We start from the raw sequence: 69,560 nt of genomic DNA, 5'->3' as shown, positions 1-69,560 counted from the left end.
CGGATTATTTGAGTTGATGAAATGAAATACATGAACCTAACCCGTCCCATTTTGATAGATTGACCCATTAAGTTCAACCCATTTTGCCTCTTGAGTTGATTGATATAAACAAGAGAATAATGCCTCACCCCATTAGTCCATTTCCTAAGACAATGAATGCTGAACATTGAATTATTAGTGACAATTTGAAAGAATATATATCATGGATAGGTGGTTGCGAAATTTCGGGATTCTTGTGTTCTGTCTTTTGTTATAAATATTGAAAATCTTCAATTTGCACGGTTTTTCTGAGTGTTTATAATAAAATTTTACAGAGATAAATGTGTCCTATATTTAACATTTAAATGTGATAACTACCTAGTTCTAGGAGGCCACTATTTCTTCTAACCAAAATAAAGGTAAATGATCGCTGTGATGGTAATCATCCAAACTGTAAGCAGAACGCAAGCAGAGAAGACTAGAGTCCATGTGGTGTAAACCACAATCCCACCAACTCCGGTCCAAAAAAGTTGAGTCCAACAAAAGAATGAACGGCTACCATACTCATGAGGGAAATAGTTTTCAGCAAGAATAACAATACTACGTTAAATGTAAAGCACATAATCCTGGACATGGTTGATGAAACACACTAGAAAATGAGTTTCCCGGTAAACTATGTGCTAATGTGACCTGAGACGACCCTATGACCACTGCATTACTTCAAGCTAAATCACGTCTAAATATTTGGCAGAATTATGTTTGAAACCTTCAAATGGCAAATAGGCTTAACAATCCCAACACAGACGTGGCAACTAGGAAACATGCTATAATGGCACTAATTACCCACCATCTGAATCTGATTTTTCCTCCTCCATCTCTCTTATACGTTGAACTATATCAGCAACTTTTTCAGAGATGTGTTCTGTGTGCTTTTCCAAATCGTTCAGAATCATATTTAACTGTTCTTCATATGCAGCACAACGACGTTTGCACTTTTGCCTTTCATTGTACAACTCAAGCGATAGCTCTCGGATTCTCTTATCTTTCTCATCCTGTGACAAAAATCATCAATATAAGTTAGAGGTACTAAAAACGAAACAAACAGAAGATAGATATTCGTCCTAAGCAACTAATGATAACTATACATTAATCAAATTCTCCAACAATGTGTAACTGCTTGAGATGTGGCTTCCCATTATATATAACAGTTTATTCAATCATATTTGCAACGACATATTTTTTTTTTTTTTTGGGGATGGTGGTGAAGGGTGTGATTGCATGAAATCTTAGGCAATTGACTAATTACCATATCTTCTTGATGTAATATTGATAGACCTACATGGCTCCATCAGTTTCTTGGGTCCATTCAAGGAAGAGATTTAGGAGCTGCATTGGACAAATCATGACTTCAGATAACTAACTGCCTACATGACAGGGGATGCAGATTGGAGGGAAAGGAATTTGATTGGATCAGTGGGGGTTATCGAGAAGAGAAGAGAGTGAGAAGGTGGGAAAAGTGTGAGAGAAGGTTTGAGACGAAGATAGACTAGGCACTCTCAAGTTGCATAGGGTTATCTGAATTTTCCAATTCAAGTTTATCATGTTCTACATATTTCAACCCCACTGATACTGATATCAATCCGATATCAGCCGCATGAGAGGAGATCTAATTCAGTTTTCAATTCTAATTCAATAATTGGGCCCAATTTGATAAAATATATTCAAATTAATAGTTTTCTGCTCCTCTTTTCTTATTTACCCTTTGTTGACAACAGAATAACAAAGGAATCAATATTTGGGCATGGTCAGTTGAAATTTGATATTTAACCATAGCCCAGACATCAATACATAAGTACCATATAGTCATATTTGCTAATGCCTGGAGAGACATACCTCACTAACCAAGTGCTTCCCAGATCCTCGCCATGGAACTTTACTAGGACTCATCAGTTTATGAGTATGATCTTTCACAAATTTGGTAACAACCCACTTCCCTCCTTCTCGTAAAGCTAACCTTATCATGGCCTGACAACCTTCTCGGGTGTTTGGCGGAGAAGGGAGCACTCTATCTTTTCTGTGCACATACTTTTTTGCACGAAAACCTTCTTTTGAGCAGACAAAATCTTGACCAATAACCTGGTTATTAACTCGTGAACGACGGTTATGGTGTATCCGTACTGTAAAACCTATCCTCCTACCATAGGCAATGTAGAATTCTCTGGCTTCCTCTCTTGAATTGAACTCCATGCCTATGAATGGTTCTAGAGCTTCTGTATCTACTGAAGGTTGTTCAACAAATTTCTCATCTTCATCTGCACATAAATCTAAGCTTTTGCAAAACTCATCTTCTACTTTCTCATGTTTCTCACTAATTTCACCTTGCATATCCAAGTCACTATCATCTGAATCAAATCCCCCGCCAGATTGGTGATCCATCATCCTACAATGACAGAACTACACAAATAATTAGATTACCCTTCACAGTTCATCACAAAACATATGAAAAATTGGATACATTGATGCAACCAGAAATTATAAACAACTGAAGAATAAGGTTATCACTTATCAGTATCACAGTTTCATGATTTTTCCAATTCAAAGGGTTTCTTTCTTTCTTTCTTTCATTTTAATTTCTTATATTATTCTCCTTCTTTCAAATATAAATAGTCATAATCAGTAGAAGGAATGCTCCATGTAAATTCTAAATTATCAAATTAACCACTTGGAATACCAATATTTAATATTCAAAGGAAAAAAAAAAAAAACTAGATTAAGCTTTAGCTAAAAAATTGACAGCACGAGTTCATGAAAACGAAATGAACAAGGTCGTAGCAGAACAAATGGCATGAGAAAGAGAAAGTTGATGAACCCTTACTTACCCACCCGATGAGGTATAGAAACTCCAGAATCCTAGACGGGTGAGGTTGGATCGGATCGGGTCGGGTTTATAAGCTTTCGGATTGTTCAAATACAAAGGCGAAGGAAGGGTTCCGATACACATACACACCCCATTGCAGTACGGACACACGACCAGAGAGCAGTGCGATTCGCACACTTGAATTAAGTGTCATTTATTTATTTGAAAATATAAAAATTAAATAAAACTATGGTTTATTTGGGCTACGATTGGGCCAGCCCAATGGGCTTTCTGATTGGAATCACACCATGAAAACTACAACTGTATTATTCACCACAAAAAACCACGAAGGAGCGTAACAGGGTGGGTCCATGCAATGGCGGGTAGTTACTGTAACCACCACCACCACCTTCTGCAGCTGGTGTTGTCGTGCCGGAAAATCACAGCGCAGGTGAAAAACACCACCACGTCATCCATCATAGCTATGGCTTCCTCTTCTGAGCAGGAATTCGTGGCCTACTATCGTGCCCAGCTCAATCGCTTTCCGAGATCGCAACGCTTCTGGGACGCCAAAGTTGCATCTCGCGTCGGGGAAAAGCTAGGGTTTCGACTCAGAGAAATTGGCGTCACCGGTGTTCAAATCGACCCTCGCGAGGAGCAATCTCGCCCCGTCCATTATCGCATGATGGTCTCTCCCTTGTTCTATTCCATCAAACGCGCCGGCGTCCAGGTTTCCGGTGCTGATAAATTGGACCTTCCATCTACCGGTAAGTTTCAATTTTGAGTATGAAGATAGATTAATTCTCATTTTTGTGCCAATTATTCACACCGAATAAAAATCCGACTCTGAGCTATTATTATTATTATTATTATTATTCGGATGATAAATTGTTGTTTTGTACGACAGAAAGTGCTAACTGTTGTTATTATTTGTTTTTGAGTAAATAATCTTTTTTTTCCAATGTCACGATTCCGTTTTAGTCCATAGCAAATAAAAAATGATGATGAATATGATTTATTTTTTGAATTTGCGAGGGATTATAATTTCAAACTAAATGGATCCATTTTGAAGTTTTTAGTAACCAAGATGAACTTTTTTATTTGCTAAGAACTAAAGTAGACATAGTAAAACCTGTTGAGGACCAAAAAGGTATTTACCCTTTGTTTTTGTATCTAAGAATAATAACCGGGAATTCAAGTGAGTGATGAATAATCTTTGAATATCATTAACATATACCATTAGCATAAAATTTTTAAATATCGAATCAAATGTATTATCCTTTTATATAAAATGTGTTATGTTTATGGGATTAAAATTTTAGATAATTTTATCTTCTACACACATGATTTTGTTTTTATCATTTTTCTCGTTTCCCTTTCTATGGTCTCACATGATTCCACGTACTTATATATATATATATATATATATATATATATATATATATATATATATATATATATATAGAGAGAGAGAGAGAGAGAGAGATAGGAAAATTTGACACCTTATCTGAGAGTCGTTAGATCAAAAAAGATCAATGACTCTGATTTGTAAGCATGTGACACCATTAATCTTTTTTGATCTAACGGCTCTTAGATGAGGTGTCAAAGGATCATACTTTATATATATATATATATATATATATATATATATATATATATATATATATATATATATATATATATATATATATATATATATACATATACACGAAATAATTTTGTTTTTTATATCATGAGAAACATTACACCATATATTTATTACCATAGTTTGATTAGTTGATTAGGTAAGTAGTTGTGGTTAGTTAAATGATTAGTTGCATCTGTACTAGTATATACTAGTCACCTTATGGCTCCGTTGTACTTATTTTTACTCATTCTATCAATTTTAATTATTTTTTTTTTGAAGATTTTAAAACCTTAATTTTGAATCTGCTCGAAGCAAGAGCCTAGTTTATCCAAAAAAAAATTCTTAATATCTATTCTCTCTCAACTCTTTCCGGCTCTTGCCATGTTTTTCAACAACATTAACATTTAACACTCAACAAACAGATGTATCTTACAATAAAGACTGTATTTATTCTGGATGTGGTTTCGCCTTTCAGGTAGTTTATAGTTTCTGCTAATTTAATGAAGGGAAATAGTAGTTTCTTTTTACATGAGGTAGCTTATCTCATTTTCTCTCATTTCGATTTTCGCACTTCATTTTTTTTCTTCTTGTAATGGTGGGACCCACTTAGTTTCTCTCTACAACATAAAATACCTATTTTATGTAAAAGGAAATTAATAAAACCCTTTAATAAAAGTGAAGTCAATAAAACATGTAGGTGAAGTAAGGAATATAACAGTATCATATTCGCAATCGATACTCAATGGACAGCAATGTATCACGTGTAGTTTGGGTTCACTCTTGATACATTAAACTGTATGATAAAAGGGAGCAAGGGTGAAAAAGATGGATTATATAGTGGGTTGCTTTCAATCTATGAAGCATCGACACTTCAAAATTCTTGACGTGTCGTGTGTCCGACACTTTTCGACACTCACCGACATTCCGACACTTCAATACTCTTTGCAAAGACTTAAAATATTCAAACATTACATTGTGTTGTATTTTGAGTTGAGTTTCAACTATTAGATTCGTTGAATTACAATTACTATTTTATTGAGTTTAATATAAATATTTGGGATATCGTATGTTTCTTTGCAAAACTGATGAGTATTATAAGTTTAGTTTTATTTTTTTGTTAAATTATTAAATATAATATACACTACATAAATTAAAAATTATATAATATTAAAATGTGTCCTAACGTGTCAAAATTTAACAATTTTTTAAAATTAACGTGTCAGAGTATCGTGTCGTATCCCGTGTCCCGTCGATGTCGGTGTAACATAGCTCCCAACCTTATGAACGAAAGAGTAGGTGTGAGAGAGCCTCAACTCTGCACTGTGAATCTGATAGTAGGGGTGTTCGCGGTCTGGATTGGATCGGTTTTGGAAGCAAAAATCATCCGATCCAATCTCTTCGGTTTGATCATATAATCATCCATTCGGTTTGGATTTTTTTTCAAATCCGATCCGATCCAATTTTTTTCGGTTTGGATTGGATCGGTTTTCGGTGTTTTAAAAATCTTAAAATTTATTTCATGATTATTATGCAAATAACATCTTTTGTATATATTGTCTTTGTAAATTATTTTTTTGAAATACAAAAACATTAGTAAACTATAATATAGTTTTTTTTTTGGACAATGAGATATGAAGCTCTACAAAGATAAAATTTTGTTGATGAGATGTGATTAGATTTTTTCTTGGGTTTAATTAATAGGTTAATGGGTCTTGGGTTTAGAAATTTTTAGAGTAAAGACCCAAATTGGTCCCTGACAAAAAATGCGGTGGCCAAATTAGTCCCTAAGAAAAATAAACTCAAAAAAAAGTCCCCAACAATGTCAAACAGGTCCCACGTTAGTCCTTCTGTCAAATGAAAATTGATGGAGTGAGTGACGGTGCTGATGTGTCACGTTAAGTGACATGCGGTTGCCCACGTGGAGTGGTTGGACGACGTCGTTTGGGTAAGCTCAGCCACGTTGGACACAAAGTTCTCTTTCATACAAGAAACGTCGTAGTTTAGGGTTTAGGGTTCAACTCAAACCAGAAAGCATGGCATCAAATCGAAGGTTGAACGCATGAATTTGGGGAAAATTGATTGACGGTTTAGGAAAAATGATTGACGGTTTAGGGAAGGTGGGTGTATACTGTTCGATTTAGGGTTGAACTTTGTGTTTATGCCATGATTATGTCTTCTGGAAGGGGGAGCTTAGGTAGTTCGTTTGGGTTCAGTAGTGGAAGAAGGAAAGCTGCTCCATTATGTAAATGTGGGCTTAGTTGATCCATTATCATTGTCTTTGTAATATGTTTATATCTTTGTAGTAGGGTGGAGTGAAATGCACATTTTTAATCTGTAATATGTATGCTTCTCTGTAATGGAAAGACCACTGTTGGGATGTAATGAGATGTTGATTGTTCTTAAAATGGTTAATGTCCTTGAAATTGATTGTTCATAAAGCACAATTTGCTAAGTATTAAGTTATCTTGAAATGCCAAATAAAATGTCAAAAGACTGTATGAGCTTCTGTGGATTGAGGGAATGCCATAACAACAAGGATTGAGGGAATTAAACAGAAGGGGGGAATGAGCTGTTGTGGTAACAGCTTTTGGTGCCCCTTTGGTCTTACTGTCATGTGTCTTACTGTCATGTGTTACAGGCACTAATTTGGGTCTCGATGAATTTGTTAGGGACCTATTTGTCCAATAGGAAAAAATTACAGGGACTAAATTGGTCCTCGACCCAAATTGTGGGGGACTTATAAGGCATAAAAGGGAACCCATAATTCAGGTATGTTTACACATGACCCCAAAATGACACAGCATACAAATATTGTAACAAGACAAGCAATGAATCAAAAAGTAGTACTGTTTGACAGTATAGAAAACAATCATGACAGTGAATACAGATAGTAACCAAACTGACATAATCTTCCAATCATTTCACATCAATGACAGCAATTCCAAACTAGTAATGACATAAGAGATTTAGTAATCCATAAAGCATATTTCATTGATATCATGACTGTGTACTTACAATTGGCACTGACATAATAAACCATTAAGTAGGAACACTATGTATTCCCAAAAAACAAAGTGTTCATACTTAATATGGCCATAACCAGAGGTATACAAAAAAAAGTCATTGGTGAATAATTTAAACAGGGCCAAAACCAAAGTAAACCAAAAAACTTGCCTAATTACAATTCCAAGCTAATGGCCTAATAACAAAAAAAATGCCTCCTAAGACATTCGAACTGGCCTAATGTCAGTGATTACAATTCATGTTCAGTTATGTGGGGCTGGCCTAGGTGGCCTGAGTCCTGGTGTAGTCATGAAGCTCATGAATCTGGCTCTGGTGCCACTGCTAGCTGCAGCTGCTGTCTCACTGGTCACTGCCTCAGCAGGATTGCATGGTGGTGGGCTGCTGGCTCTTGGTTCAGCTGCATTTGGTGCATGCTGGCTGCTTGTCTCTGGTGGAGGGCCCTGACTCATGCTGATGAGGATCTCTTCAACTGACCTTGACTGGCCAACTTCAACATTAACCGGTTTAGTTTTTTTCTTTGATCCACCAGCAGGTCCCTTACATGTCTTGGCATAATGACCAGTCTGACCACACTTGGAGCATTGAACTGTGTAAGTCTTCTTAAGCTTCTTGTTGGTCTTCATAAGCTCTTCAGTTGGATCCTTCTTGCGATGCTTTTTTGGACGTCCAATAGGCCTTTTCAAGCGTGGAGGAAGTGGTTTTGGGGCATCACAAGTTGGCCAATATTGTTGGGAATTGACTGGGTTCAGAGTGTGTTCATAAGTGGCATGCAAAGCATCCACTGTTAGCCATTGGTGAACATGATTTTCCACAGGTTCATTCTTGTGTGCAATGGCATGTTCACAAGGCAATCCAGTCAGCTGCCACACATTACAGCTGCAAGTTTGCTGAGTTAAATTCACCCCAACACGTTGACCCTTTCCAGAAACTTCATACAGATCTTGGACCAAGTTTCCAGTCCATGTTGGTGTCCAAGAATTGCTTGCAACCTTCAACTGGTCCAGCCTCTTCTGTTGTGCCGGTGCTATCTTACCCCTAAAGGTTTGTAGAATCCTCTTGTGTGCTGCCATCCTTCGCATTATGTAGCACCTCAATTCCTCACACAATGTCATTATAGGTTTGTCCCTATAATTGACAATCTTTGCATTCCACACCTCAACCATATTATTCGTGATGTTGTCACATTTAGGCCAGTGACTGTAATAGGCTTTAACCCATGCTGAAGGGTGTATATTGTCAAGATACTTCCAAGCTGGTTCATTTAGAGTCTTCAACCTTTGCATGACCTTCTCAAATTGGGGAACAGTGGTGCATCTAGCACATTCCCATACAATTCCTCTTGTCTCTTTATCCTTCCATTGCTTGATGAAGTTCTTCCATACATGTTGTACACAGAACCTGTGGTGTGAACCTGGTATAATTTCCTTCAAGGCTGGGACAAGTCCCTGTATGTGAATGACAGTGAATAAAAATTAAAATACAATCTAAAATCAGCATGAATAATATTAGCATGTATAAGGGGAATTTACAATGCTGGATTTTTAGGTGACCATATTAAAAGAACTGTTGTAGGGACCAATTTGTACCCCCGATAATATTGTTAGGGACCAAAATGGTCCCTTCTGTTAAATAACAAGGACTACAATGGACCTCGATGATATTTATAGGGGACTAGTTAAGGTTATTAAACATCATTAGATAAGGCAAACACAACACACATACCACATGATTTCAGAAACCAGATACTGCATGACATTGGCAGCAACAGACATGAAAAAATTGTAAACAATCCACATTATTCAATAAGATCAATGACAGCAATGGCAATGGCAGAAGCTTGCTTGCAAATATTCATTAACAGCAAGGCAATGGCAACAACACATAACACACATACCAGAACACACATACGAAGGACAGCAAACAGAATACTACATGGTCATCAATGACAGCAACCAGAACAAACAGGACAAACTTGGCAATCCAAAATATTCATTAACATCATCAAACAGAATTATTAAGGACAACTTCATCAACAACAGGACTATGGCAAAATATTCATTAACAACCAAAATACAATTAAGTATGACAATTCTATATGAAATAAATAATTGGAAGCACAACCAAAAAAACCTTACCTTCTGTTGATCCGAGATGAAGTTCCAACCAAATACTGCATGGTCCCCTAAATCTTCCTGTAATAATGTCAGAAACCACTTCCAATTGTCCTTCGTCTCACTATCAACCACGGCATATGCAATCACATAAAATTGTTTGTTTGCATCTTCACCCACAACACTCAATAATTGACCTCCATAATAGCCCTTCAGAAAGCATCCATCCAACCCAATTAAGGGCCTGCATCCAGCTTTGAATCCCTTCTTACAAGCATCAAGGCAGATGTACATTCTGTCAAATATTGGCAATGCTTGTGGAATAGGTTGGGGGGTGACTTGCAATTTGCAACTGGAGCCAGGGTTGCTCCTCAATAGTTCTGACAAATATTCCCTTAATCTTCCATATTGCTCTTTTTCACAACCTTCAATGGTCCCCTTTGCTTTTTTCAAAGCCTTACTTACTTTCTTCAGATCCAAATGCACATTGTATTCCTCCTTCATGTGCTCAAATGCCTCTGTCCTTGTCATCTTGGGTTGTGTTACTATTCTCTGCTCCAATTTCTTGGCCACCCAATCTCTTGTAGCCCTTTTATTCTTGAAGACTCTACAACATGTATGAGTCTCTTTAAAAGTCTTAACTTGGAATGTGCTTTGCTTACTGTTCCAGGCACAATACACCATCCATTCACAGTCTTCTACACTGCATTTGGCCCTTACTCTCACCTTGTCATTCTTAACCCATACGAAGTTCCTACCAAGACTGATATTGTAATCTTTTACTGCACCCTTAAATTGGTCCAGATTCATAAACTTCATACCAAGTTCTAAATAGACATGCCCAAAAGAAGCTTGCTCATTGAACTTTGGCATAACAGGTCTAACATTCTCATCATCATCACTTGAAGGAGGAGTCCTCAACTCCTCGGACAGATAGGTATATCCTTCTTCCTCAAATGACATCATGGCTTCCTCTTCATCAACTTCTTCAGATTCAGAGTCTTGTATTGAGGCATCCTTCTTGATTGCCTTCCTCCTTGGGGTCTGTTTTGCAGGCCTTTCTTTCTCTACAATTGGCACTGACATATCATCATCTTCTGAATCATCCTCAACACCAGGTGGGGGAGGCTTGTAAACCTCATCCTCTGCACTCTCATATGAATCTGAGTGTGAGGTAGCATGGTCATCATCTGCATTGTCTTCTTCAGACCCATCATCTGCACTGTCTTCATCATGGTCCGAATTGATCCCATCATCACCTTCTGCATTCAGGTCATCAGCAGCCCGTGCATGGTCTTCATCCAAATTCATCCCATCATCACCTTGCGCACCAAGGTCATCAGCAGCCTGTGCATGGTCTTCATTTTCTTTGACCCCAACATCACCTTGTGCACAACCTTCATGTGAACCGACTTCATCATCAACCTCTTCATGGTCGTCATTATGTGCTGAATTAATGATATTATCCTCTTCACTGTCATGTGTAGGTGAAGCAAACTGGGGAATTGAGATGCAGCCCTCAAAGTAGACATGTATCTCATTTCCATTCCCTAAAGCAGCCTCACACATAGCACACACATCTGAATCTGTACTAAGAGGTCTCAGCCCCAGATCCAAATCGGGTACCCCAGGCTGTAGCCACATCATCCTCTTGTATTTTTCATACCCATATTGCTTAAACAGGGTGTCAAGGTCACGAATATTGCAGTAGTCAATGTCCATATCCGGCAATGAGTCCACCCTTCCATATATATAGGTCATCACTCCATCTTCATCTCTGATAAACATACCACCGTGATGATAGACAATAACTATGTATTCGGACATCTGTCAAAACCAAAAAACCAATCCTATCATTAAACCATGAAGCCACAGACTTTGAAAGTGTTAAACAATACAAAGCAATAAAAAAGCAACCTTTTTTATGGATGCAGACATGTATTCCAACGATTAACATGGGGTTTTTAAATATTTTTAAATGGGTCAACCATGGCAGGGACCACACCACCTGGTTGTTACTTTCTTTTAAAACAAAACCCTAAATGGAAACATGGACCACAAAGTTCCACTTCGTGCAGACAAAAACAAGCATTAAACAAAGGGGAACGACATGGGGACCACAAACATTAAACAAAGGATGACAAACAACAATATAAAAAAGTTTCAACTTATAAATACTCATACCTTTTTCAACGGAATGCTCAGCCTCACAAAGTATCCAAATATGGCCCTTCTTTCTTCCACTGGTTCCCTTCGATTCTGGAAAAAGTTGGCAATATTCTAGACGCAAACACCAGGGTTTAATGGACGGTCTTCTTCCTTCCTTCTCAACGATGAAGTGTCGATGTTAGAAGAGGGGGAACAGGTAAAGTGTCCAACGGTTAGGTGAGGGGCAAAATTGGGTTTTTGAAAAAAGGGTTGTCCAAGTGGCTGAGTTTGTACCAAACGACGTCGTCCAACCACTCCACGTGGGCAACCGCATGTCACTTAACGTGACACATCAGCACCGTCACTCACTCCGTCAATTTTCATTTGACAGAAGGACTAACGTGGGACCTGTTTGACATTGTTGGGGACTTTTTTTTGAGTTTATTTTTCTTAGGGACTAATTTGGCCACCGCATTTTTTGTCAGGGACCAATTTGGGTCTTTACTCAAATTTTTAAGTTATGATTAGGGAAAGACCCAAGTAGGTAGAGAGGAATTAATATATTGGATCGGTTTTCATCAACTCATCCAAAAACCGATCCGATCCAATCCAATTAAAATTTGCGACTTTTTCGATTTTTGATTTTTCGGTTTTCGGTCTTTCGGTTCGGTTACCGCAGTTTGGATCGGTTGATGAACACCTCTATCTTATCGGGCCGAATATCTCAGTTTATCACAGCATGGGAGACGAGTTGCCAATGAGCACTATTCATTGGGTTTTAGGCTGATTTATGATCGATTATTTTGTCTTTATTTTAATTTTTGTTATCATTTTATCTTTCTTCTTAAATTATATATCAATCTTTTTTTATTTGATCAAAATTTAATTAAACCTTAATCATTTATTCAAGTAAATGATTCATTTATTCTAATAAATGTGGGTCAAAAAAGGACAAATTGATATATATTTCGAGAAGAGAGACAAATTAATATATAATTTGGGAAAAGGAATAAATGATAAAAATATTTTAAAATAGGAATAAAATGATGAACAATATTAAACATTCAAATAATAATAATAATAAATTAGCAATAAAACTTTGTTTACAATTATTATTATTCCCAACATTAACACTTAAAAATAAATTATGCATATTCGTTATTTGTATTCTACCACCTTTTATAGTTTTTTTTAACATAAAACACTATACAGAAAGATTACTAAAAACCATTGAGTAGAGTATATTTGGTATAATAAAATACCTTCTCATCATGTACCAAAAAAAAATAAAAATAAAATACCTTCTCATCTATTACAACTATCTACGAAATATAAAGTAATACTCAATGCGCGGCTCTAACCTTAAACTTCCGAATAACTATATATTAGAAATAAAATCATTATGGATTGCCATAAGCAAAATACAAAACCATAACATATCTACTTCAATAATGAAATGATTATAAGTAAAATGATGAAAATGAATAATGAAACAGGGATGGAAGGGAAGTAGATTATGAACCAGGATTCTGATTTTTATGAACTTGATCATGTGGATTATAAAAAAATCTATATAAATAATCATAAACATTTTTGTTAAAAAATAAACATTTAAATTTTAAAAACATTTTTTGGGCGGAAACACGTACAATTATGAACTTGATCATGTGGATTATCAAAAAATCTATATCAATAATCATAAACATTTTTGTTAAAAAATAAACATTTAAATTTTAAAAACATTTTTTGGGCGGAAACACGTACAAACTTGTATAATTTACACGTCATCTTAAATGATGAAGTGGCTTTTTCGGAAAAATAAAATAAAAAATAAATAAAAACCAAAGTAGCAGCCTTCGCACTGAAGAAACCAAAAAACACCCATCCAATTCAAAAGTCCAATGTTTTGAAAGAAAATTATGAAGATGTCATTGGGCAGGAAAAGTATTACAGAAAATTAATACATGGCAAAAGACTGGACACATTTATTATTAGTATAAATAACCCTATTTCCACTCACGTGTACATATAATGTGTTAATGTGACACCATAAAAACATATAACCTTTTTACATTCTCAATAATTTTATAATAAAAAAATAATTGCTAACTATATATAATACAACGTTAATATTAATTAAATAATCCAATAAAACACTTACTTAAAAAAATAATCCAATCAAAATATTAAGTATATATAACTTTATTTATATGTATACCGATCAAAATACAAAATACTTAGCATATAAACAAAAATATATCATTCAAATCCTGTCTCAAGGGTATAAAGAATTTGTTTGAGTTGGGGTTCCAACCTGCCTCAAGCAAATCTTTGGAAAAATTTTGGGAGCTAGAGGATGTGCTTTCCTCCTCGAATGAGAGATTAGTCTCATCCTTCCTCTGGTAGCGAAGCTTAATGCATCCGCTGTTCTAATAAGCGGCTAGCCTACGAGGACAAAGTGACTAAACGATTGAACGGAAATACCTCCAAAGGTTATAAAATATATATATATATATATATATATATATATATATATATATATATATAGGGGAGGGATCATTTGACTCCAGAGTAAGATTTAAAAGTCTTACTCTTCATCCCAGCCTTTGATTTCCGTTCATCCAACGGTTATCATTTAGTAATTTAATGCATTAATTAATTATTAATTTCAAATAAATGATAACCGTTGGATGAACAGAAATCAATGGCTGGGATGAGGAGTAAGACTTTTAAATCTTACTCTGGAGTCAAATGATCCCTCCCCATATATATATATATATATATCATTCAGATAACTGGAAAACATTAACATACAAGTTACTACACATTGTGCGGGTTAAACACCTAATTAACAAACATTTGCAAGTAAACAAGAAAAGCGGAAGGAAATGATATGGAACATAAAAGTAAGGGTATAAAGAAAAGAACGGAGGGACTCTCCAACTTTCCTTTCCATAAATCCAATTCCAATAAAAAAAGCAGCAACCCATGATTTCCGGGACCGTTGGGACATTGCAGCCTTGACGGCGATGTTTATGATCATAAACAACTGGACATTCTATTTAAATAATGAATAATTCTTATTTTATTTTTCTCAATAAAAAATAAACAAAGAAAATAAGAAATAATCTACTCTAAACTCACAAGGCGTTGACCGTATTTGCCACGACAGCACAATCGCCCACGTTCGATCATCGCAAAGATTGACGATGACATGTGATCGTGAAGGTCACACTCAATCGACATTTAACGGTGTGTGATGTTCTGTTAGCGTGATATATATATATATATATATATATATATATATATATATATTTTTTTTTTTTTTTTCCTTATTGGATAATGGCAATTGGTATCTCATGGTTTAATATTATAAGCATTTTGTTCTTTTGAATTAAAAGGTTATTTCCAATTATATTCATTTTAATGTCAATGGCCGGGGAAGAGGTGCACCCTCTGACTCTGACCCCATTGCCATTTTTCCCAGGTACTTTTTTTTTTTAATTTTATTTTTTATGGTTTGGTTTTTCATTGAATTTGATCATATGAGTGATTTTCAATTTGTTCATTTTTCTCTTTTTCTAAGCATAATAATTATTATTTCCCTGAATTTATTGCTTTCAGAATAGTCTAGATCGCGATCGGAGACGCTTGATTTTGCGAAGAAGTGGAATTTCTATAATTCGAATAGATAGGTTCCTGATATTCCTTTCTGTGAATTGTTGGTAAGTTAATATAGTTTCTATCTCATGTTTGGTTCTGAAATTTCGACGTTAAACCCTGAACGAGCTCTTAATTGAGCAGAATTTGACTCGGTTTGTGAATATCGCTTGTGAATTCGTGTGAAATTTTAAGTTCTCGTCACTGGAATGTTAATGGTGGAGGCAATTTTTAAAGTGAATTTGTTATTCAATATATTTCAGGGGAGGGTTTGTGAATTCATAGGAAAATGGGGGTTATGTCCAGGCGGGTTGTACCCGTCTGTGGTAACCTCTGTGTGTGTTGTCCTTCTCTGCGTGCAAGATCACGACAACCGGTGAAACGTTACAAGAAGTTGATTGCTGATATCTTCCCACGTAATCAGGTGAAATTTTCAGCTCATGTTGTTATAATCTTTGCTTGGTAGTTGTTAGTCCTAGGGGGCTGAAGAATTTCAAGTTAACTTAGCAATTATTTGCAAATGTATACATCAGATGGTTGATTCATTTACTTTTTTACTAACCCTTATTGGTAATGCCATCTTGTGGTTCAGTGTTATTGCTCTTAATGGCTGGTGTGTTTATGAATAATATGATTTTCAGTTTTTTGAAGAGAAGTACGGGAAGAGTTTTTGTATTTGGAGCCCCTCTCAGCCATTTGCCTCTCTCCTACCCTGGCCAAACCAAATTAAAAGAAAAATAATTTTCTGATTCACATGATTATGACTGTGTTTTGTAGGTTGCTGAACCTAATGATAGGAAAATTTCAAAGCTATGTGAGTATGCTTCTAAGAATCCATTGAGAATTCCCAAGGTAATATCATTCTTAGAAGTTTTCTCTCTCCTTTTTTTTTGGTAACAAGTGTTCTCTCTCCTTTGCTGTCACTTCTAGTCCAGTTGTATCATGTAATCAATAAAATTATGATATGATGGAGGATATTTACATAATAATTGTTAGAAACTATTTGATTTGATTAAGATATCGTAGTATAAAATATAAATTATAAAATATGGTTCAACCTAAAAGCTCAAGCTATTAGGTGAAGGCCACATTAATAGTTTTATATTATATTTCTCTAACACACCATAGTAGTCAATATCTCATAAGTATCATACCAAATCCCATCAATCGAATCGTTTTTTCGAGAAATACGAGACATCTAAGTCATACAAGTCAAGCGATTTATTCCTTGATAAGAAAAAAAAACGTGAATGGTGATTGGATTGATGATAAAATAGAATCCTGGGCCGCAAGCCGCTCCAGTTGCGCTTTGCGGAACTTCGCCGCAACCATTCTCGCCGCGCCGCTCCAGATTGCAATAGCGGTTGTTGCGGCCGCATTTGCTGCCAAATCTCGCCGCAACAGTGCCTTTTTATGGTTTTAACCCTAACCCGCTCTCCCTTTCTGTCTCTCTGTTGTGTGTCTCTCTTCTGCCTCTCATGCTACTCTTTATCGCGCTCGTTTCTTCCCTTCTCTACTTCTCTCTTATAGTATTGAAGTTCAATGCGGAAGCCATGAACAAAGAAGCAAAGCTTTGAGTGAGAGAGAGAGAGAGAGCAGATAACGGAGAAAAGAAGAAAAAGTGAGAAAAATAGTAATAGAGAGAGAGAACAGATGAAGGAGAAAAGGAGAAACTGTGAGAGAGAACGGATGAAAGAGAAAAAGAGAGAAAGTGAGAAAGAAAGAGATTCTGATCTATCTTCATTCAAAGAAAAGAAAAGTACATTAGTCAGAAAAGTGATTCACCAGTCACGGTAACCAAGTAACCTGGTTACAGTAACAGAGGGTAAAACTATTTCTGTATCCAAAAAAAAAAAGAATGAATCATTAAAAGGTAACTAAGGTAAAATAGTAAAGTATTATTTGTATTTTTTTAGGTGTTTTTATTTTTTTAATAATTTATTATGTTATATATATATATATATATATATATATATATATATATATATATATATAATTTGGTTTTTTAATATATATATTTTTTTCGCTATTTCCGCAACTGCAACCCGCAATAATGCTATAGCGGTTTTGAGGGTTGGCCGCAATCCGCATTTGATAACTATGTAACACACTCCCTCACGCAAGAGCCCATTGGACTTGAAGGGTGGACAATGCACAGGCCCACCTACCTGTTTTGAGAGACTCCATAATATTTAATTATTTATAAATAGAATAGGGCGGGATTGAATTCGTGATTAGTGGTCACATAGGCTCTATCATGTAACACAACCAATTCAACCAAAAAGTTCCAAGTTATTAGGTGAAGGCCCATTAATGGTTTTATATTATATTTCTCTAATAGGCTTCCGTCCAATCACGTGTTTGATAAAACTGAAAATCTAAGTACAGAAATTTTTGGTGACGAAATTTGAAGCACTGATTTGTAATGGGGGTTATGTCCATGCACTTTGATCATTTAGTATTTTGAATGATGCTATGCTGAAGGAAGTTATTGTGCTGAATGTGTTTAGTGACCTCCCATGTGTTGAATGTTTTCATCACTGTTTTCGCCTAATTTTAGTTTGGCATGTATTAAATTTAAAGAAATACCGTTAAATCAATTTAAGTGCTGAATCTTTTAATTTTCAGGATTGAATTGATCTCTGATATATCCTAAGTTTTTGTGGTGTTTCATGCTGGCAGATTACTGATAACTTGGAACAACGATGTTACAAGGATTTGCGTAATGAAAGCTTTGGTTCAGTGAAAGTTGTCTTGTGCATATACAAGAAATTGTTATCCTCATGTAAGGAGCAGATGTAAGTTTTATGCCACATAAGTTAAGTGTGTATTCCTTGGATTGCATTGTTATTTGATCCTGTAAAGAACCGTGGGATACACCACCCCAAAAGCTAGCTCAAAGGGTGGGAGTGTCCAAGGTCTTATAAACTCCACATTAGTTGCACATACAACCAATGTTGGACTATATATCTCAACACGCCCACTCACACGAGAGCCCATTGGGCTTGAAGAGTGGACAATGCAACAGGCCCAGCCTACCTGTGCTAAGAAATTTCACAAGAGAAAGTGGGGGGCGGCGAGGATTGAACCCGAGACACGAGGCTCTGATACCATGTAAAGAACCTTAGGATACACAACCCCAAAAACTAGCTCAAAGGGTGGGAGTGCCCAAGGCATTATAAACTCTACATTAGTTGCTCATACAACCAATGTGGGACTATATATCTCAACACGCCCTCTCACACAAGAGCCCATTGGGCTTGAAGAGTGGACAATGCAACAGGAAAAAGTGGGCCTATATATCTCAACAGATCCCAAATAAGTTTGATGGAACAAAAGGGGTGCTTGAGGGAAGAGGGGGGGGGGGGGATTTATCTTCCCAATTCCAAGATTTTGCACTGTAACAGTATTACAATGCAGAAGGCATTTTAAAATTTATGGACATATATGAGTTTTTTTTTGTGTCAAGGTATCATTCATGTAAGATCTTGGGTGTATAGGACTATGGGTAATGATTTATACGATCAATTTACTTCAAATGAGTAGTCTTAATTTATATAATCCAATTAGAAACCCTTTTTGAAATATGATTTCATATAGAACTCTTTCTTTTTCCTATAATTCTCTTTTGTATTTTGAACTTTGAAGCAGGGTCATGCAGTGTCAATAAAGTTCTGGTTCATTTGTTTTTCTATAATTGGATACTGCTTTTTATTTTACTAAGTAATAATATTCAAATGATGCTTCTTATTCTTGCAGGCCACTTTTTGCCAATAGTTTATTAGGGATCATTCGGATTCTTCTAGAGCAAACTCGAGCAGATGAAATGCGGATCTTAGGTTGCAATACTCTTGTAGAATTTATAGATTGCCAGGTATTTGATTATTTTACCTTTCTTACTTGTTAGTGTTAAAAATCACTGTAGGGTTGGCTCATGTGCATGTTATGTGAGTGATTTACCACCCCCTTTGAAGCAGATTAACTGATTTAAATTTAACGTTACAGTCTGCATTATAAGTCTTGCTACTGTATATGTATTGCATTTTGCCTTTTTTGATATTGACCTGGTGAGTTAAAAGTAGACAGATGGTACGTACATGTTCAACTTGGAGGGTTTTATCCCGAAACTTTGTCAATTGGCTCAAGAAGTGGGAGATGATGAACGAGCTCTGCTTCTTCGTTCTGCTGGACTACAAGTTCTATCCTATATGGTAATGCTCTTTCTCTGGTTCATTTGTTACTAGAATTTGCTTATGCATTTCCACAAATTCATAAAATGTAGGGACTTCTCATTTCTATGATATTTCTTTATAAAATGTAGTGATTTCCAACTTTTTTAATTCAGTAGAGTGTTATTAAAAAACGAAGCTGTGGTAATTCAAAGAGTGGATTGAAATTTACCAAAATTAAAGAGTGAAAGTGGTATGTGCCAAAAGAAATAAAGACTGAAAATGATAGTCTGTAGTAATTTAAGCTGTAGAAGGCTAGAAGCTTTATTTTCCAAAACAATTGTAAAAGCAAGATATTTAAATCATTTGAACTGGTTAGCAGTTACTTTGTTCCAACCACAGTACCTTTTATCAATTTCCCTTGAAGTTCTGGTACCTTCCCTTGATGCTTTTTGTTCTTTCACCCTATGTTTTTCTTTTACCAGGTGAAGTTCATGGGGGAGCACTCACATCTTTCGATGGATTTTGACAAAGTGAGTATTATTTCCAGACTTTTGTTCCTTTAACCTGTTGATTGATACCAGCAGTGACATACAGCTAAGGGTTGCATTGGACATTGAAGTTTAGTTTCTACAATTTCTTTCTTTTTTCCAAATTTTGAACCACAACTTGGGTTTTGAATTTTGAGGTTAGTTTACACTTGAAGCTAAACTTTTTTTGTCAATCTATTTATTTTCTTTTTTGTTTCTTGTTGGATGGGTGGATTTTGGAATAAGATTATATCAGCGATTTTGGAGAATTACATGTATCTCCAATCTAAATCCGACCTTGCCAAGGTAGAGAAACTGAATTCACTATCTCGGAATCAATTGGTTCAAGGATTTCCTAAAGAAGAAGACCGTATACATTCTGTACCAGAAATCACTAAGAAGGAACCTTCCTTGCTGAATATTGTGACAGGAACTGAGAGAGATTCCAAGTTGTATGCCGTCTCTTACTGTTCTCTCTCCCTTTATTATGAAGATAACATCCATGATCCCGACAGCCCTTATGCTTTCACCATTTTTACAGGGATACTGCTAAAGATCCTGCTTATTGGTCAAAGGTTTGCTTGTATAATATAGCCAAATTGGCGAAGGAAGCTACGACTGTGCGACGTGTCCTCGAACCACTTTTTCATAATTTTGATGCTGAAAACCACTGGTCTTCCGAAAAGGGAGTTGCTTCTTGTGTTTTGATGTACATGCAGTCCCTTTTAGCAGAATCAGGTAGCCTTGTAACATTCAGTGTTATAATTTTCCTTAAATATGAAGTTTTCTCTAATTTTTTAGGTAATTGATTATCACTTTTTGAACACCAGGAGATAACTCCCATCTTCTGTTGTCCATTTTGGTCAAACACTTGGATCACAAGAACGTCGCCAAGAAGCATATCCTGCAGATTGATATTATTAACACAGCCACACAGCTCACAAAAAATGTGAAGCAGCAGGCTTCAGTTGCAATCATTGGTGCAATATCTGACCTCATTAAACATTTAAGGAAGTGCTTGCAAAATTCAGCTGAAGCATCCAGCATTGGAGGTGATGAATATAAGTTGAATACTGAACTTCAGTCTGCCTTAGAAATGTGTATATTACAACTGTCAAACAAGGTATGTGTGCTAACAGTATGCATCAATTTTTTGTTTGTCTTTCGAACTTTATATCATATGACAACCTGAATTCTTATTTTATAGATGATTAGTAAATTTCTATACGTCTTTTACTCCTCTCTTTTTTGAATAGAAATTATCTTGATGTTTTGAGCAACTAAATTCCAAAAGAAGTATTATGATTGAGTAAGTTGCAACAGTCTTGTCACACTGCTTCTACTATATCAGGTTGGGGATGTAGGACCCATTCTTGATTTGATGGCTGTGGTGCTAGAGAATATATCGACTACTACCATCATAGCAAGATCAACAATCTCTGCTGTCTATCAAACGGCAAAATTGATCACTTCCGTCCCTAATGTGTCATATCACAAGAAGGCTAGTGTTCTTACTTATGCTGGAAATGGGTTGTTTTTTTACATGCTCAGCTTTAGTAAACTGTCTAAATTTTTTATTTATTCTTGGGCCTTTCCAGGCTTTCCCTGATGCCCTGTTTCATCAATTGCTCCTGGTCATGGCTCATCCAGACCATGAAACACAAATTGGAGCGCATAGTGTCTTCTCTATGGTGCTTATGCCGTCCATGTTTTCTTCTTCGTTAGACCAGAAAACAAAGATTGCTCAGAAGGTCCAGAGTGACAGCTTCTCCATTCAGCATGAAAGCTTTTCTGGAGTAGAACACTTGAATGGGAAACTGGTAGAAGGAAAGGCAATAGCAGGTGTCAACGAGAAGAAATATGCAGTTCATCCATATCATGGTTATAGCTTTACTAGTGCACTAACCAATGGAAAAGATGTATGAAATTTTTTACTTGTCATTATTAATTGTGTGAATTTAATAGTGTTTTTTTGGTTGGGGGTGAGCTGTTCCTCTGACTATAGTTTAATTTTATTGATTCATGTTTGAATTATTTTAAACACGTGGTTCAGTTATTTTGGTTGTTTCTTTTTTTTCCCCCCAATAATGGGGACCCTGGATATTTCGTTTGCTGTAGTTCCTAACCAAATGTTTTATGTCTGAAATTTTCAGGATATAAGTTCTCTTAGGTTGAGCAGTCACCAAGTGAGTCTCTTGCTTTCTTCAATCTGGGTTCAGGCAACATCTGTGGAAAATGGCCCTGCAAATTATGAGGCGATGGCGCACACTTATAGCATTGCTTTATTATTTACTCGTTCTAAGGTGAGATTGGTGCATACCAAGTATGATGATTTCTTTTAAAAATTTGTGCTCAGTAAATACTACCAGAAATCACTTCGCTGGTTTGGTTTAGTTGTTACTCATTCATAATTGTCTATATTGTTAATTGCCAGTATAGAAATTGCTGTGTGTGTCTCTTGTACTATTATTCGTACATGGGTTCCCATATAGCTGCCTAGTCATGAAAGTGCAATTAACCATAAGAGCAACTTTAAAAAGAGTATTTCAATTTGGTTGAAATTGTTTCCAGCATTTATTGGCAGTGATAAGCATTTTGACAGGAGTTCACATCTTTTATGAAATGAAGAAAAAATGTAATTCATATTTTTTTTTAACATTAATCTTGATAGCTTTTAAAAATACATAATGTTACATGATTAATTTTTCTAAGTTCATATGTTAATTGCTTTTCACAGACATCCAGTTACACGGCTTTAGTAAGATGCTTCCAACTGGCATTCTCCCTCAGGAGCATCTCTTTGGACCAAGAAGGTAAGTGGGGTGTACGGGTATTTTTTACTCTGTAGGAAAGATTGTCATAGAGAATTCATGTATCTATGGAATCGAGGCTTGTAAATGGAATAATTATTTCATGACCTTTTAAATACCAATCAAATGAATGTGCATTCCCATGGAATGGAAGCAAGAGCGGAATCAAAATTCTAGCGTTCCAAAAATGTTCTGCTATAGCTGAAATTTCAGTTGAGAATCTGGTGAATATTTTCTGTAAAAAACCAATTCAACCCAAAAGCTTAAATTAGTGAGTTAGGCTATATTAATGATTTATATATCTGTAACACGCCCCCTCACACGAGAGTCCACTGGGCTTAAAGGGTGGACAATGCACAGGCTCATCTATCTGTGCGAAGAAATTTCACAAGAGAAAGTGGGGGACGGTCAGGATCTAACCTGTGACAACCAGGCTCTAATACCATGTAAAGAACTATTTTAACCCAAAAGCTTAAGCTGGTGGGTAAGGCTATATTAATGGTTTTATATATCTTTAACTTTGGTTCTTTACATGGTATCAGAGCCTCGGTGTCCCGGGTTTGATTCTCGCTGTCCCCCATTTACTTTGTGGAATTTCTTAGCACAGGTAGGTTGGGCTTGATGTAAAGAACCTTGGGATACACCACCCCAAAAGCTAGCTCAAAGGGTGAGAGTGCCCAAGACCTTATAAACTCCACATTAGTTGCACATACAACCAATGTGGGACTATATATCTCAACACGCCCCCTCACACGAGAGCCCATTGGGCTTGAAGAGTGGACAATGCAACAGCAACAGGCCCAGCCTACCTGTGCTAAGAAACGCCACAAGAGAAAGTGGGGGGCGGCGAGGCTCTGATACCATGTAAAGAACCTTGAGATACACCACCCCAAATGCTAGCTCAAAGGGTGGGAGTGCCCAAGACCTTATAAACTCCACATTAGTTGCACATACAACCAATGTGGGACTATATATCTCAACATGTAGAAAATCAGAATTCAAATTCAAATATTTTTCCGTTTTTATTTATTAGGAATAATTAAGATTAATTAGGATTGATTGTTTTTTATTTCCTATTAGTTAGGATTAATTGTAATTAATTAGAATTAATTGTGATTAGGTTTAGTGAGTCATAGCTGAGTCATTCTTATGATTGTGATTAGGTTTGGTGAGTCATAGCTAAGTCATGCTTAGCTATTTTTTCTTGTATAAATACTCCTCATTCCTCTCATGTAATTATTCAATATCGATATACTGAAAACCTTTCTCAATATGGTATCAGAGCAGGTTGGTTCTGAGAAAACTCAGCCACCACAACCACCGTCAAACCGGCGGCACAACGCCGAAAAACTCAACCTCCAACCATTATTAAGGCAAAATCCCAGCTTTCCACCGCCGTCAGCCACCGTCAGCAGCCGTCGGAAAATTTTTCCGACGACATTTCCGACCAAAATCCGCACCATTCGAAACAGAAGGAGCCGATCTACAAGTTTCATGAAGGACCATCGGATTCTGCTGAGCCACGCGCCCCCACGCGCTAGAGAAAGGACGGAGCGTTCGCCCTACGCGTTACCACACGCAGCCACGTTGATTGAAAGTAAATTTCCATCCAGCAATGTTGCTCAACAAGGTATAGCGTTCCATGTTGATAATAGTAGTCGATGGATTCTTGATTCAGGGGCTTCAGATCATATGAAGGTAATGCAACCTTATTTTGTTCTTATACCCCTTACTATCAACAATCACGAATAAGAACAGCAGATGGCAGCTTCTCTACTATTGCTGGAAAAGGATCCATTAAACTTTCTGAACACATTACTTTGAACTCAGTCCTTCATGTTCCCTCTCTTACTTGTAACCTTATCTCTATCAGCAAACTTACGTCTGAGTTACATTGTGTTGCCAAGTTTTCTGTCAATGCTTGTGTTTTCCAGGAACAGGACTCGGGACTGATGATTGGCAGTGCTAGAGAGGAAGAAGGACTTTATTATTTAGAAAAAGATTCTTGTGAAGGAAAAAATTTTGTGAACCACTCGGTATGTTTGTCTGATGATTGTAATGATGTTTTGTTGTGGCATCGTCGGTTAGGACACCCAAATTTCATTTATCTTCAGAATTTGTTCCCAAGCTTATTTATCAATAAAAATCCCAGTTCTTTTTCTTGTGATATTTGTCAGCTTGCAAAACATTCTCGTGTTTCTTATCCTCCTAGAGTCCATCATGATTCTTCTCCATTTACCTTGATTCATAGTGATATATGGGGTCCAGCCCGTGAAAAAAATATCTCTGGTGCTCGTTGGTTTATAACTTTCATAGATGATCACTCTAGGGTATGTTGGGTATACCTTCTAAAGGATAAGTCTGACGCTGCATCCATTTTTAAAAACTTTCATGCTATGGTTCAAACTCAGTTCCAGACCTCTATCCAAATTCTTCGAACTGACAATGGTACTGAATATTTTAATTCTGTTCTTGGAAACTATCTCAGCCAGCATGGTATTCTTCATCAAAGTTCTTGTCCTAACACCCCTCAACAAAATGGTGTGGCTGAAAGAAAAAATAGACATCTCCTTGAAGTTGCTCGAGCTCTTATGTTTACCTTGCATGTCCCTAAATATTTGTGGGGGGAAACTGTCTTGACTGCAGCATACCTCATCAATCGGATGCCTTCTCGTGTCCTAAATTTTCAATCTCCCTTATCTTGTCTTACCCACACCTTTCCTTATTTCCGGGCTCATTCTTCCCTTCCTCTCAAGTTGTTTGGCTGTGTGGCTTTTGTACATGTTCCTCCCCATCAAAGGTCCAAGCTCGATCCTAAGTCCATTAAATGTGTCTTCATAAGATATCCTCCTAACCAAAAGGGCTACAAGTGTTACTCATCTTCACTTCGTAAGGTCTTTGTTTCTATGGATGTCACATTTGATGAGAGACAATCTTTTTTTCCTTCGACTTCTCTTCAGGGGGAGTCTATTGGGGTTGATGAAGATAAGTCTTGGAAACCAAATGATTCTGTTGTTTTGCCTTTGTCGTTGGAGACAGGGGGAGTCATTATGCAAAAGACAGGGGGAGTTAATGTGTCAGATAATGGAGATCCTCCCGGGAAATGGGGAAAGTTTTACAGCAGGCGAGAATCACCTCAGGAGCCTCTAGACTGTCAGGATTCTGACTCGAGTCTTAGTTCCAGCAACACTGATGCAGCCAACCTAGATGTCCCTATTGCTCTCCGAAAAGGTACTAGATCTTGTACTGCTCATCCTATTTCTCATCATATCTCATATGAAAAGTTGTCCCCAGGTTTTCGTGCTTTCAACACTATGTTAGACAGTACAAAAATACCAAAAAATATCCAAGAAGCACTTGATGATCCAAAATGGAGGAATGCAGTCTTTGAAGAAATGGATGCACTCAACAAAAATGGAACTTGGGAGTCTGTAGCATTACCCAGAGGAAAGAAAACAGTAGGTTGCAAGTGGGTGTTCACAATAAAGTTTAATGCAGATAACAACATCAACAAGTATAAGGCCAGACTGGTTGCTAAGGGATTCACTCAAACTCATGGGATAGACTATCAAGAGACATTTGCCCCTGTTGCCAAGCTTAATACTATCCGAGTTCTTTTATCACTTGCTGCAAATCTTGGTTGGCCCTTGCAACAATTAGATGTAAAGAATGCTTTCTTGAATGGTGATCTACATGAAGAAGTTTATATGGATCCACCACCTGGTTTTGAAAAAGGAGACGATTCAGTATGCAAGTTGAAAAAGTCTCTCTATGGTCTTAAACAATCTCCTAGAGAGTGGTTTGAGAAGTTTACTCAAGCTGTTAAGGGAAGAGGATTCCTCCAAGCTCAGACTGATCACACTTTATTTTTAAAACACTCTAATGGTGGTAAAATTGCTATTCTCATTGTTTATGTTGATGACATAATTGTCACAGGTAATGATTGTGAGGAGATAAGCTCTTTGAAGAAATGTTTAGCTAATCAGTTTGAACTGAAGGATCTTGGATCTCTCAAATATTTCCTAGGCATGGAAGTTGCTCGAAGTAAGGCAGGAATTTCTTTAACTCAGAAGAAATATATTCTAGACCTCTTACAAGAAACAGGAATGCTTGGGTGCAAGCCAGCAGAGACTCCAGTTGAACCCAATATTAAATTGGGAATCGAAGATGGGAAAGAAGTTGACAAAGAGCAGTATCAGAGATTGGTGGGGAAGTTGATCTACTTATCTCACACTTGGCCTGATATTGCATTTGCAGTTAGCATGATTAGTCAATTCATGCATTCTCCTAAGGAAAAACACATGAGTGCAGTTTATAGAATTCTGAAGTACCTCAAAAACACCCCTGGTCGAGGATTGTTCTTTAAAAAGGGACACAAGAGGATGATTGAAATATATACAGATGCAGATTGGGTTGGCTCTGCATTGGACCGAAGATCCACTTCAGGATATTGCACCTATATTTGGGGAAATCTTGTGACCTGGAGAAGTAAGAAACAAACAGTTGTTGCCCGGAGCAGTGCAGAAGCAGAATTTCGGGCTCTAGCCCATGGTATTTGTGAAGGAATTTGGTTAAGAAGACTCCTTGAGGAATTGAAGATCTCTTTTTTCCCACCTGTCAGAGTGTATTGTGATAATAAGGCTGCTGTCAGTATTTCTCAAAATCCAGTTCACCATGACAGAACAAAACATGTGGAGGTTGATCGCCACTTTATCAAAGAAAAAATAGATGATGGAAGTGTATGTATGGTGTATATTCCTACCAAAGAGCAGATTGCAGATATTCTCACTAAGGGCCTACACCGGCCAGCCTTTGAAGACTTGATTGGCAAGTTGGGAATGATCAACATTTACCTCCCAACTTGAGGGGGAGTGTAGAAAATCAGAATTCAAATTCAAATATTTTTCTGTTTTTATTTATTAGGAATAATTAAGATTAATTAGGATTGATTGTTTTTTATTTCCTATTAGTTAGGATTAATTGTAATTAATTAGAATTAATTGTGATTAGGTTTAGTGAGTCATAGCTGAGTCATTCTTATGATTGTGATTAGGTTTGGTGAGTCATAGCTGAGTCATGCTTAGCTATTTTTTCTTGTATAAATACTCCTCATTCCTCATGTAATTATTCAATATCGATATACTGAAAACCTTTCTCAATATGATGCATCATCCACCTTTCAAGCCCAATGGGCTCTCTTGTGAGGGGGCTTGTTAGAGATATATAAAACCACTAAAATAGCCTTACACACTAGCTTAAGCTTTTGGGTTGAATTGGTTCTTTACATAGTTCCAGAGCCTCGTGTCCCGGGTTCGATCCTTACCGCCTCCCACTTTTTATATGGAATTTATTAGCACAGGTAGGTGGCCTGTGCATTATTCACCCTTCATGCCGAGTGGGCTTTCGTGTGAGAGGGCGTGTTAGAGAAGTATATAAACCATTGATGGACCTTCACTTAATAGCTTAAGCTTTTAGGTTTAATTGGTTCTTTACATTTTCTGACATATTTCTTTTCATGCCTGTTAAAGGAGGCTTACTACCATCTCGCAGGAGGTCCCTTTTTACCTTGGCTTCATACATGCTTATATTCTCTGCCAGGGCAGGCAATTTTCCCGATCTAATTCCAAAACTTAAAGCATCCTTGACACAGGCAACAGTGAGTTTCTTCTCCTTACCTCTTGACTCGATCCCCATTCCACGTCCTTGCTCTGCAGTTTCCAGTTAAATTTGAGTGTCACTGTTTTCAATTTTTTTTAATTAAGATTAGGTTGTCTAATTAAAGTCATAAATCCACAGGTAGATCCTTTTCTTGAATTGGTAGATGATGTTCGGCTGCAGGCTGTTTGTATAGAATCACAGAAGATAATTTTTGGATCTCCGGAAGATGAAGTTGCTGCTATGAAGTCACTTTCAGCTATAGAATTGGATGACAAGCAGTTGAAAGAGACTGTAATATCGCACTTTATGACTAAATTTTCAAAGTTGTCCGAGGTAATATGACTAAATTGACTGTAATATGCTTTGAGAATTAATAGTGGTACTTTTAGCCTAAGTTAATATTCAATTAAGTTATTTCCTAAAGAAACGTGGTTTTGTTTCTCTATTATGTACCCACAGACAACCCCTCAGCATGCAATAGGGAAAAAAGTAAAGAAAAATGTAGAGTTTCACATGTTCAAATAGAAGGATAGCTATATGAGAGCAACAAGTACAAAGGAGAAAATAAATGTAGGAGGGTAGTAGTGAGGATTGATTGTATTTTGGTTTGCTTCACTGACAATATTTACTGGAGTGATGAATAATTGCTACTGCATCACCATTGAACTTCTGAGTAGCAATAATGTGGAAGTTTAGGAGAGATAATGATTTGAATGTCTGATCAAGTGGTTAATACTGATTGAATATAAGTAAGTCAAAAGGTTGCTTTTGGTTCAATTTTGTATCTTTGTGCTCAGTTAAATGTGTGGCTCATGCACACACTTTTGTTCTGGAAACTGTCAAAGTAATTTTTTTCTCACGTAAAATAATACTTGCACATATCATGTGAGGTATGTGCAGGATGTGGACCCTTCAGCAGAAGTTGCAGTGGAGTGGCTTGCAGAGGAATATTTGGGTAGTGCATAAATATGTGGAAATAACATGATTTTTTTCCTTAATTACCAGGATGAGTTGTACAGCATAAACAAACAACTTCTACAGGGGTTTTCTCCTGATGATGCATATCCATCAGGACCTCCATTGTTTATGGAGACACCAAGGCCATGGTCTCCACTTGCTCAGATTGAGTTCCCAGATTTCAATGAGGTAAATTACTCTAAAATTGCATCTCCATTTAGAAGCTCTTGAAAACTTTCGTGTGACATACTGTGATTGGTTTTCCAGATATTGGCTGAAGATGATTTGATGGATGAAGAGACTGGGCCTGAACCAAGTGGAAGTCAGTCAGATCGCAAAACATCATCCTCAACCAATAACCCTGAAGTTCTTAGTGTTAATCAACTCTTGGAATCGGTAAAAATTGATATTCTTTTTCTTCAATCTAACTGATAAGGATGTGATTGTATTTTGAATCAATTTTTAATACTTCTGCTGGAGAGTGGAGACTATGTTTCTTCTCTTAAAGATACTATGGGGATTATTGTATGTATAGGTTTTGGAAACTGCACGGCAAGTTGCAAGTTTCTCCACTTCTTCAACTCCTTTACCTTATGACCAAATGAAGAACCAGTGCGAGGCACTTGTAACGGGGAAACAACAGAAGATGTCAGTTATTCACAGTTTCAAGCACCAACAGGAGACTAAGGCCATAATACTTTCAAGTGAAAACGAAGTTAAAGTTTCCCCTTTTCCTGCTAAGGTTAGTATTTTTTACAAAAGTTTAAATCAGTATAGGAAAATATGTTATGAAAGAATTTTTCTTCAGGATCTATTGGGCATTCAATTGGTTATAATGGTCTTGGTTGTTTAGAGTGTTGGCTGTCATGGTTGATTATTTTAGGTGGGGTTCGAACAAATTATTGACCAAATATTCATTATTAAAAAAAATGAAACTCATGCATAAACTCAGCAGCATATGCTCATTTGTCATAATATACTTCTGTTTTAAACCATTGTCAGTGGATAGTATCTTCTGCAGTATCAGGATTCACAGCCAATGATATAAATTTGTTTCATAACCTCTTGATTTCTTTTGAATTTTATTAACCAGTTAGTTATATAATAACTAGCGACTTAGTGTTAATGATATATTTGGAGAGGATATGAAAATATACCGTAAAGCTTAGTTATCATTTGTTTTTTTTATTGCTACATATAATTGAGAGGAAGACCATTCTGTCATAATCAGGTTTTAATTAAACCCATGAATATTTTGGCATGTATTCATGTCTTGTTCCATGCTTTATGAGGTGGGGACTCACACACCAGAGGAGGCATGATACATGACAATTAGGCAGAAAGTGAGGCTATGCGTCTATGTTGCACCGACATGGGATACGACACGTCACGCCGACATGTTAATTCTAAAAAATATTAAATTTCGACACGTTAGAACACGTTTTGATATTAAATAATATTTTTTTAACATATGTAATATAGCTTACATTTAATTCATATAGCAGTGCATAATAAATCATATAACCAATCAAATATTCAAATTTCATAACATAAATATAAAGCAAAAATAATTTTTCATATCAAATTCCATAACAGAAAATATTTGATTTATAAATTAATTTTTCATGTTTAGTTAAAAAGATAAAATAAATAAATTCGGATCTAAAAAAAAATAAGGCATGTCGGAAAATATTAACCGTGTATTCGACGCGTGGTGGTGTGACACGCATTTTTCATAAAAATTAATGTGTCGGTGCTTTTTAGCTATGCATAGAGTTTAGTTGTTTTATTTTATGGAAAGAATAATTATTTGTTGGCATTGTGCTGTTGTGTAGGCACTAGAATATTCAAAAGGTGATCTGAAGTTAGTGATTCAGGAACAATTTCAAGCGCAGGATCAAGTCCACTTCCGTTCACATGACACTGGAAAGCAACATTCTTTGAGACTACCACCTTCGAGCCCCTACGATAAATTCTTGAAGGCTGCGGGATGCTAATGAAACTAGATTGCAACAAATGCAACTTTTTTTTTTTTTTTTTTTTTGCATTGATGGTATACTAAATGTTTCTTTATGGTTTCTACCATTCATGCCCAAAATGCGGGAAATGTTGTATTTTTTATTTTGGTTTAGGGGGGAGGAAGTTTCCAGCAAATATATGATTGTCTATAAATATTCGTAATATGTCGATAATTAAACGGTTCTTTTTTTTTAGTGAATAAAGGATCTTGTGGATACTTCTCTTTTACCGTCTTTTTCTCCCGTTCTCTTGTGAAAATCAAATGCTAGAAGCTCCTCATGAGTCATGAGGAATGAATTCCTGTACTGCTGTAACGCTTTTCTGCCTACCAAATTAAATTACCAAGTAAGCAAATTCTCGGCCAATTCTTATATGTATATTTTGGTCTGTATTAGACCATTACCAACCTTCTCGTTGTTTGTTCGCTATGTATTTAAAAAAGAAAGAAAATGTAATGCTATCTCGGATCGCCATGGACAACACTCATTTGCGGTCGAAAGTTCCATGCAATGTCTGCGTATTTAAATTAACACATACTAACACTGCAGTTTCCTTAATATTCATACTTTACAGGGAAAAACCAAGAACCGAACAGAAGAAATAAACCAAAAAAGCCATTTTATGCATTCAATTACTGGTCTGATTTTGCCATACTTCTTAAGTTGGCCAACATCTGAGCAGCAGCTGATTCTCTAGCTTCACGAGGACAGGAACACATGTTACCCCCAAATGAACACTCAAAGTCTAGTCCTTTAACGGTTACATTAGCTTGGAATCCACCTTCAAAAGGTACTCGTCAAATTTATATGCAAGTCACATGCATGATAATTACTCAACATAGATATATAAACAAGTAAGCAACTAACGGTCATTAATACTCATAAAGGTGAATTAAACATTGCAATTATAAGTGGAATGATTAATTAACAGGTTAGATAGACTTACCATCTGATTGAGATAAACGATAAGTCGGAAGGACCCAATTATTTTCATCACATACACCATCTAGTTCCTGCAAGATTAAACAGAGTTCAAAGTACTTGTATGAAGATGAAGTTGACATCAACTGCTAATTAACAAGTCATTTCCTAGTATGCGAATAAAAGCAAAAAAATCCCTCCCAAAATATATACAAGTTAAAATGTCACACGAGACTAGAACAGATATCTGCGAGTAATATGTCGAACTAAGGTTCTTTAAAAAGATGCATACAGCACAAAATAACAAGAATTAACTGCCCATATGGGAACTCTTAGAAAGTAATAAATTAGAACATGTCTTGCCTGGCAAGAATTTTGCACAATGAGCACAGCCTCTCTCAATCTTTTCCTCTTGATATATGGAGATAAGCGTTTATCCTCAAGATGATGAGACATCCTTCCTTGATTTCTTACCCATGTATCATTACAGCCTTCTATGATGGTGTCTATCTTTAATTCCAAGTCATCTTCCCCGCCTAATTTTGTCAAGAAAACACAAAAACACAAGCAATAGCTTTTTATCTTTCACATGGACAAAATTTAAATGGTAGTGGAATGAGTCAGTTTACATAAGTCGATTACTGTCTCCTGCTCTAAGCCTCAAATATGAACAAAAAAATATCGGGATTGCATAATGCAGGACTGAAAAGATGGTTTATGGTTGATGCTATATGCAGTTACGAATCTTCTGGTGCAAAGGCAAACAAAGCTGGTGGTCAGTCATTAATACAGCATTCACACATTGAAAATTTAAGATTCTCAAAGCCTCAAAACAGCTTTAGATTCAATTCAAGGATAGAATGATAGATTAAGTTGGAGATGATCTTCATAAGTCAGATAATCCAACATAAGATACCTCAATAGATTTCAATTCAAGGCTATATACTCATTCTTTTGTTGAACTGCTTCTTTGCACTTAACATGCTTTTTTAATTTATGAGATCTAACACCAGGTATCCCCTAGAAAAATCCCACAGTTAGATGTGACAATGAAATGGGGCCAAATGCCTATAAGAAGCCATGTCCTAAACCAGTATCATATCTGCTTGAGAGCTTCTTTGATACTTGACCAGAAAATAAAGAATGAAGTTAATTACTGAGAATCACAGTGAAGGTTAAAGGAAAAAAGATTTGCTGATAGAAGAATGCACCAGAGAAGCAAAATAGAAAGCAAGGACAAACAACAGTAAAGGAAAACATACCGGTTAACATTCTTTGAATTTTTTTATCACACAAAGCAATCTCATCTTCTATCATGCGCTGCTGAAGAGCCTGCACAAAGAAAGTTAGTCTAAGATTGATAGGACCAGAGAGTAGTTAGTTAGAATCCCATGTTGTTCCTTTCATCTATTATAGACTTGGGTAATGGGTGTATCATTATTTCATCTATTAAGTCAAGTTACCAGTACATACTCATGAGTATGTGTTATAGGTGTCCATGCATAGCAACTGAGAATAAATATGATCATTCTTGTCATTCAAAGAAGCAATGAACAGGTGTTTACCAACGCATTCCTCTTTTGTATAAGAGCATTGAGGGCAGTTTGTGACAATGTCTTCCCCTTTGAAGCTAAAAGAATTTGGAGTTTCTCAAGTTCCAAGTTGGAATTATTTGCAATCAGGGCACATTCTTTTATGGAGTCTTTTTCGAAAGATGTATTGGCACAAATCTTATTACAAGCTGATTGATCTTTGATTATACCCTCAGTGATTAGCATCCTTGTTGAATCAACCTTCTCGGCCTGCCAAACCAAAGGCATGCATCTTGATGAGAGATAATAAATATTAGAATAAAACTTTGAAACTACAATTATTTTATAGAAAAAGAATTTTCGTTAAAAAAAAGGAAAAGTACAAGTAGGGGAACAATGATACTTTTTTGTCCTTACTAGTTTGCAACATCCAGATATTAAATCAGTTAAGCTCACCCACCTCATATTCTTTGGCATATTTGCAGGATAGATTTTACTACAGGAAAATATTTGGATTTAGCAATAACAAGTATAGAAAGAAAGAAATAAAGCTCCATGTGGTTTTCTATCGTTTGTTTATCTTTTATTAAGAAAATATTCCCATGGGAGCAACCTGCACAGGAAGTTCAATACAAGTAACCCACAAAGGTCTAAATGATATTAGAAGGGAGTCCAAAAGATAGCCATCCCATTGGAACAAGAATGACCATCAGTTTATAATATATCTAAACAGTCTAAGTTCTTGTGTCTTCTGCTCCATATCAGTGAAAACTTGTTCTTTTTCTCCCACAATTTTCTCTGAAAAACAAAAGCATTTTTAATCCAAGGGAAGAAAAAGAATAGTAAAATGATAGGACACGAAGATATTCAAAATGCATATTTTGCTTTTCAATAGAACACATCTAGCCTGACTAGGTAACTCTTAGAACCATTTTCTTATTTTATAAAAAATAGAAGCTAAACACCAATAGGCCTGTAGCTCAACTGGCACTAGTCCTAGTCTCTAAGATTGGGGTGTGATGATGAGGTTCTTGCACCTCTCGTAAGAATAAAAAAAATTATAAACCCCTCAATAAAACTCATCTGGATAACAAAGGAAAAAGTTACTTATTCTTGTCAAACTACAAAACTTTGTGAGTGCAGGTGTGTCTTAAGTGCAAGTATATAAACTAATTTTAAATTGTAATATACAGACATAAGAAATTAACATTTATAAATAAATTATTAATTAATGTATTAGTTAGTAAGAATGAACCAGTCTAATAAATAATAATTAAAATAATATTTCTTAAATAACAATGAAAAGAAAAAAAGCTATTGTAAATAACAATATAATAAAGGTGTTAAGAAATATTAGGAAGGAAAAGATACTATCATATCATCATTAAAGATACTAAAAATGGCAAATAATCTCAACTCAGCAAACAACTTATAGCAGTACTACATCAACTGCAGTCAGAAAAAGGAAAGTAATAAACAAAATAGTTAGTGAAAAGATAAATTTCAAACCTTCATAGGGCTTGTAGAACCATTTGAGTGATGTTGCACAGATGGATTTTCTATTTCTTGATCTTCACTAACTTGTAAAGCATTGGCAATATGCTGGCATTCTTCTTCAGCTTTAGATGGAAAAACTGAAGAGTTGTCCACATCCATATCCTGGGCTTCCTTGATAGAAGCAGACCGGGTAGTTGTGCAGCATTCATTGTTCTCTTCCAGATTCAGAGATTCAATGTTATCACCGCCTGGCTTGTTATCAAGGCCAACAGACATGCCCTCACTACTTACATACGATTCTGTGACTTCAGGGCTGTTCACTATTATATTTTTCTCTGCCAGCTTTAAATCTTGCAAACTATTTGAGAAGGAAACCCTACAAAGAAAGGACATATTACACAAATATTCATCCTTATCTTATGAAAAGAGGTGTCAAAGAAAACATACAAAGACAATGACCGAGCCCAGAATCTATTACTGCAAACTGTCCAAACATGAAATAAGATCTCATGTATAATGGTTTAGGCTCATAATCATGGTCACCAAAACTGGTTTTAAATAATAACAGTAGTACTTTTTTTTTTTTTTTAATTGTCCTAGGTTGCCAAACATCAAGAAGTAAACTTGACGAAGCATAGATTAAAATAGCATCACTTAAGGGATATAGGATGTAAAAAAGTAAAATACTGCTAAATCAATCTAAATCAGGGGTTACAAAATGGGAAAGGAGAAACACACCAACCTAGAAATCCACTCTGAAATTATTTCAGCATATGGAAGCACATGGAAGTACTCAACAGCTGGGGTGACCATCCAACTGCTACAACTCCTTTTAACCAAAGGACCCCGCAAGCTATCCAAAGAAAAGACATAAAATGTTATGCACAAGCATGCACAAAGTTTGTTAAAAATCACATTTACTTTTTTATGACAATCATTTAGAAGTCGATCTAGGGACAAATATCCAAACACCAAATCAAGAACACAAGATCCACTTTAAGAGTAATTAGATGGTGCAGGTCAACTTGCCACAGATATCACTCTATGATCTCCAATTGTATAAAACTAGAACTAGAACACGAACAGAAGACAGCCTTATGATAAAGATGTATCATTCTGGCTAAAAAGTAGCCATCCAAAGAAAAAAAAGGGTATGCAGAGTGTCCCGGGAAGGGTCAGACCCAATGTGAGGCTGATTGCATGAATGGAACTTGTGACCTCCGGGTCACACAGCAACAACACCAACCATTTTGTCAAGGTTCTCCTTATGAAAATATATCAAAATGGAAGTTAATATACCAGTTACCATGCAGAGATTCATAAACTAGTTCATAACTTGACTTAGAAGTAAGTGAAGGTAATTTGTCATATACAAACAAAGTATATTTGAATCTCCAGGGGAAAAGAGCAAATGAATCCACCTGAATGGCTGACATAAAAAGGCAACTTTTTCCTATAAATGGAAAAACTGGTGACAGCTATGCCATTCACCCTTGAGACCTGAGTCATCAGCAAATAGCTAACAATAGCAATTAAAACGAACCTTTCAATTAAATCTTTGATAGGAATTGGATTAACCTCCTGATTGATCAACTGGGAGCACTTCATTATATAAACTCGTGAAGCTGTCTTCTCTTTGCTCTGAGAATAAACAGTGTAACTTTCCAAAAGCATAATATCAGCCTTATTGACACCTGTATCATGTAAAAGAATCATATTCAACTTTTCATGAATAAGAAAGCACCCATTAAAACCCAAATGAAGATATAACGATACATTAACTAACAAGTGCAATTGCAGAGAAATAATTATTAAAGAGAGAATAAGGAGAGAACAAAGTATGACCCGATTACAGCATAATATTGCATCTTGTCATGATGAGACTCATTAGGTTAAATAAATTGGATAATGAAAAGTCCTCAATCCTTATACAGAAATATGTCCCCTGACCGGTTATGCTAATTTATGAATAAATTAAAACTGAAGTACAACAGTTGCCAGCAATTGACATGGCAATCTTTTTGTATAAGAAAGATAATTACCTGCAGCTTCCTTTATAACAGAATACCCAACTTGCAAAAAACCATCTTCGTCAACCTTTGATTCATCTTTTATAGGCTTTTTAATGCCTCTTTTCTTTTTGTATGTATATTTGGTGCCACTTGTAACATCAGAACTTTGGGAACTTTGGGTGAAGGTGTCCACATCTTTTTCAACCAATGACCAAACCCCCTCAGTGATGGAACTAAACAGCAAGAAGCAGTTCTCCTTTTTACAGTCAATTAAAAGGACAGCAACTTTTGAAATGGGCCATCCCCCTACATTAGGGACATTTTTTGATGCATCTAAACATGTACATATATCACATGCATTCATGATTTTCTTTTCTGTTAATGATAGTTGTTTCTCCACATCAACAAGTTCACTTTCATCAGGCTTTTGCATGAATTTCATATGTGCCAACAGAGCTGGTCTCAGAACCACAGCCATCTTGCAAAATTCATCAAAAGCCAGAAATGCTAGCTCTGGATGCTGTTTTCTGTGGTAGTAGTTGTACAGTAACACAACAGAATGCACCTGACATTGATGACCCCAAAATCCAGAATGATTAATAATGTGGCAAACAATCACCTCCACATTGATGACCCCAAACCACTCCCAATTAAGCTCGACTAGCGAGTGTGGGGTGGAGATAATCCTTGTACGCAGCCTTGACCTTGCATAATTGCAAAGAGGCTGTTTCCTGGATTCGAATCCATGACCTTTCGGTCATGAAAGAACAGCTTTATCACTGCAACGATTCGCTCCCTTTAATCACCTCCACATACATTTATATAAATCTCTAAGTATATGCCGGTGATACTTGCAATTCTTAAATCATAAAGGAAAATAAAGTTGAAATGTATTTTTACTAAAAGACACCAGAACTATACTAGCCTCCAGAGCTTAAAAAAGAAATTTTTAGTAAATAAAATTGAAGGTACATTTTACTAAAGAAATCTATAAATATTAAAGAATAAGGCAATTCAGTTTATTTGTTTAACTAACTGCTGGCCCATCCTTAGTCAAAGGTATCATATCATGAGTGTTTACTTTAGAATCAGAAAGACATGCAAAAGAATAAAAGGCAAAACTTAAATCAGTGTCCAAATATATCACCTAGGGGTTAATCTTTGTATTGCTATAATTGTTGTACAAGAATAAAAGAGGTGAATGAAGACACCTGTTTTGCAACAGACTGCTGTTCAGATGGTGTGGGATTATCTCTGATAGAAGCTTTTAATGGCAGCATTGGATCAACCAAGTATTCTAGAAATGCCTTCACTGCATCCTCAGTGGGACACACATCTAATGGAGCCATGTCCTATCCACTGATTTCCAGTTCCAGTCACACCCTCGAGTTTCAACTGTCACATACATATTACAAGACCGATTAAAACACAGATTACAGCTAACAGAACAACTTGCATGCAAACTGGGGTGTGTGTGTGTGTGAAAAGATGGGATGATTGCTATTAGGATCCATGGGGAGGAGAAAGAAGAAAAGGGTAGAACGAAATTTGAAGAAAAAAGGGGCACAAATTGAATAAGCATAATGATTTAACAGAAATAAAGTCTTTGATTGAACATGCATGTTCTATAATCTCAGACATCCAATTTTACAGAACATGATTTCAGAAATGTTTCTACATTCTCATCCATTTTTTTCCCCCGAAAGCACAATGACAGAACAAGGTTTTACCTAGGAATTTCTACTTGAAGGAAGGCCAGTGTGGCTTGTTTGACTGAAAAGGCGGCACCTTTAAATGAAACTGTACATGGGTGAGAACAGAAAAGTTACTTGATCAAAAAAATTATATGCATGCAATGTTAAAGTTGAAAATCTTTGAGAACCAAAATAAATAAAAAATAAAAAAGGGATAAGTACAGAATAGAAAATCAGAAAGTGAAGTGAACTGGAAGAAGAGTAAAGAGAAAGGGGTAAGAAAAAAAGTGACAGCAAAAGCAATTATTGGAATTCATGGTCACGGGTTTTTACTTCTTCTTCGAACTGAATTGAAATCATGCAATGGAGTTGGAGTTGGAGTTGGAAGAGTTTGCTACCTACGATTTAATTCGTACTAAAGTCATGCACTGTCTACTGTCTGCGTAGCAGACACAGACACAGACGCAGACAGAGACACAGAACTTCTCTTGGCGTTGGAGTTGCGACCTAAGAAGTGACTCCGTACTGTTTATTTATTATAATATTTAATTAATATATTTAATTAAAATTTTTATTGTAAAAGGTGTATTTTAATTGAGATTTTAAAAAGTTATTTTGAGATACAAGAATATATAGATTTTAAAAGATTATTTTATAAATGTGATGATTTAAATTTATTAGATTTGAAATGATAATATAAATTTATAAGATTGTAAAAAATTATATTCCAACTTATAAGAGTGAATAAAAAAATAATGAAGAAATGTAATTAGGGATGTGCATGGGTCGAACTGAACCGAATTGGATTAAATGGTTCGGTTCGGTTCAAAATTAGTTCGGTTCGGAAGTGGTTCGGTTCGGTTGTAAACGGTTTGGAACCGGTTCAGGTCGATCGTATTTTGAAAAGAAAAAAAATTAGAAATTTAAAAACTAAAGTTATAAAAATCAATTTGGTTCGGTTTGAAAACGGTTCGGTTCGGAAACGGTTCAGTTCGATTCAAAATGGTTCGGTTCTTAAACTGGTTCTAAAAATCGGTTCGGTTCATGAACTGGTTTTTAAAAATCGATTATTTTAAGGGCGTTTCAGTTCGTTTCATGGTTCGATTCAATTTTTTGGTTATTTTGCACAACCCTAAATGTAATGATACCAATTAAAAAAATATATAATTTTCTGACACTATCGACACTGATAGAGGTGGCAAAATGGGCTCTGCCCGCCAAACAGGATGGGACAAGCTGAGTTATTTCAAATTTGCTACCTGCCAGCCCGCCTAGGCTAAAATTTTTATTTATTTATTTATTTTTATTGTAAAATGTCATTGGCCCGGGACAGCCTGCCCCGCCCACTCAAACGGGACGTGACAGGCTAAGTTTTCTAGTCCATCTTCAAAGGTGGGGCAGGGTGAGCTAGCCCATTCTTTGGCAGGGCAGGTTGCCTGCTTTGCCATCTCAAAACTCTGATATGGAATACGGGACACGATATAATACTCTGACACATTAATTATAAAAACGTCAATCCGGCACGTGTTCGTGTTCGACACACATTTTTTTAAAAAAAAAAATGTTTTTCATGCTTTCTAGCCATATAGCAATTTGATATAACTTTTAAGTAGGATTTCTCCATATGTCAAAAATTATACTAGCCTTTCACGTATTAATATTTTTTTGTTTTTTTCTTTGGGTTTGAACAATAGATTCAAAATTATCTTTTTCATTAACTAGTGGTATTGAATATGAAGATTTATATGTTGGTACAATAAAAAATTCATCGATATTTTTTTGTTAAAAATATTCAAAGAATTTTTTGTTCGCTTGTGTTTTAAATAAAATGGAGGCCCTAACTTAAAAATTGTGAACCGCTAAAAATGCTAAACATCCTCCTAATCATAGACTACATAATAATGTCCAATATGACATGCGTAAGACTAATAATTTGTCTAATAATCTTTGGGGGCAAGAGGATGTGTCTCTGTCCTCCTCGAAGGGGGATTAGTCTCATCCTTCCTTCGGTAATGAAGCTTAATGCACCCGCTATTCCAATGAGGGATAGCCTTCGGGCCGTACTCCGAGAATAAAGTGACCGGAAGAGGTTGAATGGGGATACCCTCTAGGTTATACCAATTTTTTTTTTAAAGATTTAATAATTTGAAAATTCTGCACGTAATGAAGAAGATAATTCGATATAAAGAATATAACTTACCTTATTCTTTTTAGACAATAATACTTTTTTTTTTTATAAATTGAAAAGAACATTAATGGCTGGTGTTGAGTATGACTCATATTTCGTATGCTGATGAAGGTCATTGTTGTCGGGATCAACAAAAAAGCAACTGGGGTCCCGCTCCCAGGTGAGCGGGCGCCGAGGGAGCTGCTCCGGCCGGGGTCCGGGGGGCAACGCCCCCAAGCCCGTGGAGGATAAGTATTGTTGTAGGCCTCTGATCTATTGTAATTTTTTTTATTTTTTTAGCAGTTTGGGCTTGAGCCCATGAATAGTTGCTGTTAGAGTTTTTGCAATCCTATTTATATTTTTGTTATAAACTGAGTGACTTGTAACGAGTGGCGGTGAGGTGAATATAGTACAGACAAGCTGATTTGTGTGAACCAGGATAAATTGGGTGAACCAGAGTAAATTACTGTGTCTATTATCTCTCTTTCTCTTTTTCATTCGCGATTTGTGTGATTGTCGATTTCCAACAGTTGGAAAACGATAATAAACAAAAATATGAAAACGAAATCGAAACAGAAAACACAAAAATAACATACATTTGGTTTGAGAAGAGGATAACCCTGGTTGTTGTGGAAAACAAAGCAACGCAAGAAAACTCACAGGCTAGAGTGAGATTACGAGAAGGACATAATATTTGTATCTCTCGTTAAAAATTCGCTACTCAAAATTCATTAAAATTCATCCCATTTTTGAATATCAAAAGATTTTATTGGATTTGGACATTCTATAAAAAAAAAATTAATTGTCGTGATAGAATATCACATGATTTTTTTATATATGTTTTTTTTAGGAGACATGTGGAAATAATTTTTTTAGATTAGTTAAAAATCTAAATTGAGTATCAATGAATTTTTTTTCAAAAATAATCCTTTAAAATTTTAATTGAATACATGCTTAATTTTTTAAACATTAATTAATGAGAAAAATATATGTTCTTTTTAATGGATACAAAATTAGGTCATTATAAGAGAGAAATATAAATAAATTATGGACAAGAGAGAGAAAAAAAATTAAGTCATTTTAATTTTTTTTATTCGCTTTCCCCCATAATCTATCTCTATTTCTCTCTTAAAAAGATCATATTTTTAAGTGACAAACACTTTTTTCTTAATTTATATGTTGTATTTAATTATTACTAATATATATACACACACACACACACATAGTTAAGAAAATCGGACCAGCACGGCCGGGTTGACCCGAAAATCGGTGAACCGGTCATATAATAGGTTCGAGTGAAGCAGCAGATCGGTCATGTATTGGACCCGATGCGACCTGTCCCGGCTTATTTAATTTTTTTTTTCAAAATACAAATTATAATTGACATATTTAAGTGATCTGTTGCTTATTATTGACTTACATAGATTATATACCTACAATGTTAATATTATCTCAGTTATATACTAATCCAGGGGATTTTAATTTGATTTATAGTTAGAGATGTTGTTTACTGAACCTGAAATACTAGTATTACAATCATTATATGTTTGTTTGATCCTTTATTGGACAATAATGTGTAATTTATTATTTTTTGGGAAAAGTGTTTGTCATATTAAATGACATAAAGTTATGTCATTTTAAGAGAGAGAGAGACACAAAATAAATTTTTCATTTAAATTTTAAATTAAAAAAATCACCCACTTTCTCTCTCCCATGATTTTTATTTTTTTGTGTCTACATCTCTCCTAAAATGACATAACTTATGTCATTTAAAATGACAAACACCAAACCCTTATTTTTTATATTAAAATATTTAGAATTTATTATTTTTTAGCTATTTGAATATATTTATAATTTTTTAATATAAATTATAGATTTACATATAATCACTGGGTCATGCGATTCAACCAGTGGGTTCCACTAATTTTTTTTCTTCTCTTTATAATGAGACCCGCCCACTTTTATGTGAGTATGAGAGATGAATATTTTCAATAAAATAAAAGCAGAAACATTAAATACACACACACACATATACCAGTGTAAGAATAATAAGTTTTATATCAAATCTTAATCATTGATTTTCGTGCATCTAACGATTGTAATTTATTAGGAATTAATAATTAATTAATGAGTGAACCTAACAAATCTCAACCGTTAGATGCATGAAAATCGAATGTTAAGATTTAGTGTAAGACTTATTATTCTTACACCAGTGTAAGTTGATTATATTCCATATATATATATATGGGTTTTCGTTTTATCCTTTAACATAACACAACAAACTTTCCTACACTCATAACATTTTGTGGGGCCCACACTTTTTAAAACAAAAAAACAAATAAAAAATTAAAGCACGCAAAACGAATCTCTATAACATTACACAATCACTTTTCCTACAACATAACTCTTATAAAACCCTATATATATATGGCTTTAATATTTCTACAGTGAATGTAGATAAGTTATTTATATTTTACTCCCAAAACGATATCGTTTTGGGTTGAAAAATTAAAAAATATAATAAGAAAGATTATTATAACACTGAAATAAATTATAATTGCAAAAATACCTTAATTTTCGCCCCAAAACGACGTCATTTTGGGCTCAATATAAATAACTTATCTACATTGACTGTAAAAAAAATGAACCCTATTTACAAAACAAAAAAAAAAAAAAAAATGAACCCTATATATATATATATATATGAAAATATATATTCTCAAACAGTTTGAGATATATTTATTTCCGTCCACCCAAAAACATGTCATTTTATTTATTTATTTATTTATGTAACATGAGATAAATGTAACATGAGAAATAATATGTGCTATATATATTCCTATTATAATATCGAATGCAGTTGGGGTACAAGCCATTCTTTCTCAGCTAGTAGTTATGAACAGTATCATGTGTGAAACGAATTGTTGATAGACAAATTAACAAAAAAGAGAATAGACATAATTTGAGTGTGAGAAATAAATAAAAAAACAGTTAATTTGTGAGAGTAAGATTTCTTTCATCAAATGGTGTAATCCATTCCTATCATCATTTAGCAGACAAAAATTCTATCTAGTAAAAAACATTAAATAACTTTGAGTATTGACGAAAACCACCATGAAGTTATCTAGTTTAATCACTAGGGATTTGCATGACATCCATTTTGTTTCTTGATACTGTTTCTTAAAAGAAATAATTCTTTCTTATTTCTGTACCTTGGAATAATTTTTGAGAAAAAAAATATATGTTTGATAATAAATTCTAAATTTTTATTCTGAGAATGAAAATTGCGTTTGATAACACAACAAATAATATAATAAAAAATAATTTCAATTAAGCATAAATTTTTTTCGAATCATCACTTTCCTTTCTATATGGCGGCGGTGGTGGTGACAGCAGCGACAATTGTAACGGTGGTGATGGTGGTGGTGGTACTGACGACAGTGACAACGACGATGGTGGTGGTAATGGTGGCGATGATGGTGGTGGTAGTGATGGCGACGACAATGGTTAGTGGTGGCATGATAGTGTTGGTGATGGCATGGTGGTGGTGGTGGTGACGGTAGTGGCTGCGGCGGTGGTGGTGGTGGTGGTTGGTGACGGTGGCGGGGTGGCAGTGGCGATGACGTGGTGATGGCGTGATGGTGATAATGGTGGCGGCGACGGTGGTGGTAGTGATGACAGTGGCTGCGGTGATGATTGTGGTAATGGTGGTGGTGGAGGCGGCGGCAACGGTGGTGGCAGTGACCGCGACAATGGTGGTGTTGGTGATGGCATGATGGTGTTGATGATGGCATGGTGGTGGTGGTTGGTGACGGTGGCGTGGTGGCAGTGACGATGATGTGGTGATGGTAATGGTGATGGCTTGGTGATGGTGATGACAGTGACTGCGGCGATAATAGTGGTGGTGGTCGTGACAGCAGTGGCTGCGATGGTGGTGGTGGTGGCGGTGGTAATGGTGGTGATGACAATGACATGGTGGTGGAGATGGTGGCGATGGGTGGAGGTGGTGGCGATGACATCGTCGTGGTGGTGGTGGTGGTCGTTGTGACGACGACATTGGTGGTACAACAGCGACAACGATAATGGTGGCAGTGGTCATGTCAGGATGGTGATGGTGGTGATGAAGAGTGATTGAGAGAAATAAATGTTTCTCATTTTGTTCTCAGGAACAAAAAAAACAGAATTTTTTTTTTTTTCTTATTCACAACACAAAAATTAAACCGGTTCATCCGAAAACCAAAAAAAAATCAGTTTTCCAAACGAGTTTTCTATTTATTCCTGCTGAGAACACAAATTAAAAAAAAAATTAATTCAGTAAAGGTTGTCATGTACATCTTAGTATTCCATAATTTTCTGAATTAGTTGAGTAACGAATGAATTGAGTGAAGAAATTAAAGAAAAATAACCAAAGGAAAAATTATTTCTAAAATAAATAAAATAATTTGGGTGAGATTGGTTGTGGTTGGTCCCTCCAAAATCCGACACCGATAATGTCGGTGGTTTCTTGGTTTGGTTTGGGGCGAAACAAACTCACCATGTCCGCCACTGCGACCACAAGAACAACATGTTTTTCCTCGAAAACCCAGCAAGGTATCACTTCCATATTATTATTATTTTCATTTTTCCACCTCACCCTTTTGGAAAAGTTCCCTTTTTGACTCCTCCAATGGAGCTTCAGTGTCCCAAGTTCGTGCCTCTGTGAGGAACAAGATAACCAAAAACAGTGTGCAAATTCGAGAAAAGGAGCATGTACCCGAAATTGAAGACCACAAAGTGAGACTTTCATTGTCCTTAGAGCATTTTTTTTACCCAAGGAATCTCAATTTCCAAGCAAAATTTATGAATCACCAGTGTTCCTAATGGATAAAAACACTTTCACTTGCAATGTAAATAGTTAAACTGCAAGTGCAATCTACCAATAGTTGATTCTGATGATGTGTCAGTTCCCCACTATGCAGAAGTTTGGCCTCTCTGAGATTGAAGGGTCTGCATACACAGGAGCAAATGAATTGGCTAGTTGTAGTAAGTGCTTCTTTCCTGTGTTGTGTGGTTTTCAGCTGTTACCATGGCAGTTTCCTTAGTTTAGGAAGCTTAAATTTTAGGTGAATCACCTGCTCACTGGGAAAAGGTGCTTGAAGGGATTCGGAAAATGAGGGGTTCTGCAGATGAATCAGTAGACACTATGGAATCTGAGAAAGCTGGTGATACTCTACCTCCTAAGGTCTAACTCTATATCCCACCACTGCTTATTTCACATGTGGGGAAAATTTTTAGCACTCATCTTTTGGTTTCTGTCTTTTAGAAAATGTGATTATACAATTTACACTCTTTAACAGTTTTGCTTCTCACACAGTCCTTTGGGCAAAAAAGGACAAGTCCCTAACAGTTAGTCATCCATGAACCAGTATGTGCATCACTCATTCTCACCAAACTAATATATAGCCAATGTGCTGTCTCTTATGAGACATTAATATATATTTTGAACCTTGATTCTTGAATTTGTTATCATAGGGACTTTTATTAACTGTTGTGATTATTGCCATTGGGGTATGATTTTCTTTTAATTTCAGCATACAGTATGAAGCATGATTTGGATAAATTTACCCTTATCTGAATTCTTACGTATGTAATCAGGAAAGAAGATTTGCTGTCCTGGCATCTTCCCTTTTATCAAGCCAAACTAAGGAGCATGTTACTCGTAGTAAGTACATATTCCTTCTCAAGTTTATGGTCATCAAAAAAATATTTTGTTAAGATTTGTTTTTCTTTTGTTCTTAACTCGCAGTTGTATAGGCAAATTCACAATAAGATCATATACGTAGAGGCACTTTCTTGCCTCATCGGAAGTAAGAGATTAGCTGCAATAACCCACACAAAGTGAAACAAATATTGTCTTGAATTACCAAAAGTTTATCTTGTATTGAGATGGAAAACAAAGAGAAGAGAAAACATAGATGACTATATGAGATGATTGTATTTAGAATCATGAGGCTAATTGGGGTGGGCATTTGCTAGGGACTTACATTATTATTGCCTGTAATTGTTTAATTGAGGGAGTCTTGAGTTTTTTTTTTTTTTTTTTTCCTTTTTTTAATACGTTTAATCATTCATTCTAGTCAATTATGAAATCAATTCTAAAGAATGATAGATTTGCCAGAGTGACAAAACCCATATATCATCTTTCGGTCGTTGGAAGTTGATTTTTAAGTTGTATGCAAACAAGACCACATTGGAAGTAGAAGTTTAAGTGAACATAATTCCTTGTAACAAGGTTTTTTCCAAAATGTCTGGTCAAGTGGATAATGCTGAAAATCATCATCATTCCCAAAATGAGGGATTACAAGGTTTAAAATTCTGACAAGAAAGAGAGAGAGATGCTGAGGCTTTTCCTACGGTTGTGGAGGTTTCTAGAGTTTTATCTACATCCAAGCTGGATACAAGTAGTTTTGGTCTATCCTAACCTCTCCAAGCTAGAACCAAGTAGTTTTTGGAAAATCAAATGTATTTATGTATACATTACAGGACCTGACACAGAAAGAAAGCATAAGAAAAATTAGATACTTCCTATATCGCATGACGTAGAAGGCTGAACTCTGAAAAAGGATATATTCCAAGTAAACTGCTCATTTAACAAAATGTACTTTGGTCCCCAAATTGTGTTTGTCAGCAGTCTTTTTTTATACAATTAATACTTGGCAGTTGCTTAAAAGTGTTTTCATATCTTGACTTGCTTATGAAATAGCTCTAGTTACAAGTGTGTATTTTTAAGAATAGGAGCAACTCAAAGTCTTCGTCAAAATGGTCTGCTTACTGCTGAAGCAATCAACAAAGCTGATGAAGAAACCATCAAAAAGTTAATTTACCCTGTATGTTCTTTGGTAGCTTTTGAAATCTCATGTGATTCAAATAATTTGGATTCAGTGGCAAATTAAGGATGCTACCTTTGAGGTTTCCAGTATTTCCATTGCTTTCATGTTGGCTTGTCAATTTCTTTTATTGTTATGTCTATTTCATGTTTTATTAATAGAATATCCATGCTTTTGGGTGTTCTTTTTCCAGGTTGGGTTTTATACAAGAAAAGCCAGTAACTTGAAGAAAATTGCAAATATTTGTCTCATTAAGTATGATGGAGACATACCTAGCTCAATTGAGGAACTTCTCTTACTTCCAGGCGTAGGTCCTAAGATTGCTCATTTGGTATGTGCAAAAAGCTTTTGTAATTCAAACAGCATGTTTCCTTTGTTTTTTTAGGTACATTTTGTAGGTGGTATCATTTTTTTTAGTTCATTTTGTTTGTGGCACTACAGGTTATGATTGTTGGATGGAACAATGTCCAAGGGATATGTGTAGATACTCATGTCCACCGCATTTGCAATCGGCTTGGATGGGTTTCAAGATCAGGCACAAAACAGGTTCATTAGCTTAATTGTTCACATTTTATGTACCCAACTAGTTCTTCACTGGCTTTCTGAAATTGACCTTTATATATATATATATATATATATATATATATATATGAGTTTGGTGTTTGTCATTTTAAATGACATAAGTTATGTCATTTTAGGAGAGAGATAGACACAGAAAAACGGAAATCATGGGAGAGAGAAAGTAGGTGGTTTTTTTAATTTAAAATTCAAATTTTCTGTGTCTGTATCTCTCTTAAAATGACATAACTTTCTGTCATTTAAAATGACAAATACTTTTCCATATATATATATATATATGTTCTGAGATTGTCAAAGCATATTTTTCATGATCAATATTTATGTTAGAGCAATCGAATGTCATTATCAGATCATATCACTTGTTTATTTATCATGATATCTGAAATTTACTGGACTTGATGAGTCATTTGGTGGTAGTCAGCAATAAGAAATTTTCTCTTTGATTGGGTTGCATTTAGCTTCTTCGGCTAATTTGTTTCAAAATGTGTCAATTTGAAAGTTATAAATCCTCTTCCTTTGCCAGAAAACTTTGACACCGGAAGAAACAAGAAAGGCGCTGCAACTGTGGCTTCCTAGGGAAGAATGGGTTCCAATAAATCCACTTTTGGTATGCTTAACTCATTCCTTTTTACTGTATACCAACAGATGCACCAAGATGGTTATTTTGGATGATTGTGTGCTGTGTTATTACTTATTGCTGCATTGCTAAAAGCTCTTTTGGACTTCTTATACCATTTATCTTACAACATTGTTTGTACATGTATGGCATCCCTTGGCTTGAATATGAAAAGGTAGGATTTGGACGGACAATTTGTACTCCTGTGAGGCCTCACTGTGGAGAGTGTGGTGTAAGTAGCTTCTGCCCATCAGCGTTTAAGGAGACTTCAAGCCCTTCTTCCAAGTCCAATAAGTCTGGACTGAACAAGAAGCTTGAATCAAACTGATTCTTTTGTTTCATGTTTGAAACGATTCATCATTCTCTTTAACCTCAGATACATAAGCAAAGAATTTGGCTGTGATCAAATTATTGTGAGGTTAAAATTGAAAACATTCGTGTATCTCGAGATGTAAGTTTTGAAGTACTCATATTCAAGCAATTTGATATTTTAAGTGCTTTAATAATAATAATAATAATAATAATAATAATAATCTAATAGCATTGTCAAGAAATTGAAGAGGATAAATATTTTCAATTCTACTCACACTTGAATGCCCATGATGCGCGACATAAATACAACTGATAACATACCGTAGCAAGGAACAAATATGCAATTTCAACAGAATAAAGTTGTCTTTTCATGTTTTAGTACTAAACTGCTTGAGGAAGCCTGCTCTTACGCCAGATCCAATAGTTGGCTCTAATTGGATCAACCCGTTCCAGAATGGAACAAATATTTCTTGCTATATCTATATCTTCTTTATCCAAATCTGAAGTCTTTAAAGCAGCAACGGCATCTCTGAAGTCTTGGTTTGGTTGATAACCGAGGCAGATAAGATCCAAAAGAGTGCTAAGAGCAAACAAATAACTATTCTTCGAACTCAAAACCTTTAAACATACTGAAGAAACTTGAGGATCATTTACCCATGATGTTGTTTCACCTAAGTAAAGTCCTCGAAGATATCTCCACGAGCTTTCATTTTCAGGGTAGGCCATTATGGCTTCAACAGTGTAAAGCACTTCAGACTCTCTCATAGCTTTTAGGCCTCCCAATAAGGGAGACCTTGTTATGACAAAATATCTCTGTACAAAATATTGCATGTTAATTTTCTGAAATTGAAAAGACAATTTCAAAATAAAATTAAAAATAAAATAGGATATAAAGCTATTCCAGACGAGATAAACACGTGCTGCATAAACGTGAATGAAATATATTTGGAAATCCAAGGCAAATTCCTTAGAAGCTTTATAAGCACCTTAAATCCCTTTGCCCCTAGGAATATTATGTGTTCTCATGAATTTACTCCCTCTTTAATTAATTGAGGCAGGGGAAGAATAAGACAAACAAGGTGTCAAGCACAATATTTGGAAGTAAATAGGTTGGCAATCCTAATAGCATAGTTCAGTGCATTAAATTAGATTGAAGACATTGAACCTCAAATCAATTAAATTAAAGAGCTATTGTGTTTGTAAAGGACCTAAAAGAGAATACTGACCTATGGTAGCAAATTAGCTAAAATTATAGACGCAATATGGAACTTCGGCAAAGTACCATGAGATAGTTATTTTTCAATTGTAATTATTAGAAAATGCAACATTTGGGGTAATTACATAAACATGCAAAGTATATCTGTAGGCATTTGATCTCAATAAGTTAGACAACAATCATACAATCCATGCCGAAGATTTGATTATCATGTTGTGCCAGGACTAAACAGAACAAGCGCTACAGTTGCATACCTGATTCCAAGCAGAATTGTTAAAAATGTCTGTTTCAAGAAGTTCGGTACAATAATTGAGTTCATCTTCCCATCCTCCTAGTGCCTGAAGGACCCACTGTCCACACAAGAAAAGAAATTAAATTTTATTGAGTCTCAATAATAACACTAAAATCAAGGCTGGGCATAGTTTGGTATGGTTCAAAAAACTGAACTGAGCTGTAATAAAACTAGATTGCAGAATCAGTTTTCAAACCACACTGTATTTAGAAATCGCTTCATTGAACTATAATTAGAAAATCAATTTTCTCATTTGGTTAACCAGTTCGTTAACTGATTTGTGGGTATGACAATTTATGCTGCTGATTTTGATGCTGCGAAAGAAGAAATGTTGATGAACGTGCAGAGCAGCGTATCAGCATTGTTACTTTTCTGCTCAATGTTGCACGAAGATTGGACAGTGGTAACTGCTCAGACCTGTGTGTCCATAGCTGGAGAAACTCTGAAAACACTACAGAGGAGTGGGTTGACAGCACCGGATCAGCCTCGGGCACCAGATCTGTGACACTGACAGCACTGATTCTTCTTTGGATTATCCACAGCTTGAACAATTTGGGATATGCTTCAATATGGAGGATAGCGGCAGAGAAGATGGTTGTGGTGGAGGTTGCTTCTCCATGTGTAGTGGCGGAGGAATGCTATTTGGAGTAGAAGAACCCTTGTTTGGTGTTTGAGATTCTTCTTATGGATTACAACTCACGGTCAAAATCCTCCAAGGGTGTTTGAGGAGGTTTTGCACCTCCATTGGAGACAAGGAGCTAATCCGCTTCCAGAAGATAGATTTGATATGTTATAATTCAGTTTGGTTAAATATAGTTAACCAAATTGGATCTGAGAGTAGTTAACCAAACTGTTTTTAGAATAGAAATCAATATGCTTAATAGAAAGCTTTAAAGAATGCGGTTCATTTTGGTGTGGATCAATTTGGTTTGCAGTTTCAGTTTGGATTTTAGTGATCCTTTGCCCACCCCTAACTAAAATATAGTGCTCAGACTGATGCGCAAATATTAACCTAAAAGACAAAAAAATATGCACAAAAATTGTAAGAAATTCAATTATAAGAGACAATGGGAGAAACAAACCTGCCTATGAGACCATGCATGATAATGTTTGGCGTCAATAGACAGTATCTTCTTGGTGAACTCAAGTTCGTTGTTTCTAGCTTCAGGTCCTAATTTCTCAGCAACCCAACGTCTATGGTGCCTACAAACATCTGGCATCAAGATCAATGTGATGATATGTGTGCAAAAGAAGTAAAATGACTCTGGAGAACTTCGAAGTAGTGGATAAAATGAAATTGCACATGGTTTATGTACGAAACGACAACCAAATATAAACTACACAAGAATCAGGTCTAAAACCTTAACAGTTACTCACACTTTTTCAAAATGCTTTTGTGCAACTGGAATGCCATGACAGTATGAACAAAGAAGCATATTCTCTACAATTCCAAGAGAGGAGTAAACGAAAGGAATCAAAACAAATTCTGACTTCTGAGTCACAGGCCAGCAAAATTTGCAGGTAAATTGAACAGATATGCCAAGTGGATATCATCATCATGGTTTAATTTATAAAGGTCACTCCAGAATTAACAATAAATAAATAAATAAATAAAACAAAATGACAAACGTGTAATGCATAGCCCATAGATCTCAATTTTTGTATTATGCAATGAACAAAGCCTAGAGTCCATTTGTCACCTAGTCATAGTTTTACCGACCTTGGATTGAGATAGGAGGAGAGAACTTTTTCACAAATATTTGAAGATAGATTTGCCTCATTCTGCAAGTGAAATATTAGGCCTAATCCATTTTTGCCATTCATCTATTTATTGTATTACTTAATGACAAAATAAGTAGCCCAACCTAACAAAGTGCCGTGCAGTACAAAGAACTCAAGGGCTCCTAAGACATAAATCTGCAAATTTCAGCCAAGAAAAAAAACCACAAATCTGCAACAATTCAATAAGGACAGCCCAGTACTATAAAGCTCTCCCATGCACGGCTCCAGGGAAAGGTCAAACTCGGTGACCATGCCTAACAAATTATGGATGTGCAAAATAACTAAAAAACTGAATCATGAACAACACTGCACTTTTTTAAAAACCAATTCATGAATCGAACTGAATTTTAAAGAAACAGTTCGTGAACCAAACTGGTTTTTAAATCGGGTTCAAGAACCGAACTATTTTTGAACTAAACCAAATTGGTTTTTCTTACTTTATTTCTTTTCAGAATAGGGTCCACCCAAACCGGTTACGAACTAAACCATTTTCGAAGCAAACCAAATCGATTTTGAACCGAACCGATTCTGAACAGATCGAACCAAACCGATTTTGAACTGAACCAACTGAATCGTTGAAACCAATTCGGTTCGGTTTTTCAAAAATTCAGTTCAATTTGACCCATGCACACCCAATAAGTGACTGCTATTATAACTCGAACCTAGAAATGGAGCATTAGTTTTTGAACAAGTTGGCAAGATTGTCAATCGCAATCAGATTAAAATTAATGAAGAAAAAGCAATGGAATTTCTGTCTCACCATATCTGATAATTTTTGGAATTGCCACTAGCTATGCCCTCCACAAATTCTAGTTCACTATGTAAGTCAACTTTTAGTGACTCAAGTAATAACCGCCGGAAATGCCATACCTGTATATAAACAAAAGCATTAAAGTTGAGAAAAAGTAACTTGAGTTCCACTAATCACAATCACAACTTCGCAAAAGATAGTTGACAGCATGTACTCAAAAAATCGCTGAGAAATCAATTGCAGGGAATTTGAATCTGATGGAACGAATCGATAAGGACAAAAAACAAAGCAGGGATGCGATTTGTGAAATAGACATACAGTGTAGTTGGCAGCATTGAAGTGGATAGCTTCTGCGGTGAGGGAAAGGGCGCGAGGGGAGCGTTCATCGGAGAGGTAAACGGCTCGAAAGTAGTCCATAACTTCGGCAAACTCTTCCGTATACTTGATCGGAACCACCGGGTTAGGGCCATCGTCTTGCGGAACCGGAGTAACATCCTTCCACTCCGCCCTCTCCCTCAGCGGCACACGCTCTTCGCCTTCGCCGGAATCAGACTCCATTCTCTCCCAGTCGAGATTCTTCTTCTTCACTTTCCTCTACTTTTCACTTTAAAATTTATAAAGGTGTTCTTTGGGCTTAATCCAATTATCCCTTGTCACATGGGCTTGTCTATTTCAGCGCAATACAGTTGCTTTGTATTTGCTAATTTCCTTTGAGTCTAGAGTAAATATTCTTTTTAGTTCCTGACAATATCCACGAAATTCTTTTTCGTTTCTAAAAATAAAAAAGGGACAAATTGGTCCCTTAAATAACAAAAAAGAGGTCATGTTCATCCTTATGTTAAATCCCCCCAACAACCCAACTAACGGTGCATAGTTGACACGTTAGTTTGCTTACACGGATTGGATGTGGTCCACCGTGGAAGACGAGATCTCGACGTTTTGATAATGACATGCATCTTTATGGTCGTGTTGCAACTCCAACGTCTTGGGATAAATTGGGAACCGTAAATCCCCCAAATTGCTCAAATGAACCCTAAACAGAAAAATTCTCCAAATTCTCCGGACGTTGATGACTGAAAATCGACGACAATAGAATACCTCTATCGGATTTGCTGGGGCGTAGGAGAAGATGAGTCTTTCTTCTGGCATGGGGGATCAAGTGAGAGTACTTCAATAGGGGGAAGAACATTGACAAAGACTACCGGTTGTAGGTGCAAATATGGGAGACAAAGTATCGTCTATATCTCCAAAACTGAGAGAAACCCAAACAGGACTTTCTTTAGGTGCCCTAATTTCAAGGTATACATGTGTAATGTGAAGGTAATTAAGTTGAAACACTTGTTTATTGTGGTTTGTTATTTTGGCAAAGACATGTAAGGGACCACCAACTACCAACAAAGGGAACAAACAAGCAAGACCAAAAAATGCAATGAATGTAAGGATTGGATCCAGCTCAGTAGATGAAATTCCATTAAGTCAAAGAGGCCCTGCAGCAGTTGGTAGTTCTCAGCCACATGAGGGCAACTTGAGAGGAAGCAACCCATCTCCATCAAATCCACAACAAGCAAATAAATTGTTGAGTAATGAAACAATAAATGCAGCAACCAGTGGCACACGAAGCAGATTATTGGCCTTCATGAGCACACCTGGTTTTAGGCCACCAAGGCTTGCCTCAAGAAAATGAGCTGCTGTTGTATATGACCTGGGAGTAGTGCATAAGCCAACTGAGAAGGGTTTATTATTATGTGACTGACTTTTTTTGTAAATCCTGGCCATTATGTATTTGGAGGCCTTATTATGTCAATGTTTTTTTGGGAACAATTTGTTGTACCTTTTTGAATTGTACTCAACAGTGATTCAAAGGCCATTTTGTATTAGAGGCCTTTCTTTTAATTCTTGACAGTTGGCTTTATTTTGTAATGCACTACTGTACATCCATGTCTCCAAATATAATGATACTCATATCATGTTCCAACTATGATGTTTCACAAGGTTGATGAATGTTTAAGTTTACCTTTTCTGATGTTTTTTAACTAATATATGTAGTTGTAGTTGTTGTACATCCATGTCTTCTGGTTTAACAAATTGGACTGCATACAAATCCTCTGCTGTCATGTTCCTGTTGTAGATTCTTATTTTCTGGTTTTACAAAATTGAACTGCATAGAAATCCTTTGAAGTCATGTGCCTATTTTTCTTTGGTTAAGGACCAATAAGGGCCCTGTGGTTTTTGTTAGGGACCAAAAAGGTCCTCGTGCATTTTGACAGGGACCAAAATGGCCCTCGTGGTTTTGACATGATTAACAAATATCCAGTCCAACATGGAACTTCTGTTACAACAATTTCTTGATTTAGGCATATATATCTGTACATTGTGGTCTGTGATACAATGCAGCAAACTGACACATTCATTCCATGCCTAAGTATGTAGTATGCCCTACTACAACAATAATAGCATTGACATGGCATTGGATACACAAATATATGATGCATAAGATGCAGACAGATTCGAATCAACACATAATAGGCCATATAATAAAAGCTTCTTGATTAATTTGGATAACAAGAGTACTGAGTACTCATTACACTTCATTGAAGGAAAAATACATTGTGGTCACTTGTTTTGATTGTTACCACAATAACAACAAAAACACACATGATGATCACACCTACACAAGCAGCAACTAAGACCCTAGCTGACCTACCAACATGCCTAATTTTCTTGTCCATCCTATCTAACTCCTCCACCATCTTCAGGTATAGCTCATTCAGCTTTCTTTCCTGCTCATTAAGCTTCAGTTCTTGCTCACTAATCTTCACACCTTGGTCATTCAGCTTAGCTTGCAATTGCTCACTCATCATCATGTCCACATACTTCAACTTGAAATTAATTTCTGCAACATCCAACTCCACATTGTGTATTCTTCCATCTTCCAGCCCCATCCGTTCATCACAGACGTCATCTATCCATCCAAAATAATCACAAAACGACTTCTTCTCCTGTCAAAATAACAAACCACGATGAGCAAGTGTTTCAACTTAATTATCTTCACATTACACATGTATACCTTGAAGTTAGGGCACCCAAAGAAAGCCCTGTTTGGGTTTCTCTCAGTTTTGGAGGTATAGACGATACTTTGTCTCCCACATTTGCACCTACGACCGACAGTCCTTGTCAATGTTCTTCCCTCTATTGAAGTACTCCCACTTGATCCCCCCATGCCAGAAGAAAGACTCATCTTCTCTTACACCCCAGCAAATCCGGTAGAGGTCTTCTACTGTCGTTGATTTTTAGTCATCAACGTCTGGAGAATTTAGGGGATTTTTCTGTTTAGGGTTCATTTGAGCAATTTGGGGGATTTAGGGTTCCTAATTTACCCAAGGTGTTGAGTTGCAACACGACCATGGAGATGCATGCCATTATCAAAATGTCGTTGTCTCGTCTTCCACGGTGGACCACATCCAATTCGCGTCAGCAAACTAACGTGCCAACCGTGCACGGTTAGTTGGGCCGTTGGGGGGATTTAACAGAAGGATGAACATAGCCTCTTTTTTTGTTATTTAAGGGACCAATTTGTCCCTTTTTTATTGCTAGGGACGAAAAAGGGCTTTGTGGATATTGCGAGGAACTAAAAAAGGTATTTACTCTTGACTTTATTGCAATCAGGTTTATTATTTTTAAAATTAATTGTCATATATATATATAAAGTGAGAGATTATACTTATAATTTATTTTCTCTTATATCCTCCCATAACCATTTTTATTATTGGATCAAAATCAAATCAGCGGTTATAAAATAGCATCAAATTAGAGTCATTGATTTGATTTTGATCAAACAACAAAAAAGTGATTGTAAGAGAAAATAGGTTATAAGGATAAAGTTATATATATATATATATATATATATATATATATATATATATATATATATATAAAGGTAGGATCTTTTGACACCAGTGTCAAATTTAAAGTTTGACACCTCATCTGAGAGTCGTTAGATCAAAAAAGATCAATGGTGTCACATGTTTACAAATCAGAGTCGTTGATCTTTTTTGATCTAATGACTCTCATATGAGGTGTCAAATTTCAAATTTGACACCGGTGTCAAAGGATCCTACCTCATATATATAAGGGCAGGATCCTTCAAAATTTAATTTTGACACCAAATCTCGACCCTTCATCTTAATAACATCTAACGGCTTATAATAGTTCAGGTTTAACTATCACGTGACTTCACTTTTTGATTTTTTTTTTCTTCTTTCATCTTCTTCGTCGTCTGTTGCGCTCCTTTCCCTCTTCCTTTCTTTTTTTCTCTTACTTCTTCTCCTTCATTTGTAGCTGTTCACCTCAACCTTCTTAGAGCCCCATTTCTCCAAAGTCACACCCACTTCTCCTTTTTTACTGAACCCAAAATAGAAATTGTATCATGCTCTCCATTACAGAGGACAGGGAGATAGTTCGTGTGTTAGAAGACTGTGAAGAGAAGGAACTCGATGGGCTTTCATCTTCCAAGGTTGATACGCAAGTATCGTGACTCTGATTTTTTTGTGGTTTGGAATTTTATTTAATTTTATCCACACAAAAAAGAAAAGAAAAGAAAATGTAGCATGCATGATATGTTCTGTTTTGGGCAGATTGTACTTTTCAATGGAGATTTTGGCAAATGTCTTTATTTCCTTAGAATTAACTTCTTAATTTTAAACTTGGATGGTCTGCTTCTTTATATCTTGAGAACTTTAATAACATGTGAGTGCCTTTTGTTCATTTCGACGCTGATTGAAGAATTTTTGTAGGCTCATAAATATCATAAATAAACTTACCAATGGGCCCCCTAATTTTGTTCTTTTTGTTTTATTATGCCATCAGGATAGAACAGTTCAGTCAAAAGAATAGGATAGAAAAAGAAATCATTAAGATACCCCTCTTTTTTTTAGCTTGCCAATCTACACATTGATAGTCCTTTTTTAATTTTCTGCATCTCATTTATATAGTTGATCGATCGTTCATAAGTCATAACCTCAAGTGTCTAGGAGACAAGGATAGTTTGATGTTGTTGCTGGTTTTTTTGAAGTGAGTATATATGTATTAAAATTATTGTTAACTTTGTCATTCTCTTTTTTAATGGGTCAATTATTTGTCATTCTTTCACTATTAGTAGAGGCTGGTTGATATTCTGCATTAACAAATGCATTTAGGTTGCTTGGTACGTACTGTTAAGCATTGAACTTTTTAGATCAATAAAGCAATCACTTGTCTTCCTTATCTAGTATAATTAATCATGACACGTGAAAAAGAAAATCATTAGTACTTGGCTTAAATTGATAATGACCACAAAGAATTACCCCGTCAATGTGTAACCTTATTTTTGGTCTATTGAAGTCACAATATGTAACCTTATTCTTTGAATACACAATTCATCAATGGATGACTTTATGGAAGATTAGACTATTTTAATGACTTGTTTTCTTTTTCCTTGCCTGGGAATGAGGTTTATGATATAACTCCCCTGTAGGTCCCCTTAAACAGAATCGTATACCTTCATAACCTTTAAACAAGAAACAGGATAGAAGCTAAGAACAAAAGAGATAAATAGAATCAACTAATAGAGTCTATGCATGTATTAGTATTACTGTACAATAGGAAACTGGAGGATTATCCATTTCCATCAAAAGATGTTCAACAACATCAACTACATGTTCAAGTAGAGAGGCCTCATTCACCCAAACTGTCATTCCTTCCCAAGCCCGAAGCCTCTCCCAACTTATGCTAATTAAGTAGATGCCTTTCTAACTATCAGTGCTATTATATTCCTCTTAAATTAGGTCACAACATATTAGAAAATTAAAATTGTTGTCTAATGTCTCGTGTGCAATAGGTATTTTTTAATTGACTTTAGTACAAGCCTTTTTACTACATGACTGTATATGTGCATATCACTACCATTTTATGAAAATGCTGTTGAGCTACATGTTTACTTTGTCAAAGATCTTATTAAATATTCTGGACAAAAAATTCACTTTCTATATCTCTTGACAGGGGATGAAAGATCCACTTTTGGACTCCAATTCTAATTTTTCCCAAATGAATGTGGAGCCTGATATCAGTTCGGACAACATATTGGTAACAGATTCTATCCTACCAGTTAATATGCCACAATCTTCTGATGTTGATGAAATTATTGTTCAACCTCATGTTAGAATGGAATTTGAATCATTGAAAAATGTTGAACATTTTTATACATTATTTGCTAAAGCAAAGGGGTTTGAGGTCCGTATTCGCTCTAGTAAAAACAATTACGGCCTTTTTGTATGTTGTAAGCACGGTGAAAATAGCAAGAAGAAAAACAATGATTAGGGAGATTATAAGAAAAAGTTTTCAACTATTCGCTCGGGGTGTAAGGCATAGGGGTGTTCGCGGTCTGGATTGGATCGGTTTTGGAAGCAAAAATCATCTGATCCAATCCCTTCGGTTTGATTATATAATCATCTATTCGGTTTGGATTTTTTTTCAAATCTGATCCGATCCAATCCAATTTTTTTCGGTTTGGATTGGATCGATTTTCGATTTTTTGAAAATCCTAAATTTTTTTTCATGATTATTGTGCAAATAACATCTTTTGTACATATTGCCTTTGTAATTTTTTTTTTAAATACAAAAGCATTAGTAAACTATAATATAGTTTTTTTTTTTTGCAATAAGATATGAAGCTCTACAAAAATAAAATTTTATTGATAAAATGTGACTTCTTGGGTTTAGTTGATGGGTTAATGGGTCTTGGGTTTAGAAATTTTTAGGCTATGATTAGGAAAAGACCCAAGTAGGTAGAGGAGAATTAATATATTGGATCGGTTTGGATTGGATCGGTTTTCATCAACCCATCCAAAAACCGATTCAATCCAATTAAAATTTGCGGGTTTTTTTCGGTTTTTGATTTTTCGGTTTTCGATTTATTCGGTTATCGATTTTTCGGTTCGGTCACCGCGGTTTGAATCGGTTGATGAACACCCCTAGTAAAACATCACTTTCTGTGACAAAGGATACGAATCGAGGCATATGGGTTATCAAATCTTTTGATAATAATCATAATCATATCATGCCTAGTCATAAGAGTGTATCTTATTTGAGGTGTCATAAAAAAATGAATGGTGCTGCAAGAAAACTTGTTGAAAAGTTTAATGATGAATGTTTGCCTACCGGAAAGGTTGCTGCAATGTTTAGTGGCATTGATTTATCTTTTTCTAATCGGGATTGTTGGAATCATTTGAGAAATCTTCGAAGGAAGAATTTGGATGTTGGAGATGCACTAGCTGTTTTCAATTACTGCAAACAAAAGCAATCTCAAAATCCTTATTTTTTCTATTCTATACAATGTGATGCTGATGATAGAATGATAAACTTCTTTTGGGTGGATGCTAGATCAAGGTATGCTTATCAACAATTTGGAGATGTAATCACTTTTGATACTACATATAGAACTAACAAATATAGCATGCCGTGCGCCCCATTTACTGGATTAAACCATCATCTTCAATCAATTTTATTTGGTTGTGCCTTATTGCAAGATGAAACTGAGAAATCTTTTATATGGTTATTTGAAACTTGGCTTGAGGCAATGAATGAGAAGAAGCCTGTTTCCATAATAACTGATCAAGATTTAGCTATTGGAGCTGTTGTGGCCAAGGTATTTCCTGAAACTCGTCATCGTCTATGCTTGTGGTACATTAGAAAGAAGTTTCCTGAAAAGCTTGCACACATATATCATAAGAATTCTACATTCAAGCGTGAGCTGAAAAGGTGTATTCGAGAATCTTCAACTATCAAAGAATTTGAAGATGAATGGCAAAATATAATGGTTGTGTACAATTTGCAGAAAAATGAATGGCTTCAAAGATTATTTGAAATTAGATAGTCATGGATACCGGTGTATAATAGGAGCACATTTTTTGCCGGTATGAATACTACACAAAGAAGTGAGAGCATCAATTCTTTTTTTGATTCCTTCGTTAATGCAACCACAACACTACGAGACTTTGTAGTGAAATTTGAGAAGGCAATCAACAACCGTTATGAGGCTGAAAAAAGAGAGGACTTTGAGTCCCGACATAAATCACACAGTTTGAGTATTGGCTCAAAAATTGAAGAGCATGCTGCATCGATCTATACCAAAAATGTGTTCCGTAAGTTTCGGGATGAGCTTATTAGAGCCAACCATTTCATAAAGGAGAAGATTGAGAAAAATGGTTCACAATGTAAGTATCGAAGAATAGGCTTGAATTATTGATTCTTCCAGGGTGCTTACTCATGACAGTTTTGCAAGAATATAAATTACAATAAATCACAGAGAATGGTCTCCTAACTGTTTTATTGAGCCATGTCGCCTCAATGTTTTCTTTTTTTTCTTTTATCTTTTTAGTAAGATTTCTTATCCTCCTCTCCTCCAAATGCACATTCACTCCTTTCATTCTATTATCATATTCTTCTTTGATCTAAACAATAATAATTTTGAGAAAAGGGTCGACCATAGCCCTAAGTATACAACTAAATAAGAATGAATTAAGAAAATATTATTTGCCTGCTGTTAAAGATTTCCATAGTTCAAATAAAATCTAGAAACAAAATCTTTATAGCCTTGCCATAATAGATTATGGCTTCGAGAAGTTCGTGATAAAACGTTGTTGAGTTCCTAAGTGTGAACCGAACATTCAAAGCTCCATGTTTTTTTTGAAGACTAAATGTTTAAAGGGAAACTTAATTTCTATGCTTAAAGAAACCCTCACACAAGTTGCTTCAGTTTGAAAAAGGGAATAAAAATGAGCATACCTTTACTCAGATTGATCAAGTCCATAATCAAAATAGAGAAAAAAGAACAAAAATGCAATGTTTTAAATATTTATTATGTTATGCACTAGAGGTTTCACCACAAGCAGTGGAATGGGGCTAATACGATTTCTATTTTGGGTTCAGTAAGAAAGGAGAAGTGAGTGTGACTTTGGAGAAATAGGGCTCCAAGAAGTTTGAGGTGAACAACTATAGATGAGGGAGAAAACGTGAGAGAAAAAAAAGGAAGAGGGAAAGGAGCGCAACAGACGACGAAGAAGATGAAAGAAGAAAAAAAAATCGAAAAACTGAAGTCACATGATAGTTAAACCTGAACTATTATAAGCCGTTAGATGTTATTAAGATGAAGGGTCGAGATTTGGTGTCAAAATTAAATTTTGACACTGGTGTCAAAGGATCCTGCCCCATATATATATATATATATATATATATATATATATATATATATATATATATATATATATATATATATATGGGGGAAGGATCCACTTACCACCAAAAATTTTTACAACTCTTACAACCAATTTAATCACCGTTGATTTCCATCAATCTAACGGTTATAAATTAATAACATTTATTGTGTCACAATTATTAATTTCCATTAATTTATAACCGTTAGATTGACGGGAATCAACAATGATTAAATTAGTTGTAAGAGTTGTAAACTTTTTTGGTGGTCAGTGGATCCTCCCTCATATATATATATATATATATATATATATATATATATGGAAAAACATTTCTCTGGCAACTTGAGATAAGTTTATCTCCCGGTCACCCCAAAACTATGTTGTTTTGTTTATTTATTTTCTTATATTAATTGATTCACCTTTGAATGGTTATGATTATCTTTTTTTTTTCTTCCTTTATCACCATTGATCCATCTTTGTACGGTTATGATTTAGTAGCCGGAGATAAAGTTATCTCAAGCAGCTTGAGAAATGATAAGCCCATATATATATATATATGTGTGTGTGTGTGTGACAAAATGATTTGTAACATAGTTGTAAAACCCGGCCCGACCTGGCCGGGTCGACCTGGAATCCGGTGAACCGATCATCGAACCGGTTCGGGTTGAGCATTGGACCGATCATGCGTCGACCCGTTCAAACCCGGCTAAACCCAGTCAAAACTGATGACCTGGTGACCTAGTGACCCGGTCGGGTCATGCATTTAAAAACACAAAAACAAAAAACTAAAATTGTTTCATCTTGTCAAAAAAAAATGTAGAACTCATTTTAAAAACTTTTTGTAATTTTATTTGCTAGTATACTTTTCTACAATGACCTCAAATTTCAGCTTCCAATACTGAAACAATTTGTGGAATAATAAATTAAAAGAATGTGACATATGTTATTTTTAATGTAGTTGAATTTGAAAAATATGAGTTCAATGTTATTAAGAGGTATGTTTATGGGGATTCTGAGTTGTAATTTAAATTGACATAGTAATAGCATGCATTTTAATTTATTTATGTTTCATGTTTTTGAGCTTATTTAATGATCCTTGTTTAATTCATTTTAGATATGGAGAATATAATTGAATTTGGATGTTCATATATATATATATATATATATATATATATATATATATATATATATATATATATATCCAGGTCCACCGATCGACTAGTGACCCAGTATCCCGACTGGGTCGATGCCCGGGTTGGGTTTAATAACACTGATTTGTAATGTGACTGTATATAGCATTGGTGCAGTCACTTGAAAACTACAACGTTATAGGTTGGATAAAGGAAGTTCGCGTTTAAACTTAATTGTAGAAAATAAAAATATTGTATTGATTTTACCTTTGTATGGTTATGATCCCCATATTTAATACTTTATATTTATTTTAACCATTATATGATTATGATTTCTCATATTTAATGCTTTCACACTATAAAACGACATAGTTTTATATGACTGCACTAATCCTTAAGTGCATACATCTGCTAAACCCTATATATATATATATATATTGAGGTCGATGTGTTCCTTACTAAGCTCCGATCACAGGCCAGGCACGCAATATAAAATAAGAGTGTTAACTAGGGGTGTAAATGAGTGACTCTTTGGCAATAGCTTCCATGCTTTCAGTACTATCTGTTTTCTATAAACCTAAGGATCGAGTAGAGAAGCGGGTTGCTACACGCGAAAGATTTTTTGTGCCTGAAGCCGATCATTTAACGCTATACAACGTTTATCAGCAATGGAAACAACATGATTACAGAGGTGTAATAATCATTTTTTGCATGTTAAAGGTCTAAGAAAGGCTAAAGAAGTGAGATCTCAGCTGCTTGATATTCTCAAGACCTTAAAAAGATTCCTTTAACCTCATGTTGGCCTGATACAAACATTGTCAGAAAAATAATTTGTTTTGCATACTTCCATAATGCAGCAAGATTAAAGGGTGTGGGCAAGTATGTTAACTGCTAGGATGGAATGTCATGTCATCTACACCATAGTAGTGCTCTCTATAGGTTGCACTCCTAAGTATGTTGATTATCATGAGTTAATCTTACCATGAAGGAGTAGATGCAGTGTGCCACAACGTTGGAGGCTAACTAGGAATTTAAATGAGTCAGGCCAAGACAAACTTTAGCTTAGGGGGTGTATTGGATTGAGATTTCAAAGGATTTTAATGGATTATTTTTAGACAAAAAAATTCGTTGGTATTCGATTAGGATTTTAATGGATTGAAAAAAAATCACGTGGTATTCGATTAGGAATTTAAATGTGTTTACGTGTATAAACTTTTAATTTATTTTAAATTAAATTAAAATTTAATTTTATAATGAGAAATCAATACAATTCGGTCTTATTGGTCGTGTGTGCGCGCACGTTTGTGTGTGTTTGTGTGCGCGCACGTTTGTGTGTATGTATGTTTGTGTGTCACGCGTTCATGCAAGCACGCATTAGCACAAAAGTACTTATTTTAAGACTAAACAACCATGATATTTAAACATAAAAGAAGAAATCACTAAATAAGGTAAAGTCATTTATGTTATACTAATAAAATATAACTATATTTCGAAATCAATTTTTAAAGTAAAAAATTTACTTGATTTTGATTTTATGGATCCACCATCACAAGATAATATTCTCAATTCTATGTATTAGTTGTGGGTGTTGAGCGCCCTCAATAATGTGGGGGACTTAATTGACCTTGGCGTTGAGTTTCCACTAGACCCTCCGCTTGCTAAGATGCTTTTAGTGTGTGAATAACTAGGGTGTCTTGAGTAGATTTTGACAATAGTTTCTATCCTATGAGTACCATATGTTTTCTTTGAACTCAAGGACCGAGTAGAGGAGAGTGATGCTACACGTGAAAGATTTTTGTGCAAAAAATTCGACAATTTAATCCTGTACAATGTTTGATCAGCAATGGAAACAACATGATTACAAAGGTGATTGGTGCAATGATCATTTTTTGCATGTTAAAGGTCTAAGAAATGCTAGAAAAGAGAGATCTCAACTGTTTGATATTCTCAAGACTTTAAGTTTCCATTATCCTCCTTTTGGCCCGATACTAACACAATTTGTTCTGTGTACTTACCCCATGCAGCAAGATTAAAGGGTGTGAGCGAGTATATTAATAGCCAGAGTGAGAAGTCATGTCATCTACATCCCAGTAGCGCTCTCTATGATATATATTGCACCCCTGAGTATATGGTTTATCATGAGTTAATCCTGACTATGAAGGAGTATATGTAGTGTGCCACGGTGGTGGAGCCCCAGCGGCTAACTAGGATTGCAAATGAGTTAGACCAAGACAAACTTTAGCTAAAAGTGTGTGCGTGTATGTGTGTATAAAATTTTAATTTATTTTAAATTAAATTAAAATTTAATTTTATAATTAAAATTCAATATAATTCGATCTGAGTGGTTGTGTGTGCATGCGTGTTCGTGTGTGCGTGTGCACAAAAGTATTTTTAAACATGATATTTAAATTAAACTAATAAAAAAAGTCAATCAAATTAGACTAATAAAATTTAAATATACTTGGAAATCAATTTTTAAAATGACATGTGTGATTCAAAATTTACACAGACAAATCATGCAAGAAGAACAATGATAATGCATTAATGCAACTAAGCAATGAAGATGTGCACCAAATAACAAACTTATATTAGAATTTCCCAATAAAAAAATATTAGATAAGTAACAAAAAAACATTAATAAAAGACAAATGTAAACAAATGTCCAACAAACATGAACAAGATATTATTTTATTAAAAATACTAAAATAGGCTTAAAGATCAGGCTACTAAAATAGGCTTGTGGCCATTTCAAAATAAACCTTTTAATGAATAAGTCTTTACTATTTTTTAAAATGATTCAAGTAAAGTTAGGCCAAATTGTAAGTCCTTAACAAATTATTTGGTCCAGTGTTAACTAATAATAATGCACGTACAATAAACAAGAATAGAGTATTAATTTCAATGTAACTTTGATTTACAATTCTATTATGTGAATTTTTTCCCAGTATGCAAAAGAATTACAAGAGGCAGCTTCGCACTGAAGATGCACCTTAACTGATCTTTCAAATTCGGACCTCCATTATTACTAAGCTATAAGAAAAATGGAAAAATTATAGATTAAAAAAAAGAAGAAAGAATGGTTGTGATTCAGATTACAAAAATATGTATGGTGTTTTTCAATAGAAAATATATTTGTGAGAAGTTTGCTAAGGTGAGTCCATCTGATTTTTGAATTGTTGTTCACTTGTGAAAGAATTTCCAAATATCTCTGTCGGCCAAATCCTTGACTAGGTGCGTTCCGAAAATACTCTCCTCATCTACCAGACTTCTCAGTTGCCGGGCTCCATAATTGAAGCCAACATAGTGCTTCTTCATTGTAGCTAGATATACTACACCATATGGAGGTCTCAAGCACTGATACCAAAGGGAAAATAGAAAAGAATTAAAAATTCTGCTATTACTAAATTTTGTAACTCAATTTAATAATTCAGCTAAAAATAGAAAAGGATAAACTTCTGCAGTCAGGGTAATGGCATTGTTACAATAGGTATCAAATTTGATCATGCATCTATATAAATATACAATTGACAACGGTGCCAATTTGCTGTGCCTGATAGCATAGCAATAAGACGAAAGCACCATGGCCCACAATACAAACGCAATTTCAACAAGGCTAAAAATAAATCTACAAATGAATTATGGAAGACACACAACTTACATCCACCCACACCATGATAATCCGCTTGTCTAACAGATATATGCCACAGATATTAAGTTTAGTAAAACATCAAAATAAGAAAGCACATACAAGATTTTCAGTAAGCATATTAGGAAACAAACCTTCTTAATAAGTGCATGCAGCTTTTTCAAAGATGTAACGGAGTAAGGAATCTCTGTCATTAAAATAACATCATAGCCACCCTCTCCCTGATCCACCTCACTAGCTCTTTCCCATGCTCGACTTCCGGAGAGCTTCCTAGATCGTCTTGAGGAAGATTCTTGTCCCATGATGCTACCATCTTGGCTACTACATCCATCCATAAAATCTTCCTCCGAGAAGCTCAAACTCGTTCCATGCGTCACTTCACCTCCATCGTTTTTCACAATAGACAGCACATCAGGTAATTCTTCCCAGTCCCCAGCATAAAAGTTAACTGATGGTGAAAGAGTCTGTCTAGAAGGAGTAAGGAGAGGCTCTAGCTGTCGAATCTGCCTATCACGAGCTTGCTTGAGATTAGCAAGGACATTTGGTATAGTTGTGCATCTTACAGTTTCTGCATTCTGATCTTGAAAATGCACCATGGAAGCTCCCTGTGAAATAAAGAACCAAAAAGAGGACAAAGCATGTTATTCCAATGAGTAAAGTGTATTTATTTGAATGTCCAAGCTCAAATTACACTCGTTGTCTTTTGCTTTATTGGGAAAAAAAACTAACATCTGAACAAATTTAGACGTTCTTTCCTGCTATCAGACACAGATAGTGACAAATGAACCAGCAAAAAGAGAAAGTGAGATCCCAAGCCTAACCAAATACCTTCAAGCAAGCAAAGATTCCAGGAAGCCCATAATTGCAACTGAGCTGCAAGAAACAAGAAGTAGAGAGATTAATAAATCATGAATAATAAATACTACTAACATAATTGAACAATACGGATTAACCGAGTAAAAAAGAAAGTAATCTCAAGAAGATATAGCTGACATTTTGAGCATTTGAAAAATGAGGGAAGGAGGCTTCAGCACAAGGAGAAATTAAGAAAATCAAATCAAGGCATAACAGCAAGCAATAGAATCTTCTTAGACAGGTTACCTCGAGTACTCTTTTTCCTCTAAAGCTCAGTTGCCCATCACGAATCTCATGCTTAAGAACATTGACAAGATCAATGGAACTGGCCCAGGATTTCAGATACCCTACAACATCAGATAAATATTAGATACCACCATTCCTTTGTAGTGATGAGGAACTGAATTACATATATATAGCAAAGCATAATTGTTTAAAGACATTATCCTCAGCAAGACTATGCCATTATTTTTCTGACTTAAATTGGGTTTGTTGATTGGTTGAATCTTTTACACTAGTACTACATTAACTTCAGGGATTTGTCATGTTCCTTTCATGCCAAAAATTATTTTTGTTTTATTTAAAGTATTATAAATTTATAACATACTAAGATTCTCTGCTTATCAATTCCTTGACTATGTTAGTTCTATAATGCAGCTGAAAGAAAATGCTGGTTCACAAGAAAACACCAATCGCTTGTCCAATGCCTACAGGACGGAAATATCATGTACATACCATCAGATTTTGAGGATATCGTCTCTGAACCGCTGAACCCAATGATATCAGCAACACTAACTTTACCCTGTAGGAGGTTTAAGCTAGCATCAGTCCACCAATCAAACTAACTGATATGCAAAGCTCTAGCATTATGTTAAGCATACTCAAGATAAAGTTTC

General features: G+C 35.5%; 8 protein-coding genes across 20 annotated transcripts in view; 4 read left to right on the top strand and 4 right to left on the bottom strand.

Moving 5' to 3' along the window:
* Window positions 1-281: 281 nt before the first annotated feature.
* LOC133310389 (protein FAR1-RELATED SEQUENCE 5) lies at window positions 282-3,058 on the bottom strand. 4 transcript variants are annotated; one of them, XM_061511312.1, is made up of 3 exons: window positions 2,859-2,989; window positions 1,873-2,433; window positions 282-1,031 (listed from the first exon to the last, which is right to left on the bottom strand). In XM_061511312.1, the coding sequence occupies exons 2-3, from the start codon at window positions 2,416-2,418 to the stop codon at window positions 819-821; spliced, it is 759 nt and encodes a 252-aa protein (XP_061367296.1). In that variant the 5' UTR covers window positions 2,419-2,433; window positions 2,859-2,989; the 3' UTR covers window positions 282-818. The 4 variants fall into 4 exon arrangements, with proteins under 4 accessions (XP_061367296.1, XP_061367298.1, XP_061367297.1 ...); XM_061511314.1 differs by having other exon boundaries at window positions 1,873-2,419; window positions 2,863-2,989; XM_061511313.1 differs by having other exon boundaries at window positions 2,855-2,949.
* Window positions 3,059-3,113: 55 nt separating this feature from the next.
* On the top strand, window positions 3,114-3,772 carry LOC133310391 (uncharacterized). The gene has a single exon (XM_061511315.1). It carries the CDS (start codon window positions 3,213-3,215, stop codon window positions 3,618-3,620), a length of 408 nt encoding a protein of 135 aa, XP_061367299.1. The 5' UTR covers window positions 3,114-3,212; the 3' UTR covers window positions 3,621-3,772.
* Window positions 3,773-15,157: 11,385 nt separating this feature from the next.
* On the top strand, window positions 15,158-31,748 carry LOC133310388 (protein SEMI-ROLLED LEAF 2-like). Of its 4 annotated transcripts, XM_061511307.1 has the most exons (21): window positions 15,158-15,233; window positions 15,371-15,471; window positions 15,670-15,830; window positions 16,184-16,258; window positions 18,089-18,204; window positions 19,166-19,280; window positions 19,489-19,617; window positions 20,061-20,108; window positions 20,352-20,557; window positions 20,647-20,843; window positions 20,936-21,228; window positions 21,457-21,606; window positions 21,704-22,024; window positions 22,259-22,408; window positions 22,843-22,918; window positions 28,444-28,571; window positions 28,712-28,906; window positions 29,579-29,719; window positions 29,798-29,926; window positions 30,066-30,272; window positions 31,366-31,748. In XM_061511307.1, exons 3-21 carry the CDS (start codon window positions 15,696-15,698, stop codon window positions 31,525-31,527), a joined length of 2,973 nt encoding a protein of 990 aa, XP_061367291.1. In that variant the 5' UTR covers window positions 15,158-15,233; window positions 15,371-15,471; window positions 15,670-15,695; the 3' UTR covers window positions 31,528-31,748. The 4 variants fall into 4 exon arrangements, with proteins under 4 accessions (XP_061367291.1, XP_061367292.1, XP_061367294.1 ...); XM_061511308.1 differs by lacking the exons at window positions 15,158-15,233; window positions 15,371-15,471; window positions 15,670-15,830 and having other exon boundaries at window positions 16,232-16,258; window positions 18,089-18,191; XM_061511310.1 differs by lacking the exons at window positions 15,158-15,233; window positions 15,371-15,471; window positions 15,670-15,830; window positions 16,184-16,258; window positions 18,089-18,204 and having other exon boundaries at window positions 19,486-19,617.
* A 323-nt stretch (window positions 31,749-32,071) lies between these two features.
* Window positions 32,072-39,705, bottom strand: LOC133310397 (uncharacterized). 4 transcript variants are annotated; one of them, XM_061511327.1, is made up of 12 exons: window positions 39,603-39,705; window positions 39,241-39,298; window positions 38,722-38,905; window positions 37,541-38,075; window positions 37,042-37,192; window positions 36,241-36,351; window positions 35,511-35,874; window positions 34,035-34,271; window positions 33,732-33,801; window positions 32,833-33,005; window positions 32,495-32,561; window positions 32,072-32,329 (listed from the first exon to the last, which is right to left on the bottom strand). In XM_061511327.1, exons 3-12 carry the CDS (start codon window positions 38,857-38,859, stop codon window positions 32,181-32,183), a joined length of 1,995 nt encoding a protein of 664 aa, XP_061367311.1. In that variant the 5' UTR covers window positions 38,860-38,905; window positions 39,241-39,298; window positions 39,603-39,705; the 3' UTR covers window positions 32,072-32,180. The 4 variants fall into 4 exon arrangements, with proteins under 4 accessions (XP_061367311.1, XP_061367310.1, XP_061367309.1 ...); XM_061511326.1 differs by having other exon boundaries at window positions 39,241-39,310; window positions 39,603-39,697; XM_061511325.1 differs by having other exon boundaries at window positions 39,241-39,310; window positions 39,538-39,688.
* A 6,137-nt stretch (window positions 39,706-45,842) lies between these two features.
* LOC133310379 (endonuclease III homolog 1, chloroplastic-like) lies at window positions 45,843-49,926 on the top strand. Of its 3 annotated transcripts, none has more exons than XM_061511295.1 (10): window positions 45,843-45,961; window positions 46,050-46,144; window positions 46,330-46,393; window positions 46,474-46,592; window positions 47,006-47,072; window positions 48,146-48,237; window positions 48,431-48,568; window positions 48,679-48,783; window positions 49,340-49,423; window positions 49,608-49,926. In XM_061511295.1, exons 1-10 carry the CDS (start codon window positions 45,862-45,864, stop codon window positions 49,758-49,760), a joined length of 1,017 nt encoding a protein of 338 aa, XP_061367279.1. In that variant the 5' UTR covers window positions 45,843-45,861; the 3' UTR covers window positions 49,761-49,926. The 3 variants fall into 3 exon arrangements, with proteins under 3 accessions (XP_061367279.1, XP_061367280.1, XP_061367278.1); XM_061511296.1 differs by having other exon boundaries at window positions 46,315-46,393; window positions 49,612-49,926; XM_061511294.1 differs by having other exon boundaries at window positions 46,315-46,393.
* A 32-nt stretch (window positions 49,927-49,958) lies between these two features.
* On the bottom strand, window positions 49,959-54,372 carry LOC133310380 (protein farnesyltransferase/geranylgeranyltransferase type-1 subunit alpha). The gene is made up of 5 exons (XM_061511297.1): window positions 54,104-54,372; window positions 53,795-53,904; window positions 52,335-52,455; window positions 51,215-51,310; window positions 49,959-50,557 (listed from the first exon to the last, which is right to left on the bottom strand). Exons 1-5 carry the CDS (start codon window positions 54,341-54,343, stop codon window positions 50,126-50,128), a joined length of 999 nt encoding a protein of 332 aa, XP_061367281.1. The 5' UTR covers window positions 54,344-54,372; the 3' UTR covers window positions 49,959-50,125.
* Window positions 54,373-60,923: 6,551 nt separating this feature from the next.
* On the top strand, window positions 60,924-61,694 carry LOC133310375 (protein FAR1-RELATED SEQUENCE 5-like). The gene has a single exon (XM_061511291.1). The coding sequence runs from the start codon at window positions 60,924-60,926 to the stop codon at window positions 61,692-61,694; it is 771 nt and encodes a 256-aa protein (XP_061367275.1).
* A 5,414-nt stretch (window positions 61,695-67,108) lies between these two features.
* Window positions 67,109-69,560, bottom strand: part of LOC133310392 (uncharacterized) — a 3,813-nt gene continuing 1,361 nt past the window's right edge. For both annotated transcript variants that reach the window (XM_061511316.1, XM_061511317.1), the window contains exons 4-8: window positions 69,400-69,466; window positions 68,911-69,011; window positions 68,638-68,682; window positions 67,944-68,414; window positions 67,109-67,517 (exon numbers count right to left, since the gene is read on the bottom strand). In XM_061511316.1, coding sequence (XP_061367300.1) covers window positions 67,344-67,517; window positions 67,944-68,414; window positions 68,638-68,682; window positions 68,911-69,011; window positions 69,400-69,466 — 858 coding nt within the window. In that variant the 3' untranslated portion in view covers window positions 67,109-67,343. The remainder of the gene's footprint in view (window positions 67,518-67,943; window positions 68,415-68,637; window positions 68,683-68,910; window positions 69,012-69,399; window positions 69,467-69,560) is intronic.

This window comes from Gastrolobium bilobum, unplaced genomic scaffold, assembly GCF_033153095.1.
Source record: "Gastrolobium bilobum isolate Gb01-03AN ecotype WA unplaced genomic scaffold, APGP_CSIRO_Gbil_v1 utg1359, whole genome shotgun sequence".
In the NCBI taxonomy this organism is placed as follows: domain Eukaryota; kingdom Viridiplantae; phylum Streptophyta; class Magnoliopsida; order Fabales; family Fabaceae; genus Gastrolobium; species Gastrolobium bilobum.
The sequence above is the reverse complement of the archived record's forward strand: the minus strand, read 5'-3'. Positions and strand labels throughout refer to the sequence as shown.

What these genes read in the sequence shown, in the direction of transcription:
- LOC133310389 (XM_061511311.1), bottom strand. Translation starts at nt 2,980, where the DNA reads ATGTGTATCGGAACCCTTCCTTCGCCTTTGTATTTGAACAATCCGAAA. An exon ending in TTCTATACCTCATCGGGTGG is followed by an intron (nt 2,420 to 2,858) that starts GTAAGTAAGGGT and finishes CTGTCATTGTAG; the next exon opens with GATGATGGATCACCAATCTG. An exon ending in GGAAGCACTTGGTTAGTGAG is followed by an intron (nt 1,032 to 1,872) that starts GTATGTCTCTCC and finishes TTTTTGTCACAG; the next exon opens with GATGAGAAAGATAAGAGAAT.
- LOC133310391 (XM_061511315.1), top strand. Translation starts at nt 3,213, where the DNA reads ATGGCGGGTAGTTACTGTAACCACCACCACCACCTTCTGCAGCTGGTG.
- LOC133310388 (XM_061511307.1), top strand. Translation starts at nt 15,696, where the DNA reads ATGGGGGTTATGTCCAGGCGGGTTGTACCCGTCTGTGGTAACCTCTGT. An exon ending in TACAAGTTCTATCCTATATG is followed by an intron (nt 19,618 to 20,060) that starts GTAATGCTCTTT and finishes TTCTTTTACCAG; the next exon opens with GTGAAGTTCATGGGGGAGCA. An exon ending in GTCCCTTTTAGCAGAATCAG is followed by an intron (nt 20,844 to 20,935) that starts GTAGCCTTGTAA and finishes TTTGAACACCAG; the next exon opens with GAGATAACTCCCATCTTCTG.
- LOC133310397 (XM_061511327.1), bottom strand. Translation starts at nt 38,859, where the DNA reads ATGGCTCCATTAGATGTGTGTCCCACTGAGGATGCAGTGAAGGCATTT. An exon ending in AGCAGTCTGTTGCAAAACAG is followed by an intron (nt 38,076 to 38,721) that starts GTGTCTTCATTC and finishes CATCAATGTCAG; the next exon opens with GTGCATTCTGTTGTGTTACT. An exon ending in GTTCTACAAGCCCTATGAAG is followed by an intron (nt 34,272 to 35,510) that starts GTTTGAAATTTA and finishes TTGGTTTGGCAG; the next exon opens with GCCGAGAAGGTTGATTCAAC.
- LOC133310379 (XM_061511294.1), top strand. Translation starts at nt 45,862, where the DNA reads ATGTCGGTGGTTTCTTGGTTTGGTTTGGGGCGAAACAAACTCACCATG. An exon ending in TTCCTCGAAAACCCAGCAAG is followed by an intron (nt 45,962 to 46,049) that starts GTATCACTTCCA and finishes ATGGAGCTTCAG; the next exon opens with TGTCCCAAGTTCGTGCCTCT. An exon ending in GTGATACTCTACCTCCTAAG is followed by an intron (nt 46,593 to 47,005) that starts GTCTAACTCTAT and finishes GTATGTAATCAG; the next exon opens with GAAAGAAGATTTGCTGTCCT.
- LOC133310380 (XM_061511297.1), bottom strand. Translation starts at nt 54,343, where the DNA reads ATGGAGTCTGATTCCGGCGAAGGCGAAGAGCGTGTGCCGCTGAGGGAG. An exon ending in ATGCATGGTCTCATAGGCAG is followed by an intron (nt 51,311 to 52,334) that starts GTTTGTTTCTCC and finishes TTGTGTGGACAG; the next exon opens with TGGGTCCTTCAGGCACTAGG. An exon ending in ACAATTCTGCTTGGAATCAG is followed by an intron (nt 50,558 to 51,214) that starts GTATGCAACTGT and finishes TATTTTGTACAG; the next exon opens with AGATATTTTGTCATAACAAG.
- LOC133310375 (XM_061511291.1), top strand. Translation starts at nt 60,924, where the DNA reads ATGAATGGTGCTGCAAGAAAACTTGTTGAAAAGTTTAATGATGAATGT.